This window comes from Siphateles boraxobius, unplaced genomic scaffold (genome assembly GCF_051911475.1).
Source record: "Siphateles boraxobius isolate OS27281-9 unplaced genomic scaffold, OSU_SipBor_1 22, whole genome shotgun sequence".
Classification (NCBI taxonomy): Eukaryota; Metazoa; Chordata; class Actinopteri; order Cypriniformes; family Leuciscidae; genus Siphateles; species Siphateles boraxobius.
Window position 1 is genome coordinate 40,513,664 of NW_027508833.1, and position 68,837 is coordinate 40,582,500.

The 68,837-nt window shown below is 41.5% G+C and overlaps 2 protein-coding genes across 2 annotated transcripts; one reads left to right on the forward strand and one right to left on the reverse strand.

Annotated features, from left to right (window-relative positions):
• Nucleotides 1-28,189: 28,189 nt before the first annotated feature.
• LOC143747388 (GTPase IMAP family member 7) lies at nucleotides 28,190-46,980 on the forward strand. The gene is made up of 2 exons (XM_077240161.1): nucleotides 28,190-28,262; nucleotides 45,412-46,980. Exons 1-2 carry the CDS (start codon nucleotides 28,244-28,246, stop codon nucleotides 45,990-45,992), a joined length of 600 nt encoding a protein of 199 aa, XP_077096276.1. The 5' UTR covers nucleotides 28,190-28,243; the 3' UTR covers nucleotides 45,993-46,980.
• A 3,546-nt stretch (nucleotides 46,981-50,526) lies between these two features.
• LOC143746437 (GTPase IMAP family member 9-like) lies at nucleotides 50,527-53,392 on the reverse strand. The gene is made up of 2 exons (XM_077238232.1): nucleotides 53,288-53,392; nucleotides 50,527-52,526 (listed from the first exon to the last, which is right to left on the reverse strand). The coding sequence occupies exons 1-2, from the start codon at nucleotides 53,301-53,303 to the stop codon at nucleotides 51,811-51,813; spliced, it is 732 nt and encodes a 243-aa protein (XP_077094347.1). The 5' UTR covers nucleotides 53,304-53,392; the 3' UTR covers nucleotides 50,527-51,810.
• Nucleotides 53,393-68,837: the final 15,445 nt, after the last annotated feature.

A 68,837-nucleotide genomic window follows, 5' to 3' on the forward strand; every position in this document is an offset into this window, starting at 1 on the left:
GAACGAGACGCTTCGTGTCTTTGCCATACTCCCGGCATGCCCGTGAGCACTTGCTTCAGTTTTATCAGAAGCTGACGCGCTTGTGTTTTGGGGTGCTTATATAGTTGCCTGGTCGATGACGTCACCCGCCTATGACGTTCCGTCTCGCCATTGGACTGATTTCATACGTGCTTCATGACGCACTCACACAGGGGCGTTCCAAAAGCGTTGTCACGCAGCGTCTCGTTCCCTTTAGGGAACTAGGGTTACATACGTAACCAGAGACGTTATAGTCGTAACCTAGACGTTTTTTCACAAAAGGAGCTAAACAAGTCTATGTATTCCTCTAACCCTTTTCTATCCACTTAGCTTGTAAGCGCCAAGAAATCTCTACTGACCTTGTTAACATAAGTTATCAAGTTTTAATTGTAAAGACTAGAGCTCACTTTTCTGTGTTTGAGAGAGTGTCTGAATTTTCCAAAGAGGATCAATTTAGTCTAATAATTCACTTTCAGTATGGGCTCTATCCTTTTATAATTCCTCCATTTATTAGCCGAATCTCTAGATTTGAATTTAAATAGCACCCATTTAGAAACATAGTCTGACAGTTACCAAATATTGGTGGCCAAAGTCTCAATAATTTGTTGTGAAAGTTTTATCTCCTAAGAGAGAGTTCAGTTCCCAGTAGCTAAGGTGGCAGTTAGATTTACAAACAGTCTGAAAGGACATCTCAATCAAAATATTATCTGAAAAGGGAGCATAAGGAAATCTTTTTCTCAATCATGACAACAATGGAGGCTTCTCCGCATTCTGGTTCATCCATGTTTTTCCAAATAGATTCACATGACAATTGCCTGACCAGGTTCCAAGATGCATGTAGGTCCCTATTCACTTGTTTCTTGCCCACTAAATAGCAGGAGGCAGATTCTAACTCTTTTAATGCGTTAATCATTTAAACTAATTTCTTCCCCCTTAATTACCAAATTAACATTATAAATCGACAGTCCTAATTTCAGACACCAGCTCACGCTGGAAGTGCTTCCATAGCATCTACACCATAACGCAGTGTCTCATTCCCTTCTCAGAAAACCGAGTTACATGCGTAACCTGAAATGTTATTTTATGCCGATTATATTTGTGTTTCTTTTTTACGATTTTTTATGATTTACGATTATATATTTATGTTTCTGACTTAATTGTTTTTTTACGATTTATTATGATTTACGATTATATATTTATGTTTCTGACTTAATTTTTGACTTTTATGCTGTTGTGAGCTTGATTTCTGTAAAAGGCCCTTCCAATGATGGTTGTATATATCTAATTTTCTTTCTTTACTGACGGACTTGTTCTACTTGTTATAGACTGGTATGACCACATTGAGCTCCCAGTTGTTAGTGGAACAAAGAGTCTTACTGAAAGATTGATTTGAAGGAAGGATTTTTTGTTTTTTGCACATTCTTTAACACTCCCTGTTACGGTTAGGGTCGAGTATTAACATTACTGAGATATCATTATTGTTCTCTGAACTTTAAGTATGTTCAAGGGTGTGTTGTCCATTAACCGTTTGGGTGTGGGATGAAAATATGACTCGTATTGTTTTTTTTCAAACCAGTTTAACTGGAAAACTTCAAGTTTTAGTTCCAGACACTTTGTTGTAAAAATGGGAGAGATTAGTACTGGTTTACATCAATATCTCCCAAGGTTGAAACGTCCAGAAGATTATCTTACTGTTACCCATAAAATGATAACATTAACTTGGGTTTTGGTTTTGTCTTTTATTCCTCTTGTGCAGAACTCACAATGTACACATTAATTTTTGTTGCAATTTAGTTGTAGTTGGGAATATTTATGTGCACATAATGTGTGTGCGGTCAAACTGTAAATACAAAACAATTCACAATTAGTATCCAGTAATGTTTACAACCAAATACATTACTCCAACATTATAATATCAGCTTTAGATAATAAACATTAAAGTATACGCTTATAAATCAAAGATATTCCCTACAATCAAATATCAACATATTAGCATGAAACATTATCACGTACATGATACAATACTGTCATTACAGATTCCTAAAAAAGTCGCTGTATTAAAACACATATTAAACTTTGTTTGTTTAACAAATAAATGCAACACCTATTGCATGAATATTTCAATAGGCAATTTAAACTGTAAATGTCTAAACAAACATAATAAACAAACTAATAGCATTAGGCGCTTATCGCAAATAGCGATCTACATAGTGATTTTATCAATATACTTATAACAACAAAATGTTACTCACCACGCTGGGAATATAGTTTAGATTAAGGTTTTATCTGTTGTTTTTATAGAACATTAGAAAGTCTGCATATGAACATCAACATTGCTTTCTCACTCAGTTCGGTTCAGTTCATTTTTTTATCTTACAGCGCCTCTTCCTAGGCGATCACATGAGCCCACAGAATCAACGTCCTTAAAGGGGCAGCACCCTACATCCCGGCCCCAATGACCCAAACAGGTCATTCAAACAAAGTAAGGGTGATGTGTCAATTAAACTAATTCAACTGAGAATACTGGCTTCCAGGTGGCAGATTTTGTCTGCAGGACGGATGAAGACACCTGCCTGTGTTTTCACTTCCACAGTACGCACAAGTCCGTCTGCACCTGGATAGACTTGAGTAAGCAGACCTAGAGGCCAGTGATTGCGTGGTGTGTTCTCATTCAGAATAAGCACAAGATCTCCTACTTGAAGATTTTTCTTTGGTTGCAGACATTTTTGGCGTTGTTGCAGTGCAGGCAAGTATTCCTTGAGCCATCTGCACCAGAAGACATCTGCCAGATATTGCACCTGGAGCCATCTGCGTCGGTAAAGATCTTGTTTAACGAAGGCTCCCTGAGGTTACGTTGGACCTGAACGAAGCAACAACAGATGATTTGGTGTGTGGTAGAGGATCTGATGGGTCATCTGATAGTTTAGTGATTGGTCTACCATTGACAATAGACTCAACGCAGCAAAACAGTGTTGCCAAACCTTCGTCATCTGGTGCCTGCTGAGAGAGGACAGTGTTAAGAATGGAACGAACAGTACGAATTTGCCTCTCCCAAACACCACCCATATGGGAGGCGGCAGGTGGATTGAAGATCCATTTTACATTGTGCTGTAGCAGGTAATCTGAAATCCTTTGTTGATTCCACTCACTGATGGCTTTCCGCAACTCCCGTAAACCACCGACGAAATTAGTCCCATTATCCGATCGTATTTCCATGGGTGGACCTCTCCTGGAGATAAATCGCTGTAAGCCATTGATAAACGAGTCAGTATCGAGGGAGTGTGCAACTTCCAAGTGGATAGCTCTTGTAGTGAGACATGTAAACAAACATCCGTACCTCTTGAGCTCACTGCGTGCCTTCTTAACCAAGAATGGCCCGAAGTAGTCTGTGCCCACACGAGTGAATGGAGGCTCACCTGGTGTCACTCTAGAATCAGGTAAGTCCACCATTTGCTGAGTTTGTGGCTTAGCTCTTAACTTGCGACACTGTAGACATGACTTAAGAGTCCGGTTAATTACAGTACGTCCCTTTAGAATCCAGAAACGTTGACGAATTTCTGCAAGTACTCGCTCTGGACCTGCATGACCCAGGCAAAGATGGTAGTGAGTGATAATCAGATGGGTGACAGGATGATTGTTAGGTAGGATTACTTGATGTTTTGCTTCAAAGGGAATTGGAGCATTTGTTAGTCTGCCTCCCACACGAAGGAGTTGGCTGTTTTCACCCTAAAAGGGTTTAAGCTTGAGAAGAGAACGTCTCAGGTTACGACTGTAACCATAGTTCCCTGAGAAAGGGAACGAGACGATGCGTCAACGACGCTTTGGGAACGCTCCCAGCGTGAATGCGTCTGAAGCATCTATGTCAACTAGTCCAATGGAAGGAATGAATGTCACGGGCGGGTGACGTCATGACCAGGAAGTGATAAAAGAGCATCTGGTGCAAACCGGCATTAGCTTCAAAAATTGCCGAAGCAAGCCGATCACAGGGATGCAGGAAGTATGGCAGGGTGACGCATCGTCTCGTTCCCTTTCTCAGGGAACTATGGTTACAGTCGTAACCTGAGACGTTCGCTTTCGAGGGAACTCGCGATGCGTCAACGACGCTTTGGGAACGAGAATACCCAAAACGCCAGACTTTCAAATGCCTGAGTGTCAGCCTGTTGTCACACTGCACCAAGCACCTGGGATCCTGGGGCAGCATCCAGGTCCAAGCTGTAAAACCTCATGAATGTGAGCGGTGAGGACCAGCCCGCCGCATCACAAACGTCTTGGAGAGAACTCCAGATAATACGCTTAGAAGCCATACTCCTAGTGGAATGAGCCCTGACCACCAAATGGTTGGCCAGAAGACTCACAAGCAAGAAGAATAGTCTCGACTATCTATATGCTCAATAGGTTGGATTTTCTCGACAGAGAAGTCCGATGAACATAAGTGTCCAGTGCTCGCACTGGCACAAGAGGTTCAGCTTTTCCTGGTCCGAAAAATGGGGGAGGACAGAAACCTGCAGCACAATAGGCCTCGGAATAATGGTAGGCACCTTTGGAACATATCCATGTTTCGGGGAAGATTGCCTTGGCCATCCCGGTGCACTCAAGGCAGGTGGGGACCGAAAGGGCCTGAAGGTCTGACTCTTATAGGGACGAAATAGCTAGCAGAAAATAGTCTTAAAAGAAAGGAACTTCTGTGAGACCAAATCTAAGGGCTCGAAGGGAGCCCCAGATAGGCCTTCTAGAACTATTGCAAGGTCCCAAGCCAGCACCTTAGTGCAAGTTGCATGCCTCAGCCTCAAAGTGCCACGAAGGAAACGAGTGATCAGGGGGTCTCGACCCAAAAATGTACTACCCACCAGGGCGTGGAAAGCCGCAATTGCCGCCACACATATTATACCTTAAGCGTGGAAGGACATAGACCTGATACAAAGCGTTCTTGCAGAAACTCGAATACTGTGTTTACTGAACAGTTAACCGGATCCCACTGACGCTGGTAACACCAAGAAGTGAAAAACTCTCGAAATAGTGAATATAGTTTCCTCGTAGCGGGAGCTCTGGAGCTTAGAATGGTCTAAACAACCTCGGTTGAGAGACCACTCTCTATGAGTTGGGCCCCCTCAGAGGCCAAACCCACAGTTCCCAAATCCCCTGCCGGGGGTGGAATATTGCATCCCCTGCCTGAGACAGAAGGTCTCTCCTGATCGGGACCTCCAAGGGAGGTCCGTCGAGGAGAAAAATTAGGTCCGCAAACCAAATTCAGCTCGGCCAGGGTGGTGCTACTAAATAGGCTTATTCCATCCTGGCGGATTCACTCCAGAACTCCTGGGAGCAGAGCAACGGAGGGAAATGCGTACAGACGTAGCCTCGGCCACGTCTGCACCATAGCATCCAGCCCCGAGGGGACTGGTTGAGTGAGGGATACCCAGAGTGGACAGTGCGTCGTATGCTGAGACGAGAACAAATCCACTTCTGCCTGGCCGTAAAACTCCCATATTTGCTCCACCGCCTCGGGATGGAGTCCCCTGGCCTCAGCCCCTGCCTCGACAGGGTGTCTGCTCCAATATTCTGGCCCCCCCTGGAATATACACTGCCCTCAGACAGCGTAATTTCTTGAGGGACCAAAATAAGAGGCCACCAACGTGTTGTCTGTGGGTCAAGAACCAGAGTTTCCTCCATATAACCAAGGCGCGGGGATACTGCCGCGTGATCTTGATCGTAAGGAGTGGGTTTCCCCTCAGGGAGAACCCTCTGGTCCTGAGCCACCTCTGTAAAGGTCTCACGTACAGCAGGTCAAAGGGTATCACATTGGACGCTGCTGCCCTGAGGCCTAACAGTCACTGTTCCAGAACAACACATGATGGCCCCTCAGGTCTGGGAGGAGATGTCTCAACGCATTGAAGACGACCATCATCTCTAGGCAATTCATGTGCCAAGAGAGATGATGACTCCTCCACAAGCCCTGAGCTGAGCGGCCTTCCAATACCGCTCCCCAGCCGGTGAGGGAAGCATCTGTCGAGATCACAACTCGATGGCAAAGAGCTCCCAACACCGGACCCTGGGTTAAGAACCAGTGTTTCCTCCATATAACCAAGGTGCGGAGACACCGCCGCGTGATCTTGATCATACGAAGTGGGTTTCCCCTCGGGGAGAACCCTCTGGTCCTGAGCCACCACTGTAAAGGTCTCATGTACAGCAGGCCAAAAGTTATCCCGTTGGACGCTGCTGTCACAAGACCCAACAGTCTCTCTAACTGTTTTACAGTGCGTGACTGGCCTAGCCTCAGCTCTTTTGTGGCTGTTAGGATAGCAGCTACACGAACGGGCGACAGAGTGGCCCGCATCGTCACTGAATCCCATACCACACCAAGGAAAGTGGTTCTCTGTACTGGAGAAAGCACACTCTTCTTGGCATTGAGCCTCAACCCCAACATCTGCATAGGAGCGAGAACGACACCTCGGTGCCGAACCGCTAACTGTTCTGATTCCGCTAGAATCAGCCAGTCATCTATGCAATTCAGAATGCATATGCACTGCAGCCTGGCGGGGCCAGAGCTGCGTCTACACGCTTCGTGAATGTGCGGGGTGATAGAGCTAGACCGAAAGGAAGTGCCTGATACTGGTGTTCTTTGCCCCAAAGAAACCCTCAGGAACCTCCTGTGCTGAGGGAGGATGGAGATATGGAAGTATGCGTCTTTTAGATCTATCGTGACAAACCAGTCCTCGGATCTGATTTGAGTCACGATCTGTTTGAGTGTCAGCATTTTGGACTTGAGTTCCAGCACCAAACACTCCAACAGACGAAGATCTAGTATGTGACGCAGCTCTCCATCCTTTTTTGGAACAATGAGATAACGACTGTAAAGACCCGACGCAATGTCAGGTGAGTACACCTGCTCTATAGCTTTCTTTGCTAACAGGGCCTTTACCTCTTGCTCCATTACCAGAGCCTGCTCGGAATGCACTAACGTGAGCAACACCCCGTTGTAGCCTGGAGGACGAGAACCAAATCTGCCTCTTACTACTAACTGCAGGACCCATAGAGATATATTTGGCAGTAGCTTCCGCGCTGCCAGAAAATCTACCAAGGGAACCAGCCCCTCGAGGCTGGCCTCTGGTGTAATAAAGACAGCCAGTTCGGGGACCTGAAGCATACTGGCTGGAACCACCCGAACTGACTGTTTTCGAACCCCCCTCAGAGGGCGCATTCCGACGCAATGTCGAGTTGACGCTGCGCCAGAAGCTCGCTGGAGACCGCTGCGCCCCGAAGCACCAAGGGTGGCGGGGTTGGCAGAACGGTCCCCTGAGGGCACCGAGATGGAAAGGGCACCGTATAATGAGGTGTACACCATTCCACCCCGGTTGGGGCTGCCCTCACCGGTCTGACGCCGGTGGCGCCAGACCTTTTCTTTTGAGCCGCAGCCTTCTCAGCGTGAAGAACGGTCCTCGGATCCGGCTTCTGCTTTGAAGGCTTTGGCTGCTGTGTTGTGTATGAGAAACTAGACGGCTGGAGCTGCTCACGCCCAGCAGCCCCAGGGGGTTGGACATAGCGAGGGAGAGATTATCTTGTATCTTTCTCTATGATTCCCATCAAATTGAGCCAGAGGTGTCTCTCAGTGACCACAAGGGCTGCCATCCCTGAGAGATAAATCTGTGGCCCGACGGAGTTCTCAAACCCCATCGGGCCAAACTCCCTCACTTCTGTCCAAATACCGCAGCAGGTCAGCCTGATATGCTTGTAGCACTGCTATGGTGTGCAAGCAGGCCCATGCTAGACCCACTGCCATATATGCTTTTCCCACTAGATTAAAAAATAGTTTTCTTTAATGGTTTAGTGAGAGAAGCCGACGCCTTCAGGTACGATACTGAACCGGGAGACAGATAGCTCGCACGCGTCTGTTCTACCCGGGGTATTGCCCCATAGCCATACCCTCTTAACCCCCAAATATCTGAATATACATGAATGTGGGGGCTAAAAGACAAGAGGAGTAAGGCTTTTTCCATGATCTAGACAGCTCGCTGTGCAGATCGGGAAAAATGGAAGGCCCCGTGATGGAGGTGGAAAAATAGAGGGAAGGAACTCGTTTAATTTATTTTATTTTTAGGACGAGTGCCCCCTTATTTCTGCTGGCCATAAATATTTAATTTATCTACAGCCTTAGTAAACACTTCCACCAGCTTATTATTTTTTATATATATTTTTTATATATATTCACTTTATTTTATATATAATATATAAACTATCATATATATATATATATATATACGCTATATATATTTCTCATACGCTGGGGAAAGATATGGCAAATTCACTTCCCCCATGATTGTGTCACTTTCAATGCCCAGCACATCTACCTCCTCGGAGGTAGAGCACTGAAGCATTGATTTCTCTCTCTCCCCGGGCGGAAGAGACCGCAGCGCGGGCTTCCGAGACCGGCGAGAGAGCACTGGATCCCTCGTGGAAAGGGAGGAGATAAGATCCGCGGACCCGTCTCCAACCCCGTAAAGAGATCCTATTCGCGATCCACAGGAATGCATTCTCCGCGCTGCCTCGGCAGACGCGGGACCTGTCACCCTGAGAATTGCGAGCCCGGCCACTTTCCTCGAAAAGTGACAGGCGGGAGCGGAGCATGCGAAGCGAAAGCTTCTCACAATGTTGGCAATCAGCCCCCTCGCAGGCTGATACCGCATGCTCTACTCCCAAACACATCACACAAAGCTCGTGTGTGTCCCTACTCGTTAAATAGCGCGAGCAGGGAGAACACAGAGTTTGTGCAATTGTTTAGTTTCCATAAATATATATATCAGACAGACAACAGTAAATATAACAGACAGTTTGACACAGATCGCTTGCTGAGGCAACAGAAGCTAATGCCGGTTTGCACCGGATGCTCTTTTATCACTTCCTGGTCATGACGTCACCCGCCCGTGACATTCATTCCTTCCATTGGACTAGTTGACATAGATGCTTCAGACGCATTCACGCTGGGAGCGTTCCCAAAGCGTCGTTGACGCATCGCGAGTTCCCTCGAAAGGGAACTGGGTTTTGCTTGAGACGATCCGAAAGATGCAGTTTGTATGTAACTGAGAATGGCTAACTCTGCTTGTTGGAGCTCACTTACAGTGACAGGGTCGGATAGATGCACACTTGTTTTCTTGCGTAACAAAGCCTTGACACGCAACAGAATAGCAGTAGCCCTTTTCAATCGATGCCAACTGGAGTATCGTTCCAGTAGTCTGTCCACTGCATTTTTCATCACTTGGTTTGTTTTTATGCTAACTGCATAGACCTCTTTGGCTCTTTTAAATTCTGCTTCCTCTGGCAAATCATTTATGATAGGTTGAGCAGGCCAATGTTCCTCCTCAAGTTGAAGAAAGTGCGGACCAGATACCCATCGCTCACTCGACAAAATCTCTCCCATAGTCATTCCTCGAGAGACATCATCCGCAGGGTTAGAAGCAGAGTCAATGTGTCTCCACTGGCATGGTTCTGAACGCTCATGTATTTTTGAAATACGGTTGGCCACGAAAGTCTGGAAACGACAATGCTTGTTGTTGATGTACTGAAGTACGATGGTACTATCTGTCCAAAAGAAAGTCTTTTCGATTGGAATCTCCAAGTGGTGCTTGATATGCTGGTCCAGCTCCGTGGCAACTACAGCTGCAAGTAGCTCCAGACGCGGTATGCTAATTGGCTTAATTGGCGCAAGTCTGGCCTTTGACATCACCAGCCTGCAGGTGTCGCCAATCCTGATGTATGAAACAGCGCCGTAAGCCAGTTTCGAAGCATCGGAAAAGTGATGGAGCTGGGTCGCTAACAAGCAGCTAGTGGATGTTGGTCGAAGACATCTCGGAATTTTCAGCGCAGACAGCAGTGGCAAGTCATTTAACCATCTGTGCCACTGTGCTCCTATGTCCACTGGTACCTCCTCATCCCAGTCGACTTTCATACGGCACAACTCTTGAAACATTGCTTTTGCCTTGAGCACAAATGGACTTGCAAATCCTAAAGGATCATTGATGGAACTGGTAGTGCTCAATACTCCTCTCTTTGTTGCAGGTTTGTCCACTGCCTTGACATCGAATGTGAAGCAATCTCTTTCTACATCCCAAAGGACACCCAGTGTTCGTTCAAATGGCAAATCCTCCTGGTCAAGGTTGACCTCATGTAATGACTTTGCCCAATCATCAGCTGGTATTGAATTCATCACTTCCTTAGAATTGCTTAACCATTTGGTTAATCTAAAGCCTCCACATGTGAGTAGCTCACGGAGTTCGGAAGCAAGTTTAATGGCGACCTACACTATTGGTACCGACTTAAGACAATCGTCGACGTAGAAATTTCCTTTCAATGTTTCCACGGCATCATTAGAGAAGCTTCCATGGTTGTCTTCAGCCACTCGTTGCAAGGCAAAATTGGCAGCACTAGGACACCACCTCCAAAAGGTGAACCATCATACGGTAATGCTTAGGTGGTTTGTCTGGGTCGTTATCCTCCCACCACAGGAAGCGAAGCACATCTCTTTCATCAGATGGCACTCGGACTTGATAAAACATGCTCTCAATGTCCGCATTCAGAGCAACTGGTTCTTGCCTAAACTTGAGAAGAACTCCTAGTAGCTTATTGGTGAGGTCTGGGCCTTGGAAAATATGATCATTCAACGAAGTACCTTGGTACCGTGCCGCACATTCGTAGACAATACGAACCTTCTCCAGCTTGCGCGGATGTAGCACCGGATGATGTGGCAGGTACCACACGCAACCATCGTCTCGGTTAATGTCAATGACCTCTTCTGCATATCCTTTCAGCAAAGAGTCTCTGATACCTTCTGTATACTTCTGATGCAAAATTGGGTCTTTCTTTAACCTCTTTCCTAGAAGGTCTAATCGATGTTTGGCCATTCCATAGTTATCGGGCAGTCGTGGTGGATGTTCTATGAAAGGGATTGGTAGTGTATAATGACCTTCCTCTTTGACTGCTTGCTTAGTCCATAGATCCACAACTTGCTCATCGACTACTGACAGGGAGTCATTGTTCATGTGCACTGGATCATCCAGTTTCCAAAATCTTTCAACAGCTTGTTGTAGAGAGTGGTCAGCTTGAATGAAATTGGCAGATGTAGATGTTGAACCATCAGCTACTGGCCCATGAAGTGTCCAGCCCAGGCCAGTTAGAATCGCATAAGGTTCGCCTGACTCACCGCAGCGTGTCTCACGAGGAGCAAGTATGTCTGGTTGGTCTAGACCTATCAGCAGGTGAACCTCATCAGCTAGATCAACGTCAGGTAAACTGATTTCATCTGCAATTTCCTTCAGGTGTGGCCACTGGAACACCTCATGCTGTGTGACAAAGTTGTCTAGACTTATGTTCAGGTGATCCCGACAGAGCACTCCTTTCATTAGGTAAGAGTTCCTTTGTTGAGCATCTTCAACTCGTAGGTCCACTGCTAAGGTGACTACGTTGAGATTTTTGGTCTCCATGGTGTTCAGTTTAATGTTCATTTTGCGTGACTCCAGTTTAAGAGCGCGAACTAACTTCTTAGAAGCAAAGGTCCCATTAGAGCCACTGTCAAGCAAAGCAAAGACATTCATAGAGAATCGGTTGTGTCTGTCTGAAACCACTACTGGCAAGATGGGAAATGCAATCTTCTTTCGACTGGCTTCAATGCACTTTCTAGTGGCATGTGCTTGAATGGCTTGAGGCGGGTCAGCAGCTGGCTCCCCTCCAGTAGCTTGATTAGTAGATTGGCTTGTGTCGTCGTTGTTAGAAGCTACAATGGCGGAGTGCAGCCAACTGTTATGTTTTTTCCCACATCCAGGCACCTTGCATACCCAGCTACGAGTACAGACTGCGTTGCGATGACCTTTCATGAAACAATTCAGACAGAGTTGTTTTTGTTGAACAAAGGCCAAATGCTCTTGAACAGACAGAGCTCTAAAGGCTTGACACTGGTTCAGAAAGTGTCCATCAGTGCACTTTGGACACTTAAATCTTGATGTTGTCTTTGGTGTGGCGCATTCATTAGTAACTGACACTGTTGCAAATGTCTGCTTTTTCTTATTGAAAGTTGACTTATTACTTGGTTTAGAACTTGCTGGAGAATTTTGACTGGCAGGGCTAAGGAGATTCCCAAAGATAGGATCTGCTCTCTTAGCAGCTTCTGATTGAACAAGACTGACTATGTCATCTAACTTTGGAAAACGACTAGACTTGATGATCTCATAGTTTATTGTGAGCCATCTTTTCTTTATGTCTTCAGGCAGTTTTTCCACAATTTGTAGCAAAGTGCGTCCACCATTCAGCTCTTCCTCACACTTCATTGCCTTTAAAGTGTCTCGGCAGCTGCACAGAATGTCTGCGAAGCTTTGCAACTGCTTGTTGTCTTTAAAGGGGTCATGACATGAGAAACCAAATTTGCCTTGATGTTTTGGTATATAAGAGATCTATGTACTATTAAAACTTCCTGCAAGTTTCATAGCTTAAGATGTCCTCCCCATTATAAACAAACCATTTATTTAATCAAGCTCTAAATACAGCTCGTTCTTAGGAAAATAGAACATTTGAGGCCGCCTCCCTTTCATATTAAATATTTTATCAGCGGAGAGTTAAGTGGCAGAACGTCATTCTAGAGAGAGGAATGGGAATGTTTATGCTACCGTTTTTTTTTTCTTCTATACACATCTGTGTTAGCCTTTGGGCTATTAGCCACCTCAGGGTAGAGTAGTTGATCTCACTCTCAAAAAAAAAAGTAATTTTGTTTTGGGGTAAAGACTGACACTGGAGCTTCAGATAGATCTTATGTCCGGCCCATGGGACCGTCTGACATGTTTGGTCCTGAGTACATCGCCCCCTTGAGCTCTGTTTGGGTTTTCAGTAGTATGAGCAGTTCTGCAGCCCCTCGAAAAGAAAAAGCCCTCAGGTAGAACTATGCTTACAGGCTGGCCCTCACCAGGGCCGCGTCTGTAGCTAGCCTAGGCTATGCTAGGGATAGTGGAGGCGTTCTGCTAAAGCATTTCTACCTCTGGCCCTTCACTTTGTGAATGTAGATTTTTTTAGCATCCCTATATGATAGCCTCCTCCCATGGGAGTCAATAGGCCAAGGCCCGCCCTCCTTTCTGCATTTTGGGGCAAGAAGAGTAATGCAGGTTGGTGTAGAGGTTTGATTGATAAAGACCTAGGCCTTCAATAAAGCCTCCCCAGTGTCAATGGGTCTTTTGGGATGGGTTGAATGTGGTTGACTTACAAGCAAGCCCCACTCTCCTAGGCTGAGCACAGAAAAATTTCCTCTGTCACCTCTAGAGCCTCTGGCAGGCCAGCACCCTGTTGAACTCTCAGGGGCACATGATTGGTACTCCACTGTTGACACAGGGTAGTTTCGAGTACTCCACTCTCAGCTCTGTATCATTTCACCTCATGGCTCGGGTCGAGAGGGAATTTCTAACCTTCAATTTGTCTTGGTCTACGAAATACTCTCCCTTGAAGCCAGAGCATTGCCATGAGCTGACGCCCATGCGTATAGATGGTAGGCCCCTGAATCTGGGGCCTTCATTGAGGCAGGGTGGCGTTTGTTGTACTCCCCTTGCTTAAAGGGTGTTGCGAGGACGTACAAAGAGGACGTAATCAAAACGTTCTCATATGGGTCTAAGTTGGTCCTATTATAACGTTCCTTATAGGACTTTAGGGGGACGTTCCGTAATGGTAATCTTATGGTCACATAACAACGTTACAAAGAGGATGTAATCAAAACGTTCTCATATGGGTCTAAGTTGGTCCTATCATAACGTTCCTTATAGGACTTTAGGGGGACGTTCCGTAATGGTAATCTTATGGTCACATAACAACGTTACAAAGAGGACGTAATCAAAACGTTATCATATGGGTCTAAGTTGGTCCTATTATAACGTTCCTTATAGGACTTTAGGGGGACTTTCCTTAATGGTAATCTTATGGTCACATAACAACGTTACAAAGTGGACGTAATCAAAACGTTCTCATATGGGTCTAATTGGTCCTATTATAACGTTCCTTATAGGACTTTAGGGGGACGTTCCGTAATGGTAATCTTATGGTCACATAACAACGTTACAAAGAGGACGTAATCAAAACGTTCTCATTTGGGTCTAAGTTGGTCCTATTATAACGTTCCTTATAGGACTTTAGGGAGACGTTCCGTAATGGTAATCTTATGGTCACATAACAACGTCACAAAGAGGACGTAATCAAAACGTTCGCATATGGGTCTAAGTTGGTCCTATTATAACGTTCCTTAAATTACTTTAGGGAGACGTTCCGTAATGGTAATCTTATGGTCACATAACAACGTTACAAAGAGGACGTAATCAAAGCGTTCGCATATGGGTCTAAGTTGGTCCTATTATAACGTTCCTTATAGGACTTTAGGGGGACGTTCCGTAATGGTAATCTTATGGTCACATAACAACGTTACAAAGAGGACGTAATCAAAACGTTCTCATATGGGTCTAAGTTGGTCATACAATGACGTTCTTTATGTGACTTTAGGGGAACGTTCCATATTGGTTATTTTATGGTCACATAGCAACATTACAAAGAGGACATAATAAGGACGTTCCCATATGGTTCTCTGTTGACCATATGAGAACATTTTGTGACTAACTTAATGAGAACATTCTCATATACATCATGTTTTGTGCGCGGTGACGTGGGACGAACCGAGGTTCAACTTCCGTCAACTTCTGTCACGTTTATCTGGTTTGTCTGCGGGCTGGACCCTTCTCGGACGGACACCTGACTGCCGTCTTTTTCAGGCTATATTGGCTTTTTTTTTAGATAAACAAGCTAACGTAAGCGCTAGGCCTATTCCAATTTGCTTATTTTAACTCTTGTTTACATAGCCTGCAGGGTCTCCTCACGAAATCTAAGCGGCATAAAGTTCAATGCGAGGGTCTTTAGAATATGTTTGTATTATTTCTGTCTCTTTTCTTTGATTGTCATTTTTTTCTATTATTTGGTAAAGGCTACACCATTTTTCCATGGGAAAAAAGTTGTGGTGATCCCGCTATTTGGCTCGTTGATGTAAAACAGTCTTTTACAATTGTTATTATAAAATCAAGAATGCAGACGTTTTAAGCTCAGCAACAATGGCAGCAAAATCTACACAGTATATTAAAAAAATCTCCTGTCACACACACAGAGCCTGCAGATCAGGTTGAAGCGGAGAAGCATCAGTTTCTTATTCTTTAAATATAACAGAAGACCTTAATAGGACAAAAAAATTATATTCTAAGTTGGTCCCTAAAAGTTCTGCAGGACGTTCTCAGAATGTTTTGGAAACATTGGATTTCTGATTTAAATATGGTCTTCTAAACGTTCCCAGAACGTACTGAATGTTCCCTGAAAGGTCCTCCAAATAACGTCCCCAAACCCTTTAAAGAACTCCACATCGTGACTGTCTGGGAACGTTGTGGGAACATTACTGTAACGATCACCAGCTGGAGTGCCCTCGAGAGCCACCAGAGGGCGCTCCACAATAGACTATGATCACTTCCTCACAAACTACATTTCCCATAACTCACTGCCCGGATTCATCAGCACTCATTTCATTCACCTGTGTCTTATCACCTTGTTTCTCTCACACCATAAATACCTGGTTTTCACATTCACTCGGTGCAAAGTATTGCTTTCCCAGTGAACTATTCTGAGCGTTTGTACCCTGTGTTTGTTTACCTGTTACGACTTTATCTGGACCTTACCTCTCGTTGTCTGCTGCCTGCCTTACTCTCTGCCTGGACTCTGTATTCTGATTGTTTCGCCGCCTGCCCCGACCCTTTGCCTGTTCTTGGACTCTGATTGTGTGTATTCCGCTCTGCTTATATCGCTGGTATTCGACCCTTGCCTGTCTGACCCTGTTATTTAATAAAGCCTGCAAATGGATCTCTCCTCGTCCGCTGCATCATTACAATTACCAAGCGACGTTCCTGACACCAGCGGGACGTTCTCAGAATGTTTTGGAAACATTGGATTTCTGAATTAAATATTGTCCTCTAAACGTTCCCAGAACATCCTGAATGTTCCCTGAAGGTCCTCCAAATAACGTCCCCAAACCCTTTAAAGAACACCACATCGTGTCTGTCTGGGAACGTTGTGGGAACGTTACCAGGCGACGTCCTTGACACCAGCGGGGATGTTCTCAGAATGTTCTGGGAACATTGGATTTCTGAATTAAATATTGTCCTCTAAACGTTCCCAGAACATCCTGAATGTTCCCTGAAGGTCCTCCAAATAAAGTCCCAAAACCCTTTAAAGAACTCCACATCGTGTCTGTCTGGGAACGTTGTAGGAACGTTACCAGGCGACGTCCTTGACACCAGCGGGGACGTTCTCAGAATGTTCTGGGAACATTGGATTTCTGAATAAAATATGTCCTCTAAACGTTCCCAGAACATCCTGAATGTTCCCTGAAGGTGCTCCAAATAACGTCCCCAAACCCTTTAAAGAACTCCACATCGTGTCTGTCTGGGAACGTTGTGGGAACGTTACCAGGCGACGTCCTTGACACCAGCGGGGACGTTCTCAGAATGTTCTGGGAACATTGGATTTCTGAATTAAATATTGTCCTCTAAACGTTCCCAGAACATCCTGAATGTTCCCTGAAGGTCCTCCAAATAACGTCCCCAAACCCTTTAAATAACTCCACATCGTGTCTGTCTGGGAACGTTGTGGGAACATTACCAGGCAACGTCCTTGACACCAGCGGGGACGTTCTCAGAATGTTCTGGGAACGTAAAATTTCTAGCTGGGTAGGCCTCACCTGGGCGAGTTCCCAAGGATGGGCAACTGTACAGCTAACCTGACTGGCTATCAGGTAGTAGGCCTCACCAGGCCTCCTTGAGGGCTGGGCAGCCAACTTTATGGTTATCGGGTGGCAGGCCTCACTAGACCTGCCTAGGGTGAGCTCTCAAGTATGGACTTTAGAGAGCCAACCTTCTGTTATCAGGTAGCAGGCCTCTCCAGGCCTCCCTGAGGGCGAGCTCCCAAGTATGGGCTCTAGGTAGCCAGTCCTATGGTTATTAGGTAGAAGGCCTCACCAGGCCTCCCTGTGAGTGGTTTCCCAGTGATACTGGGTTCTGGCAACTGTGGCTGCTCTGCTATCAGTTCAGCTGGCCCTAGCAGGCAGCTTCTGAAGGCAAGCTTGCGGCCTAGCATGACTAAAGTGTTCACTTTCTGCTACTGGTTCCCTCCTGGAACCTCTCTATCTAGCCTACAGCCTGGATTCCCTACCAGGCAGGCCATGTGCTCCCCTCACTGAGGGTCACTATGAGTACTCAGCCTCCCGAGTCTGGTCATATGGTTGTAGGCATCTCGTGAAGTTAGATCCTTAGGCCTTAGACCTTCTCAGGCCTCCTCAGTGCTTTGAAACATAAGCGCTGGGTAGATCTGTGGATCGAGCAGAGAAACTCCCCTCGCTAGCAAGGATTGTAAGCACTATGCTGAGTCATGCTCTCCGGGATACCCCGTCTCTAAAATCCGGGCCGAGTGGTTCACTGCCAGCTTCGCAGTCCCTTAGGTTGGATGCCTTACCTAAAGGCAAGTGTCCAGAGGCTCTGTCTTCAGACAGACAGGAAGTGGCCCGACTGAAGTGTCCAATGTAAGTGACACCAGGTCAGGCCTTCCTGGTGGCATTTTGGGTGGTACGTTCCCCTGAATAGTGACTGGCTGTGGTTCCCTCGGCTTCCCTAGCCACATTCCCTAGAAGGGACCCCTTTCTAATTTGAAGCTGTGGTCCTAGGCCCTTGAGCAGGCCCAGGTAGGCCTGTCATCAAACAATGTTTATGGAGGTTTTCCTGTGAAAGTATATAGCTTGGGCTATGACCGTACGGAATGCTGTCACTGACAGCTCAGTATGACATGAGGGTGAGTAGTTCTGGCATTTCATTTGAACTGGCTGGTTCTGACAGTTGTCACTGTCAAATGGCATGCACTGGCGTTGGTATATCGTTCCCCAAAGCGTCAATCGATGCAGTGCGAGTTCCCTTTCGAAAGGGAACATCTAGGTTATGACTGTAGCCTCTGTTCCCTGAGAACAGGGAACGAGACACTGCGTCTTACGCCATGCCTCGGGGCCTGCCTGCCAAACAGTCCATTCAGACGAAAAGGTGATTGTCATTTGTGCAAGGCGCCCTTATATACTTCCAAGTTGCACATTAATTATGTGGTAACACTTTAGAATAATGGTCCGTAGTTAACAAGTAGCTATGCAGGAAGTAATAGGTAGTACTGCATTAACACCGAACTTAATACTATTAACTAATATGGAAGCAATATTAACTAAGCAGTAAGTAGTATCTAATTTAGTACAAAGGTAGTTCCTTGGTAGGTATTTGATTATTACTAAAGAAATATATCCTCATTGAGAACTACTTGTGAACTAAGAAAGAATAACCAATTAATTACTAATCACAAAAGTAACATGTCTAAAAAGTGAACAATTGTGTTTTTTTTTACTCTTAACATGGTCATAACATTTCAGAAGCTTGTGCCTCAAATGGGTTCTTTGTGGAAACCAGTTTATGAATATTATATCCCCCCCAAATACATTAGCTACAGGTTGAGATTGTGACTACTACTCTTACCAAAGGATGGATGTATGTTCTCTGTTTAATTCAAACTTAAACATAGAATAATACTAATAATGATAATTTGTTTAAAATTTTAAATAATAGGAAGTGATGCTGACATGATTGGATTAGTTCACTATTATGAGCTCTTTTGAGTTTCAGTTCAATGTCTCAGACTCCAACGACCTACCTTTATGTTACAGTAGCCGCCTGTGGAGGACTTCTCTTTAGGATATAAACATTGATGTTCTCTTGTCAAAAACAATTTGCATCCTTAATGAAGAAATTGGCTGCATTTATGTTGCGATAATCGCAAAACCACATCTTCCAGCTTACAATGTTTGTTTGAATATTACTAGTGCCTCACAGAAATGTATGCCTGTACAGTATGTGTCAAATATAACATTAAATAACTTGTATTACTTGTGAAAAACATGCTAACTCCTCACTAATTACTCAAGCGTTACCATGTAATCCCGCAGGAACTACTAGTGATGTGGCCCATTATTTTAAAGTGAAAAACATGCTAACTCCTCACTAATTACTCAAGCGTTACCATGTCATCCCGCAGGAACTACTAGTGATGTGGCCCATTATTTTAAAGTGTAAAACATGTTAACTCCTCACTACTCAAGCGTTACCTTGTCATCCCGCAAGAACTACTAGTGATGTGGCCCATTATTTTAAAGTGAAAAACATGCTAACTCCTCACTAATTACTCAAGCGTTACCTTGTCATCCCGCAGGAACTACTAGTGATGTGGCCCATTATTTTAAAGTGTAAAACATGTTAACTTTTCACTACTCAAGCGTTACCTTGTCATCCCGCAAGAACTACTAGTGATGTGGCCCATTATTTTAAAGTGTAAAACATGTTAACTCCTCACTAATTACTCAAGCGTTACCATGTCATCCCGCAGGAACTACTAGTGATGTGGCCCATTATTTTAAAGTGTAAAACATGTTAACTTTTCACTACTCAAGCGTTACCTTGTCATCCCGCAAGAACTACTAGTGATGTGGCCCATTATTTTAAAGTGTAAAACATGTTAACTCCTCACTAATTACTCAAGCGTTACCTTGTCATCCCGCAGGAACTACTAGTGATGTGGCCCATTATTTTAAAGTGTAAAACATGTTAACTTTTCACTACTCAAGCGTTACCTTGTCATCCCGCAAGAACTACTAGTGATGTGGCCCATTATTTTAAAGTGAAAAACATGCTAACTCCTCACTAATTACTCAAGCGTTACCATGTCATCCCGCAGGAACTACTAGTGATGTGGCCCATTATTTTAAAGTGTAAAACATGTTAACTCCTCACTACTCAAGCGTTACCTTGTCATCCCACAGGAACTACTAGTGATGTGGCCCATTATTTTAAAGTGTAAAACATGTTAGGTTATAGTCGTAACCTAGACGTTTTTTCACAAAAGGAGCTAAACAAGTCTATGTATTCTTCTAACCCTTTACTATCCACTTAGCTTTTACGCGCCAAAAAATCTCCACTGACCTTGTTAACATAAGTTATCAAGTTTTAATTGTAAAGACTAGAGCTCACTTTTCTGTGTTTGAGAGAGTGTCTGAATTTTCCAAAGAGGATCAATTTAGTCTAATAATTCACTTTCAGTATGGGCTCTATCCTTTTATAATGCCTCCATTTATTAGCCGAATATCTAGATTTAAATTTAATTAGCTCCCATTTAGAAACATAGTCTGACAGTTAGATTTACAAACAGTCTGTAAGGACATCTCAATCAAAATATTATCTGAAAAGTGAGCATAAGGAAATCTTTTTCTATATCATGAAAAACAATAGAGGCTTCTCCGCATTCTGGTTCATCCATGTTTTTTTCCAAGATGCATGTAGGTCCCTATTCACTTGTTTCTTGCCCACTAAATAGCAGGAAGCAGATTCTAACTCTTACTAACAGCTGTAATCAAGAGATTATGTTCAAACCATCCACCGAAGGGGAAATAGTAATGACCTGTTGACCAAACTCCTCCTTAATTTAAGCAGGTGAAAATCACAGATCAACAAGACTTCATTTTGGCTCCGACTTCCTGCATCATGTTAGTCAATGACTGCATGCAATGTAAGATGACGTACAGGTCTGGACATTTAATGCGTTAATCATTTAAACTAATTTCTTCCCCCTTTATTACCAAATTAACGTTATAAATCGACAGTCCTAATTTTAGACACCAGCTCACGCTGGAAGTGCTTCCATAGCATCTACACCATAACGCAGTGTCTCATTCCCTTCTCAGGGAACCGAGTTACATGCGTAACCTGAAATGCTATTCTATGCAGATTATATTTGCTTGTTTTTTAACGATTTTTTACGATATACGATTATATATTATGTTTCTGACTTAACTTGTTTTTACGATTTATTACGATTTACGATTATATATTTATGTTTCTGACTTAATTTTTGACTTTTATGCTGTTGTGAGCTTGATTTCTGTAAAAAGGGAGAGTTGATAATAGATATCTTGCAGATGAGCAAACAACCTTAAAAATCCATATGTAAACACAAATCTGTTGAGTTCCTATTTTCATGCACAATATTCATTGATGGAATTTAGCAGAATTTTTTTTATTACATTTTATCAAACTGATTTTCAGTTATTTCTGTCATCTTTTACTCCATGCCCTTCCATTGATGGTTGTATATATCTAATTTTCTGTCTTTACTGACGGACTTGTTCTACTTGTTATAGACTGGTATGACCACATTGAGCTCCCAGTTGTTAGTGGAACAAAGAGTCTTACTGAAAGATTGATTTGAAGGAAGGATTTTTTGTTTTTTGCACATTCTTTAACACTCCCTGTTACTGTTAGGGTCGAGAATTAACATTACTGAGATATCATTATTGTTCTCTGAACTTTAAGTATGTTCGAGGGTGTGTTGTCCATTAACCGTTTGGGTGTGGGATAAAAATATGACTCGTATTGTTATTTTTCAAACCAGTTTAACTGGAAAACTTCAAGTTTTAGTTTCAGACACTTTGTTGTAAAAATGGGATAGATTAGTACTGGTTTACATCAATATCTCCCAAGGTTGAAACGTCCAGAATATTATCTTACGTTGCCTTAAATGTCAGGTGTACAGGACACTAGCTTTACAGCTGAATACCTTAGAAGTTCATAACAATTAAGATATGTTTTTATACCTGCAAAGCCCATTTCTAGAAAAGTTTGGATATTTTGTAAAATGCAATAAAAAAAGAATGTTATTTGTAAATTATATTAAATCTTTAATTGACAAAAGTATGAATAATATCTTACTAAGTTTTCACTGACCAACTTAATTGTACTTTGTAAATGTAGACAAATTTGGTCTCACTTTATAGTAAATGTTCTTAACTACCATGTACTTACATAAACAAAAATGAGTACAATGTACTTATTGTCTTTACATTGTATTGCAAAACACTCTTTCTGCAATTGAGGTGGATACGGGTAAGGTTAAGGACAGGTTTGGTGGTATTGGTAGGTTGAAGGGTGGGTTAAGGTATAAAGGAATGCTCAACAGTGTAATTATAAATGTAATTACAGACATTAATTACAGCATGCAGGTTTTTAAAATCTATCCACTTAGCTTTTAAGCGCCAAACAATCTCCACTGACCTTGTTAACATAAGTTATCAAGTTTTAATTGTAAAGACTAGAGCTCACTTTTCTGTGTTTGAGAGAGTGTCTGAATTTTCCAAAGAGGATCAATTTAGTCTAATAATTCACTTTCTGTATGGGCTCTATCCTTTTATAATGCCTCCATTTATTAGCCGAATCTCTAGGTTTGAATTTAAATAGCTCCCATTTAGAAACATAGTCTGGCAGTTACCAAATATTGGTGGCCAAAGTCTCAATATTTTTTTGTGAAAGTTTTATCTCCTAAGAGAGAGTTAAGTTCCCAGTAGCTAAGGTGGCAGTTAGATTTACAAACAGTCTGAAAGGACATCTCAATCAAAATATTATCTGAAAAGGGAGCATAAGGAAATCTTTTTCTCAATCATGAAAACAATGGAGGCTTCTCCGCATTCTGGTTCATCCATGTTTTTCCAAATAGATTCACATGACAATTGCCTGTCCAGGTTCCAAGATGCATGTAGGTCCCTATTCACTTGTTTCTTGCCCACTAAATAGCAGGAGGGAGATTCTAACTCTTACTAACAGCTGTAATCAAGAGATTATGTTCAAACCATCCACCGAAGGGGAAATAGTAATGACCTGCTGACCAAACTCCTCCTTAATTTAAGCAGGTGAAAATCACAGATCAACAAGACTTCATTTTGGCTCCGACTTCCTGCATCATGTTAGTCAATGACTGCATGCAATGTAAGATGACGTACAGGTCTGGACATTTAATGCGTTAATCATTTAAACTAATTTCTTCCCCCTTTATTACCAAATTAACGTTATAAATCGACAGTCCTAATTTCAGACACCAGCTCACGCTGGAAGTGCTTCCATAGCATCTACACCATAACGCAGTGTCTCATTCCCTTCTCAGAAAACCGAGTTACATGCGTAACCTGAAATGCTATTGTATGCAGATTATATTTGCTTGTTTTTTAACGATTTTTTACGATATACGATTACATATTATGTTTCTGACTTAACTTGTTTTTACGATTTATTACGATTTACGATTATATATTTATGTTTCTGACTTAATTTTTGACTTTTATGCTGTTGTGAGCTTGATTTCTGTAAAAAGGGAGAGTTGATAATAGATATCTTGCAGATGAGCAAACAACCTTAAAAATCCATATGTAAACACAAATCTGTTGAGTTCCTATTTTCATGCACAATATTCATTGATGGAATTTAGCAGAATTTTTTTTATTACATTTTATCAAACTGATTTTCAGTTATTTCTGTCATCTTTTACTCCATGCCCTTCCAATGATGGTTGTATATATCTAATTTTCTGTCTTTACTGACGGACTTGTTCTACTTGTTATAGACTGGTATGACCACATTGAGCTCCCAGTTGTTAGTGGAACAAAGAGTCTTACTTAAAGATTGATTTGAAGGAAAGATTTTTTGTTTTTTGCACATTCTTTAACACTCCCTGTTACTGTTAGGGTCGAGTATTAACATTACTGAGATATCATTATTGTTCTCTGAACTTTAAGTATGTTCGAGGGTGTGTTGTCCATTAACCGTTTGGGTGTGGGATAAAAATATGACTCGTATTGTTATTTTTCAAACCAGTTTAACTGGAAAACTTCAAGTTTTAGTTTCAGACACTTTGTTGTAAAAATGGGAGAGATTAGTACTGGTTTACATCAATATCTCCCAAGGTTGAAACGTCCAGAAGATTATCTTAAGTTGCTGTAAATGTCAGGTGTACAGGACACTAGCTTTACAGCTGAATACCTTAGAAGTTCATAACAATTAAGATATGTTTTTATACCTGCAAAGCCCAATTCCAGAAAAGTTTGGATATTTTGTAAAATGCAATAAAAAAGAATGTTATTTGTAAATTATATTAAATCTTTAATTGACAAAAGTATGAATAATATCTTACTAAGTTTTCACTGACCAACTTAATTGTACTTTGTAAATGTAGACAAATTTGGTCTCACTTTATAGTAAATGTTCTTAACTACCATGTACTTACATAAACAAAAATGAGTACAATGTACTTATTGTCTTTACATTGTATTGCAAAACACTCTTTCTGCAATTGAGGTGGATACGGGTAAGGTTAAGGACAGGTTTGGTGGTATTGGTAGGTTGAAGGGTGGGTTAAGGTATAAAGGAATGCTCAACAGTGTAATTATAAAGGTAATTACAGACATTAATTACAGCATGCAGGTTTTTAAAATCTATCCACTTAGCTTTTAAGCGCCAAACAATCTCCACTGACCTTGTTAACATAAGTTATCAAGTTTTAATTGTAAAGACTAGAGCTCACTTTTCTGTGTTTGAGAGAGTGTCTGAATTTTCCAAAGAGGATCAATTTAGTCTAATAATTCACTTTCAGTATGGGCTCTATCCTTTTATAATTCCTCCATTTATTAGCCGAATCTCTAGGTTTGAATTTAAATAGCACCCATTTAGAAACATAGTCTGACAGTTACCAAATATTGGTGGCCAAAGTCTCAATAATTTGTTGTGAAAGTTTTTTCTCCTAAGAGAGAGTTAAGTTCCCAGTAGCTAAGGTGGCAGTTAGATTTACAAACAGTCTGAAAGGACATCTCAATCAAAATATTATCTGAAAAGGGAGCATAAGGAAATCTTTTTCTCAATCATGAAAACAATGGAGGCTTCTCCGCATTCTGGTTCATCCATGTTTTTCCAAATAGATTCACATGACAATTGCCTGTCCAGGTTCCAAGATGCATGTAGGTCCCTATTCACTTGTTTCTTGCCCACTAAATAGCAGGAGCCAGATTCTAACTCTTACTAACAGCTGTAATCAAGAGATTATGTTCAAACCATCCACCGAAGGGGAAATAGTAATGACCTGCTGACCAAACTCCTCCTTAATTTAAGCAGGTGAAAATCACAGATCAACAAGACTTCATTTTGGCTCCGACTTCCTGCATCATGTTAGTCAATGACTGCATGCAATGTAAGATGACGTACAGGTCTGGGCATTTAATGCGTTAATCATTTAAACTAATTTCTTCCCCCTTTATTACCAAATTAACGTTATAAATCGACAGTCCTAATTTCAGACACCAGCTCACGCTGGAAGTGCTTCCATAGCATCTACACCATAACGCAGTGTCTCATTCCCTTCTCAGGGAACCGAGTTACATGCGTAACCTGAAATGCTATTCTATGCAGATTATATTTGCTTGTTTTTTAACGATTTTTTACGATATACGATTATATATTATGTTTCTGACTTAACTTGTTTTTACGATTTATTACGATTTACGATTATATATTTATGTTTCTGACTTAATTTTTGACTTTTATGCTGTTGTGAGCTTGATTTCTGTAAAAAGGGAGAGTTGATAATAGATATCTTGCAGATGAGCAAACAACCTTAAAAATCCATATGTAAACACAAATCTGTTGAGTTCCTATTTTCATGCACAATATTCATTGATGGAATTTAGCAGAATTTTTTTTATTACATTTTATCAAACTGATTTTCAGTTATTTCTGTCATCTTTTACTCCATGCCCTTCCAATGATGGTTGTATATATCTAATTTTCTGTCTTTACTGACGGACTTGTTCTACTTGTTATAGACTGGTATGACCACATTGAGCTCCCAGTTGTTAGTGGAACAAAGAGTCTTACTGAAAGATTGATTTGAAGGAAGGATTTTTTGTTTTTTGCACATTCTTTAACACTCCCTGTTACTGTTAGGGTCGAGTATTAACATTACTGAGATATCATTATTGTTCTCTGAACTTTAAGTATGTTCAAGGGTGTGTTGTCCATTAACCGTTTGGGTGTGGGATGAAAATATGACTCGTATTGTTATTTTTCAAACCAGTTTAACTGGAAAACTTCAAGTTTTAGTTCCAGACACTTTGTTGTAAAAATGGGAGAGATTAGTACTGGTTTACATCAATATCTCCCAAGGTTGAAACGTCCAGAAGATTATCTTAAGTTGCTGTAAATGTCAGGTGTACAGGACACTAGCTTTACAGCTGAATACCTTAGAAGTTCATAACAATTAAGATATGTTTTTATACCTGCAAAGGCCATTTCCAGAAAAGTTTGGATATTTTGTAAAATGCAATAAAAAAAGAATGTTATTTGTAAATTATATTAAATCTTTAATTGACAAAAGTATAAATAATATCTTACTAAGTTTTCACTGACCAACTTAATTGTACTTTGTAAATGTGAAAAAATTTGGTCTCACTTTATAGTAAATGTTCTTAACTACCATGTACTTACATAAACAAAAATGACTACAATGTACTTATTGTGTTCACATTGTATTGCAAAACACTCTTTCTGCTATTGAGGTGGATACGGGTAAGGTTAAGGACAGGTTTGGTGGTATTGGTAGGTTGAAGGGTGGGTTAAGGTATAAAGGAAGGCTCAACAGTGTAATTATAAATGTAATTACAGACATTAATTACAGCATGCAGGTTTTTTAAAAATATAAGTACAATATGAAAACATGCATGTACACAGACACCCTAATAAAAAGTGGGACCACACATGTTAAATATAATGTCGGCAGTGCACTCAAAACATGGAAAAAGGGAGCATCCTCCAAAGACTTTGACTTTACAAACAAAGATGGATTGTGGCTGTTGACTTCACTCATGCTAGATATATTGGTATGCATATAAAATGCAAAACCTTTTCACTTGAGAGATATAAATTAATTTAACTAAATCATTTTATCATTTTGTTTATCTGTTATTTCTGCTTGTGATGCCATCAATAAATAGATATAACAAAATTGTAGTAAGATTCCTGTTTGAGGGCTGGTCACATGCCTTTTAAAGAATTATTACACATTTTCTGACAATTTTACTCACCCTCAGGCCATTCAAGATGTCTCTTTTTTTTTCAACAGAACAGAAATTAACATTTTTAGGAAAGTATCCCAGGTCTGTTGAATGTATTTCAAGAATTCAACTTAACAGGTGAAACTAATATATTATATAGACTCATTACATGCAAAGTGAGATATTTTAAGCCTTTATTTTTTATAATTTTGATGATTATGGCTTACAGCTTATGAAACCCACAAATCAAAATCCGAGAAAATTTGAATATTACATGAAATCACACAGTAAGTACACGGGAATACCATTGTCATTGAACCAGGTTTTGGTTCTTTTGGCAGTGTGGGCAGGTGCAAAACCTGCTGTAAAATGAAGGAAGCATCTCCATAAAGCTTGTCTACTGAAGGAAGCATGAAGTGCTCTGAAAATGTCCTGGTAGACGGCTGCGTTGAGTGAACAGCACAGTGGACCAACTCCAGCCGATCACATGGCTCCCCAAACCAACACAGACTGTGGAAACTTCACACTGGACTTCAAGCATCTTGGATTGTGTGCCTCTCCATTCTTCCTCCAGACTCTGGGACCTTGGTTTCCAAATGAGATGCAAAATTTGCTCTCATCAGAAAAGAGGACTTTGGTCCACTGTGCTTTATTAAATCCAAAGTCAACGCAGCTGTCTACCAGGACATTTTCAGAGCACTTCATGCTTCCTTCATTTTCCAGCAGGATTTGCACCTGCCCACACTGCCAAAAGAACCAAAACCTGGTTCAATGACAATGGTATTCCTGTGTAATTACTGTGTGATATTCAAATTTTCTGGGATTTTGATTTTGTGGGTTTCATAAGCTGTAAGCCATAATCATCAAAATTATAACAAATAAAGGCTTGAAATATCTCACTTTGCATGTAATGAGTCTATATAATATATTAGTTTCACCTGTTAAATTGAATTCTTGAAATAAATCAACTTTTTGATGATATTCTAATTATATGACCAGCACCTGTACATGTATGATTAAAAATAGTTTATATTGATTGTGTACGTGTTTACTCTTGCACAACAGATCTTTCAAACATTTGGCATTACATCAGAGCTGAAATGACAGCAGAGCTTTCACAAACCATACATGCCACTCATTTCATTCAGGTATTCTGCAGGTGGAGACTTGAAAATAAGGACAGACTGAAAAATGGCAGATAAACTTTCTGGTATGCTCAATTCTTTCTGTATATCAAATGTTTTAGCATTTGTATTGTTTATATATCAGATGAATATGCTTGAAATCTCTTATTAACAAAGAATGGGGGTCGGGGGAGATGTAATGTATTGAAATTCCCTGATGTAATGCAACTGGTATTCAGTTGTTTTGTTTCTTTTGATTTGATTTTAAATATTCTGCTCCATTATATAAAATAGCTCATATACTAGACTATGAAATGACATGGCTTTGTGTAATGCAAAGTTGTCTTTATCTGATTGAAAGCTGAATGAAGAATTACAATCACTAAACATTGTAACTACTAACATAATTTTTCAGCACAGTTACAATTGCTAATGAAAACTTTAAAATGTCTTATTCACATTAAGCTGAAAATATACGACTTTCAAAATCCACCCGTTTTCCTTTGATGAAACTAACAGCTCAAAATATCCTACAGATCATTTTTATGTTTAAATTGGCAGTTTTTGGAGGTGAGCAAAAGCGCACAGTTTTTGTGTCTGTCCCTTTAAATGCATTTTTTATAGCATGCTAAAATTGGCAGTTTTTGGAGGTGAGCAAAAGCACACAGTTTTTGTGTCTGTCCCTTTAAATGCAAACAAGCTCCCGTACCCCTTTCAAAAAGAAAGCAAAACAGGACCATTTTACGCACTGAAAAATTCAGAAACTGTCAGTAGCAGTGTTCAGTTCAAACTGGAGTCGGACAATGATGCCTACAGAGCCAGAGAATAAATGCTGCATGGAGATAGAACAGTTATAGTTTAGTTGAATTATGGTTATAACTTATGTTGTCATCATCCACTATTAGTACAAGCCTGCTGTAGCGGACCCCGTCCGAATGATGGCATAAACTTTACTGATGAGTTTTATGTTATTGTACATTAAGTTTATTGTAGATCACACAAAAGATGAAGCATCTGTTATTTGTACACAGTACAAGTGCACATTAAAGGGATAGTTCACCCAAAAAGGAAAATTAGCCCATGATTTACAGTGATGTGAATAAGTTAGGACACCCATGCTAAAGTTGCCTAAAAAGAGGAATAAAAAATCCTCTTTTGGAATCTGATCTTAATGCCTTAATTAGAAAAATGAGGAAAATCCAACCTTTAAGGACACCAATTTTCTTCTTGTATGAATAATGAATCATTAATAAATAAATGTTCTTCCTTAAAATACAGGGTGCATAAGTCAGGACACCCCTATGTTAAATTCCCACAGGGTCAGGCAGATTTTTATTTTTAAAGGCCAGTTATTTCATGGATCCAGGATAATATGCATCCTGATAAAGTTCCCTTGGCCTTTGGAATTAAAATATCCCCACATCATCACATACCCTTCACCATAACTAGAGATTGGCATGGGGCACTTTCCATAAGATCATCTTTCAATGCAAATCAAACCAGCTATAAGGCTAACTGAAATAAAACCATGCCAATCTCTAGATAGAGCAGGTGTACTCATCTGACAGAGAATCGGGTTTTTGCAGCTGTTATTTCATTGTTTCAAAAAAGGATGGAGGGTTGCGTCCCATACTAGATCTCCGTCTTTTGAATCGTTCAGTTCAGAAACTTCAAGATGCTGACACTCAAACATATCGTGACTCAAATCAGATCCGAACAGGGAACAAGACGATGCATCGCCCTGCCATACTTCCTGCATCCCTGTGATCGATTTGCTTCGGCAAGACTCAATTGCTACGTCACTTATTACCTTCTCATCTATCCAATCGTGTCTAATACTTGCGGTTTAAAAGTCCGGTACTTACACATGTTCGAGTTTGCAGATGCTGATGCTTTCATTTACCTCCATCCTCCCCACCACCTCCAAGATAGTTCCTTCCCCTCCATCCTCCCCACCACCACCAGGATGGTCCCTTCCTATACCTCCCAGGGGGTTGGCTGCGCCCCTGCCTTCGTCTTCAGGCAGGAAATGCAGAGTCCAGACCCTCGAATTGCGAGCTATGGACGGGGCCTACGCCAAATAACTTTATTGCTTGCTGGGCTATCAATAAATGTATTTATTGTTACAGTATTTATTCTCCCAAGTCTTTCTGGTAGAACTACGGTTACAGTCGTAACCTGAGACGTTTTTACATCCATCTGGTGGAGGTCAAGATCATATTGTGCCGCCATTTGCATTAAGGCAAACACTGAAGTGATATTTGCTGTTGGGGAGAAAGTCTCTTTGTAATCTGCACCCATCACTTGACTCATCTACCCCCCAGTGTTTACCTTCAGTTAGTGCAGTTAGAGTAAATGTGTAATTTTTACTTAAGGGAATCCATTTCATCTTTCATGGCCCACATCTGTGACTCACTTGAACTCATATATCATTGAATGTTTGTGGTACAGCACACACTATGTAACAGAAATCCACATTGGTCAGAATATGGTCATCACATTCAACATCAGAAACATAATCAGACAAATATTGAGGAGCTCTCCTGTTTCTCTTAGGGTAATGTTTACTGTGATCAACTCCCTCTGTCTGAGCACCACCCTGATTTTTAGTCTCATTTTAAGGTTTATGAGTCTTTTCTGGGATCTGATCAGTCATCTTTTGACTGGGAGATTACATATCTTTCCCCGTGGAAATAATCATCTGACAATGAAATGTCAGTCTGTGTCTGGTGTTCAGTAACACACTTTGTTACAAATCTCACAAGTCCGTGCTTAAGAACTTTTCCTGTGTCTGGATAATAGATCATATGCAGGGTTGTTTTTGTCATACCCTACAAAGATTCCTTTTTCACATCGTGCATTTAAATTTTTTTTGTCCTGCTTGTATGCGTAACATCCTGAACCAAAAACTGTTTTTCTCCCTGTCAGTGCATAGTATGGTTTGCCGTATTCTGCCATTGTAGCAAATGCAAATTACTGCAGCAGTCATTACAGCATACGTCCACAACATCTTGGGTAGATTGCTATCTAAGTTCTCTTCTAAATTCTCTAATTTTGATGGGTGAATATGGTGGTCTCATATCTAATACAGTTCTTGCTTAATAGAGACTGAAACACTTTTGCAATAAATTCTGTGCCGTTGTTTGAGCTAACACACTTTATAGTCCCATAAGAGGCTTTATCAGCGAGGAACTTTTCAGTAGCTTTCACAATGTCACTCTTAGCTTTTAGAAAATACACAAACACTGAACCTAGGTTGTCATCAGTAAATGCCAGCGCATACTTGAAACTACTTCATACATCCTCGTCGGCAGGCTGCAGCTGCCATGGCGGCACGTCAGGGGAGGGACCGCACGTGGCAGGCTTGACGATCGGTTTCTCCCCGGCCATAGGCCACCAGCTCAGGTGGGCCTTCCTTTCCGATCTTCACACAGAGATCGAGAGGGCATGGAAGAACCCATACTCACTGACATCAGCGGGCTAGTTTCTCTGAAGTTGAGGGGATCGGAGAGCATGGGTATGTGTCGATGCCGCCCATTGACGAGACGTTTGCGAACTATCTCGTGTCTGGACAGGCTTTCGACACTGAGAGCTCCAACCCTGCCATCCAAACCGCTTAAGACAACAGCATGTTTGAATTGCAGAGCATACACGGCAGCGGGTCAGGCCGGTGCTGCTCTGCACACCATGGCGGTGCTACAAGGGTACCAGGCCGACCTGCTGGGGGATCTCGACCAGGGGGCAGGGATGTCCCCTGAGGCGGTCGCTGAGCTGCGCCGTACCACGGATCTTGCTCTCCGTGTCACCAAACAAACCGATGCCACAATTGGTCGATCGATGGCGGCGATGGTGGCCACGGAGAGGCATCTGTGGTTAAACCTGGCCGACATCGGGGAGAAAGAGAAGGCCTTTCTCTTCGATTCGCCGGTCTCGCCCTCTGAACTCTTTGGCACGTCCGTAGAGGCGGTGGTTGGGAAGTTCAGGGAGGCAAAGGTGCGCTCAGCTGCTTTCAGGACCTGCATACCGCTGAGATCCGGGTCCACGCCCAGGCAGGCGGGAGGGCCTGGCCCTTCATGGTCTGACGACCGTAGACAGGGCCAGAGAGCCAGTGTCGCCTCTCGTGCGCCCCCTCCAGAGAGGAGCAGGGCGCAGAAGAGGTGTGACTCCCGCAAGAAGAGGGATGACTCCCGCAAGAAGAGGGATCTGAGGGAGGTTATCCAGCACAAGCACACTCAGCGTCGGTGATGGATAATCCCCCCGGAGGGCCTCATTACAACAGCCCTCTCCTCTCTTCCCGACTCCCCAGGCGGTCCTTACATCAGGCCTGGGTCTGGGCCCATGATGAGAACTATGTTCTGATGGCCCGCCTCAGCTTGGTTAGTGAGAGCGCCTCTTTCAGGCATGTAAAGTGGTGGACCCCAGGTTCATAAAGGACTATCTGAGGAGTCTTCAAGCCACACGCCGCAGGTGAGCTGATTTTTTGAGCTGAGAGTAATTTTTGTGTGCAACTAACACTACAATGTATCTCTCTACTGACCTTGTTCCCTGTATAGAGCTAGGGGGTCATGTCAACGTCAATGTCAAAGTTAAGGTAAAAATGTTTGGTTCTGAGCCCTCAGGTAGATCTATGCTTACAGGCTGGCCCTCACCAGGGCTGCCTCTGTAGCTGGCCTAGGCTATGCTAGGGATAGTGGAGGAGTTCTGCTGAAGCATTTCTGTCTCTGGCCATTCAATACATAAGCTTAGGCTTCCTTCTTTCCTAGATTACAGCCTCCCATAGTAGGGAGTCGTTCGGCCAAGGCCCGCCCCCTTCTCTGCATTCAGGGATGCTAATAAGGCCTCCCGGTTATTATGGGTCTTTCGGGCAGGGCTAGGCCATCTTTCGCTCAGCGAAGAAATAATTTGCTGCCAGGCCCCGCCATACAGAGAAAGCATACGGACTTGGGCCTCCAGAGTTAGCTCCACTCAGCTCGCTGAGCTACTGCTCGAGCGATGGGTTGAAGGTGGTTGGCTTACAACTGTGCCCCACTCACCTAGGCTGGGCACAGGAGAATCCCTGTCACTTTTAGAGCCACTGGCAGGCCCGCACCCTGTTAAAATGACCAGGGGCAGATGGTTGTTACTCCCCCGTTGACTAAGAAACAGGGTAGTTCTGAGTACTCATTCTCATCTCTGTACCAATCTACCTCACACCACGATGGCTCGGGTTGAGCGGAGAGTTCTAAACTTCATTTTATTCTGTTTTTTTAATTACGCTACCCTGAAGCCAGAGCATTGCCATGAGCTAACGCCCATGCATATAGATGGTAGGCCCCTCAATCTGGGGCCTCCACTGAGGCAGAGTGGCATATGTTGTACTCCCCTTGCTTTAAGTGTATTGCTTTGTTGCTAAGTATACTGTCTTTGGCAATGTGATTAGGTACCAGGATGCTGTAGGTGCTGTTTACAAAGCTTTTCTGCCAACGAAGGCTGCGTGTAGGCCTCCTTGTCACTGTTTAAAAAGCTTTTCTGCCGACGAAGGCTGCGTGGTTAGGTAGGCCTCCTCCTCAGCAGGCCTCCTTGACCGGGCAGCTCCCAAGAGGGCTATTTAGGCCAACTTACCTCAGGTGGTTGGCCTTAGTAGTTCAGGCAGTAGACTCACTGATGGGTAGTAGGCCTTAACAGGTCTCCTCAGAGGTGGGTCCTAACATTGTGGGGCATATATTATGGCCATGACCAGGTAGCTAGCCTTACTAGGCCTCCTGTGGTTGGGCCCAATAGTATAAAATAGTATGGTTCCCAACAGTGTATGTTGTAGCAGAATATACTTGCTATCAGCTAGTAGGCCCGACCAGGCCTCCCTGACAGGCGGGTCCCCAGCAGCGGTTGGCCTTATCAGGCCACCATGTAGCTCAGTCCCCGACCTCTCTGGTCTGTGGTAGTTAGTCTCCTTCATAAGAAGACTTTCAGGAGGCTGGCTTAAAAAAGCTGCTCCGAGACTGGGCCCCAGGAATGGCTGGCCTTAGCAGGCCGCCCTGGGACTGTCACCCGGATTCAGCTTAGGATGGTTATCAGGTAGTAGGACTCACCAGGCCTCCCTGAAGGCAAAGCCCCAAGGACAGGCAACTGGACAACCCTTTAATCATAGCCAGCTTAAAAGTTTTTTGCTACATATCCTAATGACAAAGATTAATTAATGATATTAAGATGAGGATCTATGACCTTTGGAAGCATCTCTTTCAGTAGTTTAGTCGGTATAGGGTCTAACATACATGTTGTCAATTTAGATGATTTAACCCTCTGGGGTCGAGAAACGCGCCGGCGCGTTTTGCTCGATTTTTTCACATAGCAGGAAAATAGACTTAAAATACACTGTCATTTTTGGTCATTCAGACTTAAGAAATATAAAAAAATAAACTGTTGAATGTCTATTTTTTATGTGTCCACTTACAATAGAAATAAAACATTGTGCTTTTGTAAAATAAAGAAAATAAACAGGGTGTGCATTCTGTCTCTCCATCTCCGTTAACCTTTTTTCTGGAGAACGTCTCTAAACTTAAACAAAACTCAGCGAATACTATTCACCCAAGCATGAGCAATATATCTTTATAATCATTTAAGTTTGTACTTTTAAAATATCTAATTCAAAACTAAAATAAATATTCCCTGTTTATGTAATCTATAAAAAAAAGAGAGAGGTGTCAGCCGATCTCATTATCGTTCTCTCAGCTCATTATTCTGCTAATGTGACAGGCCTACGGCGGTATTCAAACGCAAATGATCTAAGGCAAGCCATTCAAACATGCCAACACCCACCAGCTGGTTTATAAAACACATCATGTTTAACAAGTTTAGAAAATTCATACTCTCCTATAGCAATGAATGAATCGAATTTTTCGTCAGGGAGACTACAATGCACTGCCTGATGCAATACTGTAGTAAACGGTTGCATAGTTATATTTTTTTCCCCTAATATTATCAATCTTGTAAAAATCTTCTTTGAAACGTCTGGGACTTGAAGCTTTATTTTTCGTTAGTTTAGCCACTGTTTCAAATAAATACCTAGGGTTTTGTTTATTTCTTCTAATAGGGTTGAAAAATAAGCATATCTAGCAGTTTTTAAGGCCTCTCTGTATGCAATCGTGCTCTCTGTCCATGAAATGTCTTTTTAAAGATGTTCAGCCTGTGTATTTCTGGGTGTGGTAGTCTGATTGATTCAGCTGATGGGCACGAACGCTGTTTGGCGTGTTTGGGCTCCGATCACGTCAGACAGCGTTCGTGGATGCGTCATGTTTTCACTGCGGGAACATGTTCATTGTAATGTGATGGTCGAGACTCAATGACCTCACTAGAGTGAGAGTCCCCTCATCCACACCCTGATCTATTCTCTCCACGAGAGGGAATACTTTGGCTGGTGGCCAGAGTGACCTGAAGCAGCTGGTGTGGAACAGTCCGACAAATTCTCCTCGGTCCACACCCCCCTCTTTCACATTGCAACCCTTGTGGTTTCCGGATGAGGTTGTTGACCAGCCTAGCATTTCATTTGGTGCCCCGGCAGATGAAATCATGTCTATCGCAGCATCACAAGGTGAGCTGAAATTCTCGGGAGATGAGGATTCGGCTGTGCTGCCACCTTCGGATGTGCCAGCATTGCCCGTGTCTGATCCAGAGTTGACAGCTATGCTTCCCCAGCGCCACGAGTATCGGGCTTGCGTGGAACCTCCGCCATGGTCCCGAGCACTCAAGGCTGACGATTTGTTTTTTGGGGGTGGCGAACCCAATTCCTTTCTACCTGGACGTGCATTAAGAGGTCATGAGATTGTGGGGGTCTTCTTTGACTTTTCGCGACTGCTCAGCAGCCTCTTCCGTCTTTTCTGCCCTCGCAGAGGCCGCGGCCAAGGGTACACTGGGGTTCCCCCCATGAAGTGTTCTGTGGCAACACATCTGTGTCCCCACAGCGCCTCCACCTGGCGTGGCAACCCTAAGCACCCCTCCAATTCCTGTAGGTTTTTGTCTACTCTGGTGGCAAGACCTATAGAGCTGCGGGGCAGGCTGCCGCCTCACTGCATGCTATGGATATCCTTTAGGTCTACCAGGCCAGGGTGCTCACTGACATGCACGAGGGTAGGGCTGATTCAGGGTTCATCCAAGAGCTGCGTGCCGCCACCGACCTTGCTCTACGAGCGACGAAGGTGACCGCACGCTGCCTGGGTCAGGTGATATCCACATGCGTGGTCAGACATCTCTGGCTTAACTTGGTTAATGAGAAACCGAACCGAACGCCAGGCGATGCGACACTCCTGTTACGGGCAGCTCAGAGATGGGTTGCAGTTCTTTCCAGGAAGTGGTTGCAGGGCCACTCCTTGCCCCGGTGGAGGGCCGAGGGAGAACCTCTTCTTCCAAAGAACTGACATTCACATCTCACAGAGCAGACCCCCGTGGAACACTGGTCCTTCCCTCTGTCAGGATGCGGCATATGACCATGCCCCCACACCGGGACACTCCACCTCCCACGTCTGGGCCGGTCATTCCGCTAGTTCCTTCAGCACTGCTGACATCAACTCCAGAGTCTATGCCTGTGGCAGCTTTCAGGTTACCTAAGTGCCTCCATGTGCATGGTTCCCCCCTGGGCGACCCCCACATGTGTATTTTCACTGTCAGCCTCTTGAGCATGTGTCTTTCCCTCTTTCCCACAGGATAGTTTTCATCGGCAGTCCCCTTGCCAGATGTTATTAGGCATCCTAAAATAATAAACTGTTATAATATAATAAAATTCTTTATACAATAGACAAAAGGTAAAACATTACACTGTGTTAAAATTACAAACAGAGTAAACAAGATGAGCAGGAAAAATCTAAAGATAGATGATAATAGATGATACAGTTATTGTTGGTGGATGAGACCAGCGTCAGCATTGACAGTGTTGATTTTCAATAAGCCATTTCTTAACATTAATATTAAATGAATAATATGATGGGGACTCTCTAATTGATGGTGGTACTGAGTTCCATTGATGTGATGCTGTGAATGAAAAGACGGCCTGGCTGAATGCGTTTTTTTTTTTTTTTTGAGTGGGATTGTGCAGTCCCTCCTAGCTGCACCTCTGGTAACTCTGTTTGTATTTGATTTACAGTTGATAAGGCCAGACAAAGGAGGAGGAGCTAAACTGTGTATGACTAAACAGAAATTTCTGTATTTTATGAGGTTTTCCCAAGTAAGCAGTTTATACTTCTTAAGAATATGGTAATGATGGTAACGAAATGGCCTTTTGTCTAGAGTTTTAAGTGCTTGTTTGTATAAGGATTTCAGCCCGCAGCCCGCTCGCGGGTCATATGTGTATTCTTAAGTAACCCCCCCCTTCGGGCAGTCACTGATTGAATATTTCCACTGAGATATGCTTCCCAGTGTTCCTTGGTATTCCTGTGTTAAGTAGGAGTCCTTCGTCCGTGCTAGTCTCACGACAGGGAGCTCAGACTTATGCAGGGCACTGGAAGACAGCTGAGGTGTCGTGATTAGACTGGGAACCCCATTCGTCGTCACGACGTAACTCGTAGTGACTACGAAAGGGATCGTCTTGGTTAATTATGTAACCCTCGTTCCCTGAGTAGTACCGCTGGAACAGCCTGAGTTTAGTCTCGGCTCCTCAGCAAGTATGATAACTGCGTGTTGCCAGCGTACTTCCTTATATACCCACGAGGTGGGGTGGAGGTACGCTATGCAAATTCTGCAGACCCATGGTATTTCTTTGCCATTGGCTCATTTTGTAATACTCGAAGTTGATAGGCTTTCTAAGCGAAACCCCATTCGTTGTCACGACGTAATGTCTCCGTTCCCTACTAAGGGAACGAGGGTTACATACATAATCGAGACATAATCGAGACGTTTTGTTTTCTTCCAGTTGCGCTCCATTTTTTTGGCCTGCTCTCTTTAGGGCCTGAGTGTGCTCGTTGTACCACGGCGTTGGAATATTTTCTTCTTTAAGTACAAAGGAGCAACTGTGTCTAAAGTGCTGGAAAAGAGAGAGTTAAAAGTTTCTGTCGCAATATTGAGTTCTTCTAAGCTATCTGGGATGCTGAGATGATGAAACTGATCAGGAAGATTATTTATAAAGCAATCTTTAGTGGCAGAAGTGATAGGTCTAACATATTTGTAACACGGAGTCGGCTTTGCAGCCTTGGCTAAATGTTTACACGAGACTAGATAATGATCTGAGATGTCATCGCTCTGCTGCAGAATTTTTAATTTACAGAATTGAAGCTAGCGATGTCGGGTTAGTATGTGATGTTGAGGAAGTTATATTTAGCAGTATAAACAACAGGGAATGATAGTAAATAATGATTCAAAACAGAAAGATATACTAAGCTTACAGACGCAAACCAACTCAGCAGCAGTAACAGCTCTCATTACAAGAGACAAACTTTTGTCATCCAGGTAGTGAATCAGCTCAGCATATGCTTTAGTCTCGTCTTATTTCGTCAACGATATTGGATGTTGATACAGTCATAGTTATCATTTAATGACGTTGGTGTCGTCGTGTCATCATCTCATCTTAGTCATGGAGAAAAGGGTCATCATTGAACATCTTTCGTCATAGATTTCGTTAACGAAATTAACACGAGTGCCTGAGCATATAGATCCAGTGTCAGGGAACGGGGGAATCAATGACGGCCGGCAGAGATGAGGGATCCAAATGCAGGGAGATTTGAATGAAAATAAACAATTGTAACAAATCAGGAACAAAATAACGCTGAGAAAAACAGTATTATGAACAGTAGGAAACAGTACAAAAAAAGAACACAGAAAGTAGGCACAGAGAAACTACAACATAAAAGTTCCACAGAACACAAGACCCAGAAGCAGATCTGACATCCAGTGGCTCTGCCTCCGGCCTCAGATCGTCTCACTTCGTCTCGGCCCGTCGACCTGTCGGCTCCATCTTGGCTCCTCACACCTTTAGCTCCATCAGACACCCTCGGTCTTTCTTCTTCTTTTTTTATGCAATCCAATACTTACAAGTGACTGATACAACAAAAAACATCAAGGCCACATACATAAATGTATTACTGGGTGTGTGAGTGGAAATAACTTAACAGAGGAACATCTTACAGATACAACAGACGTAATAAAAATTAACTAAATAATAGAAGAGAAAAAAAATTTGTATTAACTGGAGGATGAGGAATATATGATAATATAGTCTTATAAAAACATAATAAAAGTAAGAATAATAATAGGAGTAGCAATAATAACTAATCTTTTCATCAGGAATGAGGGGGAGGTTGGAGGACAAAGAAGAGGACAAATAATAACAACAAAAAATAAGGCTATTACTAATATGGTAAAAAAAAAAGGCTGCCTCTGATCTCCCCTTGCCACGACACACTACAATGGGCCACTAAGAAGATGTGCTCCGGAGCCCAAGGCCCTCCCTCATCACTCATCACCAAGAACACTCCCCACCTCCAGCCGCCACACACATGCCATGCTTACCCTGTTTGTTTGCTTTTTTTTTTTTTTTTGCTTGTGATGGATATGCATGTCAGCTAGTGTGTTGCATTAAAAAAGCGAGACGTGTAGCGTGGAACCAGCTCCGTGCAAAGCCCAGGTCACCATGTCCATGCCTTGCTTATCCTGCGTATGTGATTATTATTATTTTTTCCCCCTTGTTTAAGCAACCAATTAATGTGTATGTATCTCAACTAATATGTAATGCATTAAAAAAGTATGACATATAGTGCTGAACCAGCCAGAGGAAAGAAATCCAGGGCGAAAGAGTACAGGCAGAAGGCGTGAAGGTCCAATCCCAACGCCCCAGGCCCCACACTCGCCCAGAACTAATGCCAACTGCATAGGACCAGGACAGGGATGCCACGGCCAACCTGGGTCCAGAAACAGTATACACGCACATACATGCACAGCACACATGCATACATAGAGAGGGAGACAGAGAGAGAGAGAGAGAGAGAGAGAGAGAGAGGGAGAGAGTGAGAGAGAGAGAGAGAGTTAACTTATCCTTCCCTCCCCTTACCCCAACAATCAATCTTTTAAAAGTATTTAATTAGGTTTGATATTAGCTAGTGTTGTTATGTCTTCCTTATTACCCCCTAGTATATTGTTTTGAATGGAGGTGGACAGGTTTTCCATGGTGATGTACTCTATTAATAAGTTTTTCCAAGATATAATATGTACGGTGTTCCTTGATTTCCAGTTCATGAGGATGGCGCCGCAGATGGCTGCCTCGGTGTGGAGCTCTCCAGCTATTGTGTTGTTTTTGTTCGTTTGTCCTGTGTTTAGTCATTATTTTCCTATCAGTTTCACCAAAGACGAACTACTGGACATTAGGAAACACACACCAGAAAACTTCTATACAGTTTTTGATTATTCAGACGTTTTGCTGGACATTCTCGTCGGAGGGGAAGCGGTGTTGTTCAAACGCGCGGTCAGAAGCAAACGCGGGAAGCGTGCAGGCGCGCTGGTTAAACTCCGCGAGCGCGGCCTGCGCACTGCACTCCCCAGCATTCATCTTGCGAACCTCCGATCCCTTCCTAACAAAATGGACGAACTACTTCTCCTCACAAGGATTAACAAGGACTTTTCTAACTCTGCTGCTCTGTGCTTCACTGAAACCTGGCTGAGTTAAGCCATACCGGACAACGCAATACATCTGCCGGGCTTCCAGCTGTTCCGAGCGGATCGCATCGCGGAGCTAACGGGGAAAACGAGAGGTGTTGGATTGTGTTTCCTCATTAACGAAAATTGGTGTTCAGATATAACAACACTGAACAAGATATGCTCTCCTAACTTAGAGACCCATTTCATTAATTGCAAACCTTTCTACTCGCCACGGGAGTTTTCCTCTTTCATTCTCGTGAATGTTTACATCCCTCCAGACGCGTGCGTGAGCGCCGAGCTACAACAGCTGGCTGAAGAAATAGCTGAAACGGAACAAAGGCACCCGGACTCTCTTCTAATAATTATTGGGGATTTTAACAAAGCAAATCTTTCCTGTGAACTACCAAAATACAGACAGCACGTTACATGTCCCACCAGAGACAGTAATATACTGGACCACTGTTACACCACAATAAGGAATGCGTATCACTCAGTCTCACGGGCAGCTTTAGGGCTCTCTGATCACTGTTTGGTTCATCTTATTCCAACCTACAGGCAGAAACTGAAATCAGCTAAACCTGTGTTAAGGACTGTTAAAAGATGGACTAATGAAGCAGAGCAGGATCTACAGGCCTACTTTGATTGCATTGATTGGACTGTTTTTGAAGCTGCTACCAACGATCTGGATGAGCTCACAGATACTGTAACATCATATATAAGTTTCTGTGAGGATACATGCATTCCTACCAGGACATCCTTATCATTCACTAATGATAAACCATGGTTTACTGGGAAACTCAAACACCTTCGTCATGCCAAAGAGGATGCTTACAGAAGTGGGGATAAAATCTTGTATAACCAGGCCAGAAACAGACTGACAAAGGAGATCAGAGTTGCTAAAAGGAACTACTCTGAAAAACTGAAAAACCAGTTTTCATCTAACGACCCATCATCAGTCTGGAATGGCCTGAGGAACATCACTAACTACAAGTCACCATGCCCCCGATCTGTGGACAATCAACACCTGGCTGACGATTTAAATTCATATTATTGCAGGTTTGAATAGCCCTCATTCACACCACACACCGGCTCTAACCTGCACTTCACACATTCACCATCACCTCCTGCACTCCCACTCCCCCCTCCTGCCATCCAACCTGTGCTTAAGGTCTGTGTGGAGGATGTGAGCCGAGTCTTCAAAAAACAGAAGACTAGGAAAGCCTCAGGCCCAGACGGCATCTCATCTGCTTGTTTAAAAGCCTGCGCTGACCAACTGGCCCCGGTCTTCACACAGATCTTCAATAGATCATTGGAGCAGTGTGAAGTTCCCTGCTGCTTCAAACGCTCCACTATCATTCCTGTCCCCAAAAAACCCAAAATCACTGGACTTAATGATTACAGACCTGTCGCTCTCACGTCTGTGGTCATGAAGTCATTTGAAAGACTGGTGCTGGCCCAACTGAAGGACATAACTGGACCCCTGCTGGATCCCTTTCAGTTTGCTCACAGAGCAAACAGGTCTGTGGATGATGCAGTCAACATGGGACTGCACTATATCCTGCAACATCTCGACAGACCAGGGACTTATGCAAGGATCCTCTTTGTGGACTTCAGTTCAGCCTTCAATACCATCATGCCTGGTCTTCTCACAGCCAAACTGACCCAGCTCTCCATACCATCCTCGATCTGTCAGTGGATCTCCAGCTTCCTAACGGACCGGCAGCAGCGATTGAGACTGGGGAAACACACATCCAGGACTCTCACCACCAGCACTGGCGCCCCTCAAGGGTGCGTTCTCTCCCCACTGCTCTTCTCCCTGTACACTAATGACTGCACTTCTAAAGAGCCCCCTGTCAAGCTCCTGAAATTTGCTGACGACACCACTGTCATCGGTCTCATCCGAAACGGTGACGAGTCTGCTTACAGACTGGAGGTTGAACAGCTGGCTGTCTGGTGCAGTTACAACAACCTTGAGCTGAACACGCTCAAAACAGTGGAGATGATCGTGGACTTCAGGAGGAACAGCTCAGCACTCTCCCCACTCACCACCATGAACAGCACTGTGGAAGCAGTGGAGTCATTCAGGTTCCTGGGCACTACCATCTCTCAGGACCTGAAGTGGGACAATCACATTGACTCCATTGTAAAAAAAGCCCAGCAGAGACTGTGCTTCCTTCGCCAGCTGAGGAAGTTCAACTTGCCAGAGGAGCTGCTGATTCAGTTCTACTCAGCCGTCATTGGGTCTGTCTTATGCACATCCATCACTGTCTGGTTTGGTTCAGCTATCAAATCAGACATCAGGAGACTACAACGGACAGTCCGGACTGCGGAGAGGATCATTGGTGCCCCCCTGCCATCCCTCCTCTGACCTGTACTCTTCCAGAGTGAGGAAGAGAGCAGGTAAAATCATCACAGACTCCACTCACCCTGGACACCACCTGTTTGAACTGTTACCGTCAAGACGGAGATTCAGATCACTGGCCACAAGAACATCTAGGCACAGGAACAGTTTCTTCCCACAGGCCATTTCCCTTCTTAACAGTTAACACACCTCCCAAGGCATATGCCCTTAAGTGTAATACTCCCACTGTTTAGTGCAATATCCTACAACTCAGGTGATACTTATATGTAGATTTATTTATTTATAATATTCAAAACACTGTAAATATGTTCATAATCTGTAAATCTGGAAATGTCTATTCTGACTAAACCCAACTGTGATACTTTTTATTCTCATATATTTATATTTTTATTCCTTATTCTTATAATTTGTAGTATTATGTTTCATGTTTCTTGTTGTATTTCTATATGTCCACTGGAAGCCTCAGCACCAAAACAAATTCCTTGTGTGTGCAAGCACACTTGGCAATAAAGCTCTTTCTGATTCTGATTCTGATTTCTGGATAGTTTTCTTGGCGATAGCTAGAGCCACTTGGAGTAATTGCCTATTTGTATAGTTTAAATTGATGACGGATATGTCAAATAATATACAGAGGGAAGGAGACACTGGAATGTGACATCACATAAGGTTGGATAGTGAGTCAGTAACGTTTTCCCAAAATCTTTTACCCTCGGTCTTTCGAATACACTGGGTTCCCTTGTCCCACCGGCTCCCCCTTGGTCAGTTGTCACACCACCTCCGCCATGGACTTGCGGATCTTCCACTACGCTCAATTCCTCTACCCCTACGGCTGCAGCTGTCTTCTCCTTCCCCACGGGTACGCCTCGGTCCTCCATCACACCGGCATCGCCTCAGGTTGTCTGGCTCCTTCTCAGACGATCGCCGCCACGGCATTGCCTATCCCTCCTGTGCAAGTGATGTTGCTCTTCTCCATCAGCTCTCCGTCTGTGCCCTGGGATCCCATCGGCTCCACCTCCGTCAGTTGTCCCCCAGTGGACGTCATTCTCCACCATGGCTCCTCCCTCCCTTGCCTCCACCATGGGCTGTCGTCTCTGGGCTCTGGGTCTGGGCCTTGTGACGGATACCATCATCACGCCGGGGTCTCGTCGTCCATCTGTCACCATTCCTCCGCCACCTGCTATCACCATCCCTTCACCTTATCCTTTTACCATTTCCACACCCTCCTCCTAAGCCTCCACCTTCACCTTTTCAAGCAGGGAGGTCATGCCTCCTGGGAGGGGAGGAGTATTGTCACAATCATCAGTCACCAGTCTTCATCAGTCTTCTTCATCCTCATCCTGTGACAGTGTCGTATCGCTATCTCTGTGGGTTATCTACACTGCAGCACCATGACAGTATATATTTTTACATTGGCTTATGGGTTAGAGTAAACAGTCCAGGGATTGCTAAAATCATAATGTATGGATTGTGTGTATTATTTGTTATGTCTAATTGTATGTTTGTTGTAAATCTGTTATTATTTCCTTCTGTTTTATTAAACTATTAGCTATTTAATTGTATTACAAATCAGTTCTTAGATCATAGAGTAACTCTAATAAATAGCAGTTCACTGTTTGTAATGGAATTACTTATAGATAAGCTGTGTTTGGTTTAAGAATTTATGATTTTCTAATCATTAAGAGGATAAAAGCTATTTTGTAATTAACATAATTAGTGAACAATGAATATAACAATATATTGATTGTGTTTTCATGAACATGACATATTGCATTTAACAGACCAGGAATGAGTAATTTCATAGAAATTGTTGGTCTATTACAGCAGCCTTCCATAAATAAAAACACTTTGTACTTTTAGATATAACAATCAGTTGGTGGCACGTACTAATATTAATTCAAGTAAAAAAATCTAGTGCTGGGCAACGATTAATCGTGATTTCAAATTACAACTTTGTGTTTACATAATATATGTGTGTGTACTGTGCATAATTATTTTGTATATATAAATACACACATATGCATGTATATATTTAAGAAATTTTGCATGTATATACTGTATATATATTTATACAGAATTTATAATATATATATAAATATAAATATTATATATATATATATATATAATATATATATATATATATAACACATTTTTCTTAAATGTATACAGGCATATGTGTGTATTTCTATAAACAAAATAATTATACACAGTACACACACATATATTATGTAAACACAAACTTATAAATATCACAATACAATAACAGTGTCTTCTTGTTGTAACAGATCTGAGGATTGTGCTGTTGGGCAACACTGGATCAGGAAAAAGTGCATCAGGAAACACCATCCTGAACGAAGACCTGTTTGATGTGGAACACTCTCCAGAATCAGTCACATCGAACTGTATAAAACAAGTAAAAGATGTGGATGGATGCACCGTATCAGTTATTGACTGTCCAGGTCTGTTTGACACTCGAGATAAAGAGAAGCTGCAGGCTGTAACAGAGCAGTGTAAGAGTCTGTCTAATCCTGGGCCTCATGCGTTTTTGCTGGTGATGAAACTGGGTGTGAAATTTACAGAGGCGGAGAAGAATGTTGTGAAATGGATTCAGCAGAACTTTGGAGAAGATGCCATAAACTACACCATTATTCTGTTCACTCATGCTGATGTGCTGAATGGCAAGCCTGTAGAGACGTATATCAGTAAAAGCACTGAGCTGAAGCAGTTGATCAAGTCCAGTTGGGGCAGATATCACACATTCAACAATGAGCACAGAAATAATCGAAATCAGGTCACAGAACTGCTGCAAATGATACACAAAATGGTCCTTTTTAACGGAGGACAGCACTATGCTTTTCCGATGTAGAAATAAGCCCAGGAAAAGCTAAGATGAACGTGATTTCACCAAGTAGAACAAGTTCCTGGATCAACATCCTTGTTGATCCTGGAACAACATTACAATCAACAAATCAGATTTGATGGAAAGGTTTACAGATAATGTCAAGTTTAGGCTTACAACAAGAGTTTTGGGCTTCTACATCATTGTAATCACTTCTATCTGATATTAGGGATAAATTATGGGTAGGAAGAGGATGTTGATCCAGGAACATGCAGAATCATGCCAAGCAAATAATTAAAAGCTCAAGGACACTGAAAAAAAAAAAAAGAAAAATTTACATTTGTGGTGACGGGAAGCATTGTTGCAGTTGTGGGAGACTTTGTAAATTCATGTAATTTAGATTACATTAACAGGCAGGCATTTTGAGGATATACTATGCAAACTATTTTATGTAGCACATATTATACTTTACAATTCACTTTAAGGTTTATGAAGACTAAAAGTTCATTATTTTATATTATGTATCTGTATTATTATTCTTTATTAATATTCATAATCAGTTGTATTATCTTATGGAGTTTTAAATGCATGTGTTTGAATGCATGAGGAGACTATAGATAGCATTGATCCATGTGAGGATCACATGTCAGACAGAGGGAAAGCTAGATTTTGTGGTATGTGTGCAACGTAACATGTTCACTGAGCAGATATGTTTCTATTGATGCAAATGTGCCATGTGTATGTATGACACATAAGTTCTATTTTTAACATAAGCAACATGTTTTTCTACCTTACAAGGAAGTTGAAAGTCGCTCTGTTGTGTATTTAAGCTCAATCTTACTGTACTGACTCAGAGAAACATAAAGATATGATGGGGTAAGAGGAAGGAGAAACATAGAGATGATGGGGGAAAGGAAGGAGAAACAAGGAAACGCATAGACCTGGCATGAATACGACATCTTCTAAAAGTTTCTCTCCTGACATTTAAGAATAAAGATGTTTCTTGGCAAGATAACTGGTGTCTGGTCCCGTGAATCAAATAACAACAGGGAAAAGGCTTAATTCCAAGTCTACAGTTTCTATAAAAGCTTTCATATAAAACAAATATTTGACCCTTGTCAGGTATTTCAAACTATAGTTAATTATAAACTGTAGTTAATACATTAATAGACTATATACAAATAGTGAGTTATTCATTCATTGACACATTAGTTAACATTTGTTTAATTAGTTAAACAAATTTAATTAATATTGTTTAATTAGCTCATATGTAAATAGTTAAATAATGCATTGTTAGCAACATAATAAAATAGTTCTGACTTTAGATTAGGTCACGGAGAATGAGAACATTACATTTATTTAGTGCTTTAAACCAACGTTTATTGGACATTAATTGCATTATTATTAAGAGTTAATTAAATATTTACAAATAAAGTAAGCCTATCCCCAAAGCTAAACATAACCACTTTAAAAATAAATAAATAAATAAATAAATGTTTTTATCTCTCAGTTAACATTGCAAATACATGCAGGGTGTGATTAATGGAATATGTTTTTATCATCTCATACATGTATTTTGTAACTATTACAAGTGTAACAATAAGTGATTACTGTTATTCAACTTTTTTCAATTACAAACTTTTTGCAAACTAGTTTTGATAAAGTAATAACATCAAAGTGAATGTGTCAGGAAGGTTAAGCAGAGGTGTAGTCAAGACAAGTCCACCCAGACGAAGACTATTAAAGACCAGGGCTGCGTTTCCCGATAATGTTGTCTCTTAGCGCACTATGAAGACTCTTAAGGTATAACTTTACTATGGGTAAATCATTTCTAGGTGTGTTCCCCGAACTATACCTTAGGAAGTTGCTGAAGATATACCTTCTTAAGTGCAACATTACAGGTGCTGTCCGTGGCGGTTTTGCTGAATCTCTTGATATCGATGTCTCGAGAATCAATTATTCACTCACGCAGGAGCTGATTCACTGCGTTATGTGAGAAGACGGTGTTCTTTATAAAATAAGCACTTTATAAATAGTTGAAATTGCATTTATTATGACTCTATATTATAAAAAATAATCCAAACTATAATAGCCTATAACAGCCTAGCCTAGAGATTTTTAAAATTGTATCATATATTGCTGTCACAATAACGGCCCATTTCAATTGTTTACGTGCTTTCTTCTCTTTCCTGTTTTTTTATTCGCTGAGGAGTTGTGATGAGATATTGTTCTTGTAAATACTTTCCAGCATTTCAGTAATAAAAGTGCACATCGAACGGTGCTCTGCAAAAATAATTAAACAGTGAATTTTGAGGTGATCTCTTCTTGTAAACTCAGAGATTTGGATTTGGACGGCAATTAAATTACCACATGACCTTTGTGTTTGTCAAAAAACAGTAAAGCTAAGAGTAGTCCAGACCAACCTTCCAAACATACGACTTACAGAAGGTATACTTAACTTAAAACGTTTCATGAAACACGTATTAACAATAAGGTACAGCTTAAAGAATAACTTAAGTATACCTTCTGTAAGTCATAAGTTCGTAAGGTTGGTCTGGACCACTCTTAGCTTTACCTTATTAATGTTGACAGTCTATAGGAATATAATTCTGAAGTTGTAATACACCCAGACAGTGTTCAATTAGACTAATCAAGTGTTTTCATGCAAAGAATAAAATTGACATTAAACTGATTGTTGTTAGCTTTTTAATTATATTATCCAAAGGTACATCAGCTGGAAACCATTAGGCAGTAAAGGCTTAGGAGTCTTTTTAAAGGGAATGATTGTGGAGGGGAATTTGCTCAAACTATGGCAGCGATACAGCAAATATTTGTTCTAAAAGCCTTTAAGGCCAGTGAAAGCATACTTCCAGCCCTATTTTGTTACCAGTCCTAATTGTTTCTCATGGGGTCATGGGGCCGAATCCAGAATGTCAGTGTTTTTCTCCCACCACCCGTGTAAAAATCCCCAGCCAAATTACCTACTGTTTTTTGTCAAACACCAGGTTGTGTGGTCATTTAATTGCTGAATCCACATCTCTAAGTTTACAAGAAGAGATCTCTTCAAACTTCACTGTTTAAACCCTTTTTGATCACTGCCGAGCACTGTACATATGATGTGCACGTTTATTTCGGAAATGCTGGAAAGTATTTACAAGAACAATATTTCATCACAGCTCCAACTCGGCGAACAATAAGGAGAAAGAGAAAAAAACATGCAAACATTTGAAATGGGCCGGTATTTTGGCAGCAATACAATATATGATACAATTTTAAAATATGTAGGCTAGGCTATTGTAGTTTGGATTATTGTTTTATAATATCCCATTAATAGCAATAAATGCAATTTCAACTATTTCTAAAGTGCTTATTTTACAAAGAACACCGTCTTCTCACATAACGCAGTGAATCAGCTCCTGCATGAGTGAATAATTGATTCTCGAGACATCGATATCAAGAGATTCAGCAGAACCGCCACGGACAGCACCTGTAATGTGGCACTTAAGAAGGTATATCTTCAGCAGCCTCCTAAAGTATAATTCGGGGAACACACCTAGAAATGGTATACCTTTAGTAAAGTCATACTTTTAGAGTCTACGTAGCGCGCTAAGAGACAACGTTATCGGGAAATCCAGCCCAGAGGTGCAGTTAAGACCAGGGCTGCATTTCTGAAAAGTATTGTAAGCCTAAGTTGATTGTAGAGACTATTGTTGGCAATGGTTCTAAGATCAACTTAGGCTTACAATGCTTTTGGGAAGCACAGCCAAGTCGTCCAAGACCAGGGGTGCTTCTCAATACTCAAAATTGATGTTTCCTCATGTCCTCGCTCCTCCGTCCTCCAGCCTGTGACCCAGAAACCGATCGAAGTCAGCCATCTCAGTTCTCTATTTGCACCAAGAGGAGGCGAGAAACAAGAGGTGCTTCTAAATTCTTATTTGGGCATCCTCATTTCCATTCCTCGCGTCTCAGCTCCACCCTCTGTAGGACGCGAGGGAAGGCTGCAAGGAAATAAAACGAGGACGGAGGAATCGAATGTAAATTTTTTTTATACATTGGAACACTTGATCACTCGAGCGTCACTTCACAGCGTCATCAGCAGCGCTCAAAGTAACTGGCCTTAAGTTTTATTAGTTTGGTTATTTAAGAAATTCATAATAAATAATAATAAAGCAAGATACCCTGTTAAAATATATGAGATGTGTGGTTTATATAAACTGCAAAGGTAAAGTATAAATTAAAATGATTGTGACCGATGTGAATTTATACGTGCGTCACGTTTAGTCAATAAACTCTTCTGCAAAGGATACACCTGTGTATGCCGACTTAGAAATTTTGTCCGACTTGATACAGCGCTGACGCCGTGTGACTGTGACGTATGCCATCAAAGTACTGTGATAGCTATTCGAGAACAGCGGCTGATTCATTCTGCGCAGTTTCTCCAGAGCGGCTGCACGAGCTCGGATGAGACAGTAAAATCTCTTTTCATGAAGTCGCGATGTTATATTGTGTCATGTTTATCAAAATAAAATTGATAAGAAAATGTACACCCCACTTCATAGTATAGGCTTATGTTGAACTTTATTTTTGTACAAACAGATGCTGTATTAAGCAATACATAAAGTTTTAAATGGAAACGTATCTGAAACGTCTGTGTATTTGAGAAATATTGCATTTATTTCACTTCAGCTGTGGTAAAGTATGCAAACACAAGATGAGAGTCGCTACAGGAAGCAGAAAGTGTCCGACTTCACGTCTCAGTTTTCAGCTCCTGCACGCGATCGGTTACATCCAGCCGATGTCGAACACACCTTATACCTCTGAGGTTAACACAAAGATGTGTTGTGTTTTAAAACTACACATAACTATGGGTAAAAGAGCTTTGATTTAATAAATAAAATGTGTAAATTAGAGTGCAACACATAATTTGTATAATGTTTTTACACATTCCTTCTAAGAGTGTACATATTGTAATAAAATCTAGTCAAACTATAGCAATGTTTTCCCCGCATAGTTTATTGTAACTGCACTTATTTCCGTCATTGGTATAAGTAGCAGTGGGTGGTAATTTATGAGAAATGTGCAGTTTTACACCATCACGCTGATAACATTTCTCTAGTCATTCTGCAACAGCCTGAACCACTGTGGGGAACCAACCCGATCTCACAGCAATTTGTACGAATTTTACGAGGTGGTTAATTCGTATGAATTCATACAACCTCAGTCATACAAATGTGAACGATTTTTGATAAATCATATATATTTTACGAGTTTCCCAATTCGTATCGTATGACCCCGCCCCTAAACCTAACCGTCACTGGGGTTTAGACAAAGCATACAAATTCATACGAATCAGCCACATTTTACTCACTCGTATGAATTCGTACAAATTGGTCGTGAGATAGCGTTGAGGGAACTCACCCTTACAACAAAGTAAATTTATTCCAAGATCTTTTTCACAAATTTTATAAACCTGATAAACAATTTATTTGTGCATTACTAGTACTGGTTTCATTTAGCATGTTTTTACAAAATCAACAAAAATTAATAAATTACATTCACTATAATATTTCCATTATAAATCAATGTTTTAAAGTTTTACAGTAAGATATAAAGCAAAGATAAATGAACTTTACATGAAGCTATTTTAACTGCAAACAAAAACCTTCAGTGAGGATGTGGAGAACAAACAATGTTATTACAATACATTTTTTAAAAACCTTTTAAGAAACTGATTGTTTATGACAAGGTCCGAATTTCTAAAATGTACACATCAGTGAAACAAATACATATATGAATAAATGACAAGCTTCTAATGATTTTCAACCTGAAACTTTGGGATTTCATTTTACCGGATGATCCATAAAGCTACTACTGCTGCTAATAGTAGTACTACTGATGGTAATATTATTCTCGGATTACTGTACAAAACACTGGTTAGTTTTTCACAGGTGACTTTTCTCTGGGCATGTCTATACATGGCATCAATGTAGTACTTTCCTTCATTTCTCTCCACCATTTTATCTATCTTGTCCAGCAGTTCAGTGACCTGATCCTGACTCGATCTGTTGGCATTGTTTAATGAGTGATATTTGCCAGCACAGCTGATAGTAAACTGTCGCAGGTCTTCATTCTCTTCTATATGATCCTTCAGTGTTTTATTCTTCAGGTATTCAGCATGAGTGAAGAGAGTGAAGAGGTAGCGTGACGCTGCTTCTCCAAAGTTCTGCTGAACCCATTTGACTGCGTTCTTCTCTTCATCTGTGTATCTCTGATCCAGTCTGATGACCAGCAGGAACACATGAGGACCAGGAGCAGACATCTTCAGACACTTCTCTATTTTAGCCTTCCGTTTATCTTCATCACCCATACATGTGTCAAACAGCCCTGGAGTGTCAATTACGCTGACGACCCTTGAGCCTTTTCTTGTGTCTGCTCTCTTACATTCTTTAGTAACTGATTCTGGATTAAAGTCCTCAAGAAATGCTTCTCTGCCCAGGATTGTGTTTCCGGTTGCACTCTTTCCTGATCCAGTTTTACCCAGCAGCACAATCCTCAGATTTCCTGAAGTAAGAGAGAAACTTGTTTTATTAAATAGTAAATTTTAGTATGCAGTGAAGTATACAACTGCACAGTTGTGCCTTTACTGCAATATCCATTTCACAAGTTTGCTTGATCATATAATCATACAGTAAAGTTTTGGTAATGAGATTTGGCTTGGTGTCGCCCTTTAAAAGTTAAATTGAGACTGAGCTTTTAGATTCTCCCAAATAAAAATGACTGTAGGCCCATACATATTGGATCGGGCAACTCAGGTAAAATTACATCATTTAAAATGTTCCAGGTAACAAATGTCAGGATCCAACTGGTAATTTGTAGAAACAAACAAACAAACTAATCTTATCACACCCTGATGAAGGCACATTAGCTTTTCATATGTACTAATATGCTTGAGTGCCTTGGCTTGATACGTCTTTATGAAAGAACCAACCATATTTGTAATAAATAAAATGATATTATGTTCAATAGGCCTATATTGTTATGTTACACTTGAATACATTTCTGTTTACTTCTTACACTGTTATATATATATATATATATATATATTGTAAGCATAAATCTGGCCATTTTATTTGCTTCATGTATTTAATCAGGTTTAAATAGTTTAACAGAATTCTTAGTATATTATCAAACATCTTTCTTTCATGCAATCACCTAAAAAGTGAAGTTATTTTATCAGTGCAGAATATTTTCCATTTAGCTGTTATGATAGCATTGTGTTATTATTTGCAGATAAAGATAAATCTTGATTAAATTGAACTGACCTGTAATAGTTGCCATTTTTGACCAAAGCCGTGTAAAGTTTTCTGATCTGCTCTAGAATCTCTTCACTAATTTTGCAGTGCTTTTCTCTTTCTCTTTCTCATAGTGATTCTCGATCCTCTGTTACCTCCTTTTATTGGGTTAAGGAAGTGTGATCACATGACTAAAGCTTTAAATCTATTTTGATTTAACACGGATGCCTATTGAAATTGTTTTTTTGTTGTTGTTGTTGTTGGTTTTTTATCTGTTTTTATAGTAATATTTAATACTCATTTCTCCATCTTTAACAATAAAATTGTCCACATAGTCTTTTGTGGATATTTGTTACAAAGAACAACAAAGTAATGTAAAACTTGTAAGTGTGTTAGCGCTTTCGTGAATTAACAGATAATTATTTATTGCTATAAACAATATTATAATGAAGAATAAAAATTAACTTGAAAAAAACATTCATTTTAAACAGGTACATTGTTAAAAAGCAAGGCTAATGATAAACTGGAGCAATGCAGACCTCTGGTGGTTATAAACAGTAAGCAGAAACCAATAATGTTCTGTATAGACGATAGACTGCTGTGAAACCATCAGTTTGCTATTGAGCTAATGAACATCATAACACACAAGCAAGATCATGTACATGTAGGGGAGAGCAGGGCTCAACCTAACACTTTCTGACTTCCTCAGTTTGTGTAAATCCACTTAGGGTTCAGATAATTATTTTTCCCCACATTTAATTTCTAATAAAAAAAAAATGTACAAGACAAACTAAAATATTTAGTCAATAAAATGCAATTATAAAGTTTTTCATATAAAATAATGGCATTTTTTAATAATTAAAAATAAAATTATTTTTGAGTTTGACAACAAACGCACCGCAAAACACAGCAATACAGCATAGTTCAAAACATGCTGAAACATAGAAATGGTTTCTCAATAGAATTCATAAAGGTATAAGAGAATAGAATATCATAGTTCTAATAGAGGCTCATTGTAACGCAGTGTGACAACATGCCCCCCCTGCTCAACTGGGGTTTAAACCCAGCGAGTGTCTACTGTTGGTGAGATCAGCATTAAAGAGCTATCTCAACTGTAAAATAACACATATAAGATTAAAATAATATCAGATTCGTCTTATTTTAAATAAACACAAAAAAAAACAGAGATGAAAACTTAACATAAGTAAGAAATGTAATTTTGCTATGAGTAGTCTATATACTGTACTTTGTGTCAAAAATGAGATATTTTATGACAGGATATGACCATGGGGGGTTTATGACCAGCAGGTGGTTTATGACCTTTGACCCTGTGTGGTCCCGGTGTGTTTATGGTGTGTGTTTATGACTGCAATCTGCTTGGTGTGACTGGAAGGAAGGATTTTTCAGGAGGTGTTTTTATTATTGAGGATAATGTTCACAGAACGATGATAATATGAACAGAGGATCGTTGGATATGATTTTCAGATTCCACTGCAGAGTCCATAATGTCTGTAGGAGAGAATCAAAAACAAATGAGTTTAATTGTCTATCATGTTCACAGGTGTGTCTTGTTCAGTGGTTAGTCCATATGTGTATTTAAGCCCTCATGTTTGCCATGTGTCTTTGTCAAGTATTGCTCCTGTAACCGCTGTGGGAAAGAGTGTGTTTGTGTTCATGTTTAAGTGCTGAGTGCCATGCCTTCGTTTGAGATTATTTTAATAAACTGCATTTGGGTTCTCACTGCTTGCCTTTAGTAGACTTTTAGCGGTTCTTTTTTAACTTTTTATTCATCAAAGAATCCTGAAGAAAATTATCAAATGTTAAAATAGAAATAAAAATAGAAAACCATTACTATTTCACAACATTACTTTTTTTCCTTATTTTGATCAAATAAATGCAGGCTTGATGTCTTGTGTTCTTAATTCAAACAGCAGAGATATTAATTGTTCACGCACAAGTGACATCATGCATTATATATTTGGCAACACTTCACACAAACAGTGGGGTTTTGTTTGACAAGAGTTGGAACTTATACACCTTTTTCCTACATGCATGACACTTTCCACGATTTCCATTAAACCATAAACAATCAATCAGCAAAGGTTTATTCTCTAAATAAAGATAAATTATTTTTGAATATACTGTATAGTGTGAGCAGCGATGACGGCCCAAACACACACACACACACACACACACACACACACACACACACACACACACACACACACACACACACACACACTCACACACACACACACACACACACCGCCCCCTGCTGGCTCTGGGAAACACTGCAGCTGGACACACACATTTATAAGAGGACTATATGAAAGTCACAGTGTGTGTCGGACCTCCTGCGGCCAGCTGGTGGCGCTGTGAATCTGAGTAAAGCTGAGCAATATTACAACTGATCCACACTTCAGAAATACACTGGAGAAGTAGATCACCTGAGCACATAGACATACTGTATATACTTTTGATGATTGTTATAATATCCTTATTTTACTAGGAAATCTCTCAAGATTAAAATCTCAGTTGAAGTGGATGGTTGTACAGAAAATACATCATTTTTATTAGACCTTATTGAGATTCAGATTCAGATCTTTTGAGGTCTGAAGATGTACTTTTCTACTTGGTACCCTCATTGTATTCATAATTATTTTGTTTTGTTTATTGCTTGTTTTTATTATTGTAATTACATTTTTGAACTTTTAAACTTTTGTTACATGATGCTCGGCTGAGCTTTGGCTCTGTTGTATAGGTTTATTTATGCTTTTCTATTGTTTGTTGATATTGTTTTTGGCAAGTAAAAATGTTCAACACAAAAGGGGGGGGGGGGTATACAGTATATTTTTCAAGAAAGACCAAACACACACACACACACACACACACACACACACACACACACACACACACACACACACACACACACGCTATCCTTGTGAGGACATTCCATAGGCATAATGGATTTTATACTGGACAAACTGTATATTCTATCCCCTTACACTGCCCCTGTTCCTAAACCTACCCGTCACAGGAGACATTCTGCATTTTTACATTTTTAATAAAACACTGCTTAGTATGTTTTTAAAGCCATTTGAAATATGAGGACTCATGAAACTCATGAAACACTACTTTCCATTCCTTCTGCCCGCATGTCCACTATGAGGTTCAGAGCCTTCAGCTATTGTGCACCTCACCTTTGGTATTCCCTCCCTCTATTCATCCATACGATTGAGTCCCTATCCTCCTTTAAAACTTCTCTCAAAACCCACTTATTTAGAAAGGCCTACCCCACATAACTCCACCTTCCACCGCCTTCATGATGAACTGCTCTCTTTTATTTCTTTTTTAAATTCTTTTTTCTATTCTATTTTTACATTGTGTCTAGTTTAGATTTTTTATTGTCTCCCTAAATTGTATTCGAACTGTTTTAATCTGTAAGGTGACCTTGAGTGCTATGAAAGGCGCCCACAAATAAAATGTATTATTATTATTATTACAGTGAGAGAAGGCCCTTCAACTAAGCATATCTACTGATGAAACACCTGCATTCCTGTGTAAAATATCACCATAATCCAGAACAAGAAGAAAAGTATTAGCAACAAGTTTCTTTATAGCAGCCATAGAAAAACATGATTATTTGTAAAACAGAAAGCTGTCATTATGTAATTGACCACAGCTCTCGAGTCACTGAACATGTGATGACATTTACATCCTTGCGTCTGATCATCACTTCTGTAACGGTGGCGGGCCCCAAACGAAATGAAAATCATCAAGTGAAAGATGTATAAAAAAACAATTAGTTTGGGCGCCAGACAAGCTTAATCTTGTCAAATGTTTTTCCTCGGAATAGCTCTTTAAGCCACCGGTTACGAATAAACATGAATCAGAATCACACAAATGAAGTTCAGTTTCACAGTTATATTTTCATAATTTCCAAAGAAATCAGACAGACCAAAATCTCAGTTTTACCATAAGCAAAGAATCAAAACAAACTCAAACACACACCAAATAACTTTGGTTCAAGTTCAAAATCTTACAGTCTTTACCCCACTGTTTTTGAATTGGTAAAATAAGTTTAAAAAAAACAAAACATTAAATCAAACTAACAATGAAACCAACCGTTTAAATCAAACACTTCACTGTATTATACAGATACGAAATACGTGGTGAAAGTGGTTGCGTGAATGTTTGGTTGGCTTGAAGACGGTGCATGCGTGTGCGTGCGGGCGTGTGTGTGTGAAAGAGCATTTGGCCGATAATGGCAGGAAGGAAAGTTTTCGAAATGAGGGTAAAAACAGGGAATAACCTGGAGAATTTGCTCACTCGTCAGCCTCAAAGTCGACAAGCTTCGCAGTGCAGCCGGTGTCCAGAGGTGCAGCGCACCCTCAGTGCCAATCGCTAGGCAACTCACGCTCACTCTAGATCCTGGAGAACTTGCTCACTCGTCAGCCTCAAAGTCAACAAGCTTCGCAGTCCAGCCGGTGTCCAGAGGTGCAGCGCACCCTCAGTGCCAATCGCTAGGCAACTCACGCTCACTCTAGGTCCACGCACAGCCCAAACACAGCGTCTCGCGACTCACTGACTGTGGATTCGTCTCAGGTAACCCGTTCCTTTTTTTTCCTACCCCTTCCTCTCTTACAACTCCACCTTATATACTCGTTTCCTCACTTCCGGATAATTGATTTCCCTCCTCCCTCCAGTCACGTAACTTTTTTTTTTTTCTCGCACCGCCACACTCTCCCCCCCCAGGAGAAAGCAATCCAAGGTTGTAGGATAGAAAGTGTGACTTAAAATCCCAAGAACTCTTCATCTTCTTGTGACGATTCTTGGAATATCTCAAGGAGTCTTTTCCTCTCCAGAATTTCCAGCTCCTCGGCTGTGGGGAAACATGCTTTTGAATTACTCACATGCACATTATGCACATCTTCCCCCGAGGACTCCAATGCCACTTGATAATTTATTGGTCCCTGTTGCTTGATTATCCGATAAGGACCCTTCCATCGTTGTGCAAGTTTTCCACTGAAATGGTGTTGGGCACTAGATTGGGGGAAATTCCTTATCCACACTCGGTCCTTTTCTTTAAAGGAGGCATCACGTCGGTTCTTATTGTAGCTCCGTAGTTGTCTTTTCTGTGCCTTTTGGCAGCACACTTTCGCTTTAGCTTGAAGTTGAACTAGATGACTGACCACATCATAGGAAGGTAAATCGGGAGAGATGTTCTTGCCACGCAACAGTTTGTCCATGGGACCTTGCAATTTCCTCCCCAGGTGAAGCTCTGCTGGGGTCATGCCGATGGACTCCTGGACAGCTGAATTGACTGCAAATCGTAGTTCAGGCAAGTACTGATCCCATTTCCTGTGGTTATCTTCTACATAAGCCGCCATCATGTACTTTAGGTTACGATTGATTCTCTCTGTCATATTCGTTTGTGGGTGGTAAGCAGTAGTGAGTTTCTGTGTGACACCCTATTTACCACATATCTCCTTGAATACAGCAGAAAGGAACTGAGAACCTCTATCAGACAGGATAAAGTCAGGAACCCCTCATCGAGTCAGAATCTCTCTCCTGAAAAGTGCTGCAACAGTCTCTGCAATTTACATTTCACATAGGAAATAGCTCCACCCAGCGGGTAAAATAGTCCACAAAGACAAGAAGGTACTCATTCTGATGGGTACTGCGGGGCATTGGTCCCATGATGTCTACCCCTAGCATTTCGTTGGGATGTGATGTACTGACTTGTTTTATTTTTCCCGCAGGAGTTACGGTTTTCCCCTTTGAGTGTTTGGCATTTAACACATCTTGTGACATGTTTCTTCACATCCGTCCACATCCCAGGCCAAAATGCAATATCATGCAGCCTCTGGTAAGTTTTGTAAATACCCATGTGCCCACTTAAAGGATTTGAATGGTAGTTGTGGAGAACGGCTGAAATTAGACTGTTGGGAAGGTACACCCGGTAATGGCGTTGGCCACTCTTCAGCTGAGTTGTGTGGTACAATTTATCCTCTACTACCTCGTATTGATTTTTCAGCTGATCATCTCCTGCCAGTGCTTGGAATAGTTTTGTGATTGAAGGGTCCTTGTGCTGCTCCTCCCAGATGGCAGCGGCAGTTATTGGAAGGTCTGACTCCTCTGTTTGCCTGACATATAAGCTACAACCAGGTTGGTTGTGGATCCGAGAAAGAGCATCTGGTGCTACATTCAACCTTCCTTTTCGATACTCAATTACAAAATCAAACTTCTGCAATCGGAAAACCCATCTAATGAGACGACTGGTGGTTTTTGTAGAGCTCATTACCCATTGCAGGGCAGAGTGATCAGTCACAACCGTGAATAGTTTAGGCTCTAGGTAATGTTGCCATCTTTCCAGAGCCCATATGACGGCAAGGCATTCTTTCTCTGTCGCAGAGTAGTTGGTTTCCCCTTTGCTCAGAGATCTACTGGCATACGCAATCACCCGCTCTGAGCCCTGGTCCTTCCGCTGCGTCAACACCGCACCTAGTCCGGTGTCACTGGCATCCGTGTATACAATAAATGGAAGATCAAGGTTGGGATGACCAAGAATGGGAGGTGAGGTAAGGTAGGCTTTTAGCTGTTCAAAAGCTCGTTGACATTGGGATGACCAATGAAATGCACGACCCTTTTTTTCAAGGAATTGATGGGCTCAGCGATCCTCGAGAAATTTGGGACGAACCGGAGATACCACCCGGCGAGTCCAAGGAAGCGCTGAACCTCTTTGATGTTACAAAGTACATGTTATGCACGTATGGCTTCTATCTTACTCAGGTCTGTGGAAATACCATGAATGTTCACCACATGTCCAAGGAATGTTAACTCCTTAAGACAAAACTTGCTCTTCTTTAGGTTGATAGTCAAACCCGCTGTCAGCAATCGATGGAGAACAGTTTGGAGATCGAGGAAATGCTGGTCCATGGATGGTGAGTAGATTATAATATCATCAATGTAAACGAAGCATATGTTACCTCGTAACTCCCCCAAAACCGTCTCCATCAGTCTTTGAAATGTCGCTGGGGCATTTTTTAACCCAAAAGGCATGACTGTAAACTGATACAACCCTGATGGAGTGATAAAGGCAGTCATGGGTTTGCTATCTGGATCCATTGTCACCTGCCAGTAGCCACTGTTAAGGTCGATTGAAGAAAAGATTGATGCACCAGAGAGGGATTCAAGAATCTCTGTAATGTTAGGGAGGGGGTATGCATCACTCTCGGTTATGGCGTTGAACTTCCGGTAATCCACACAAAATCTCATTTTACCATCTTTTTTTTTTGGAACTAGGACAACAGGGGATGCCCATGCCGAGCGAGATGGTTCCACGATACCTGCCTTTAACATTTCCTCCAGTTGCTCTCTCACAACAGCTTGTTTAGAAGGACTCATGCGATAGGGTCGCTGTCTGAGGGGCACTGGATGTGTGATATAGAGGTGGTGTTGGAGAACATCAGTTCCTCCAGGTTGGAGGGTACACACCAGAGAGTTGGACTCCAAAATTTTCCGTAGTTGTTGTTTCCCGTCAGGTGTTAAGTGAGCACCATTTACAGCAAGGTTCATTAATGCTTGTTCATCCAGGCTATCAAGTGGTCGTGATAGCAATGGGTGTTGGAGTGGAGGAATGGAACTCAGTAGGGAGAGGCTTTGATTAACACTCTTTAGGTGTTGTCTCTTTTTTAGATGTGGTGGTTTCACCACAGGTACACTGGCCTGACCTGGTTGGAAAATATAGTGTTCATTAGGGGCAGACTTGAAAGAATATTTTCTGTCAGTCACATCAATCTGCAGTCCACTGAAGAAGATGAAATCTAATCCCAGGATCACTGCATAAGCGAGGGCTGTGTAGGAGAGGACAGCAACCTGTACTGGGAAAGTCTTATTATGAAGCATAATCGGTAGGTTAACCCCTTGAGCCGCAGGGATCACTGGTGATCCCGAATTTTACATTAAAAAAAATTGTGCATTGTTTTTGAGCTGCTTTATCTCTCTATTAGTAATTGCTAGAGCACTTCTGAGTATTTCACAGTAAACTGTCAAGTGTTAGCTTTTAAATGATACCTTGGTTTTGTGTGTAGTCAGAAGGACTCCTTAGCAACAACCATTTTATTATGGGTATGTGATTTTGCACTCGATTGCCAAAAGGGGGGCGACTGGTAAGGGGTTAATCCATCCTAATGGAATTTCTGCCTCACCATTCGCTAAATAAAGAGGACCAAGGGTCCAGGGCTGAAGGTTGCCATGCAGGTTAAGTTCTATCCAAAGGCTCTCATGGATAAAGGTGTAACTTGCGCCTGTATCCACAATGGCCTTTCCTCTCCAGGGGCCAATACTGATGGGCACCACTAATTGTTGTGGTACAGCCATTTGCTGATTTGCAGTATTGCAACCAGTGGAGGTGCTTTCTTCCAAGGTTGCAGATACCGCGCTGCTGGAAGGAGTAGCTGGCTGGCGAGGCAGACCCCCAGACTTCATAGGTTGGAAGAAACGCTTGTTATTCGTGGGACGCTGCTGAACAGATGGCTGGTTGGAAGCGGACATAAAGTGAGGGCAATTTTCAGGTGCATGGGAACCCTTACACCTCCAGCACTGTACTTGACGCTTCTCCACAGGTTGGCTAGAGACTGGTCTTTGTGGCATTGTAGGTGGGGGTTTAAAATCCTTGTGTCCCTCATATTGTACTTGTTGCACATAATCCTTCTCTAGCTGATGACCCAGTTTTACTAGCTCCTCGACAGTGCTTACCCTGCTGCGTAACTGGCTGGCGAGATAGGGCTTGATATTTTTAAGGATCATTTTTACCATGTCACTTTCTGTTAGGGAAGGCTTCCACCTTTTGCAGAGAGCTCGATATGAGAATGCAAAATCCCTGATGGACTCCTTCCCTCCCTGGGTCCTCGTTCTGGTCCGATCAGATAGGAAGGCCGAAAGAAAAGCTGATTCAAACTCACCCCATGTTGTTACGGAGGATCTGGCGACCTCCCACCAGTCACGGGCAGTTCCATAGAGTACAGTTCGGAAAGTGGCCGGAAGGTCTGCATCAACCAAGGGATGTAATGCTAGAAAATCTTGGCAGCTTGTCAAATATAATAAAGGATCTGGGTCATCTGATGGCCTTCCAAAGGTGGGAAATTTTATCTTAAGATGGTCACTTCTTTCTACTGTAGTAATGGGAGGAGTTTGCAGGAGCAGTCACTGTGGATGGTGGTGAAGAGATGGAGGTAGTGCTGGGTGGTGTTGGTATATTCTCCTTAAGATCCACTAATTTCTTTTCTTGCATCTCGCTTCGTTTCACCTTTCAGTTTGGAACTTTTTAAAGTCTGCATAAAGGCTAGCAGTTTGGGCAGAGCACTGATGCATTTCCGCCGTAAGCCGGTCGTGGCTTTTTTGAAAGTTCTGTTGCATGGTTTTGAGGTCCTGTTGAAGTTCCAGCTGAAGTTGATCCACCATGAAGCGCACCTCAGAGACAAAGGTAGTTTTAGCTTTTTGAAGTTCGCCTGTAATCATGAGTTTAATGGGTTTGGTTAGTTGATCAGTCTCATCCTCATCCTGTTTTTTGTTCGAAGGAACGAGTGTGAGAACTTGCTGCTGGTTGTACTTAATTTTAGTAGCAAGCTTGGTAATCTGGTCACAGTGCTGAGAAGAAGTTGCTTTCAGCCCCTGGGTAAGTTCAGAGACCGCTCTCTCCTGTTTCTTTATGAAGTCCAACAGTGTAACCCAATTACCTTGAACTTGTGAAGTAAGTTGTTGCATTTCTCTACCAGGAGTGGGAAGTACAACGGGCAAACTGCCGTGCCACAGAAGAGGAAGTAGAAAGTTCTGGTGGTGACGTGCATAGATGCATAGGACCTGGTCCCTGGTTCCAGGTAGGGGTTTGCATTGGAGTGCAGCTGCCAGCCAAAGCTGAAGCGAACTGCACCTGGGCTCCATGGGCTCCTGGATAGCTGGAAGGCGTTTGGATGTATAGGTCATGGAAGACAGGAGGTGAAAGAGGTTGTCCAGGAGTAAACCGGGGATGTGCTGCAATGGGCCAAATTGGGGTTGCAACATCTGGAGCTTCAATATCCACATACGTTGACAAATGAGATGGTTTTGTGGTCATGATTCAATAGTGTCTCTGGAGATTCAACGAAGTGTGTAAAATGTTATGCAAAATGTAATGTATGTCAGTAGTAATAAAATAAATAAATAAGAATAACTAACAAAATACAACCTATTTCAGTGTTCAATGAACAAATTAACCCACCGAATTTACAATTTCTGTTCTTACACGTATTCTAATTCAAAGTCACACTTTAATCATTACCTTAAAGCTAGCCCTCACTTACTGCAACCAGGATATATTCCCCACACAGTCACATGCTAATAAGTAATCATATACACACACTTAGCACAACAAATAACAAAATTGACAGTTTGACAAATTTTTTTTTTTTTTTCACAGAGCACAAGTCAAGTGTCTTTTCTTTTTCTTAAAGAGTTCAGTTCAAGTCCCTGTTCGGGCACCACTTCTGTAACGGTGGCGGGCCCCAAACGAAATGAAAATCATCAAGTGAAAGATGTATAAAAAAACAATTAGTTCGGGCGCCAGACAAGCTTAATCTTGTCAAATGTTTTTCCTCGGAATAGCTCTTTAAGCCACCGGTTACGAATAAACATGAATCAGAATCACACAAATGAAGTTCAGTTTCACAGTTATATTTTCATAATTTTCAAAGAAATCAGACAGACCAAAATCTCAGTTTTACCATAAGCAAAGAATAAAAAAAAAACTCAAACTCACACCAAATAACTTTGGTTCAAGTTCAAAATCTTACAGTCTTTACACCACTGTTTTTGAATTGGTAAAATAAGTAAAAAAAAAAAAAAAAACATTAAATCAAACTAACAATGAAACCAACCATTTAAATGAAACACTTCACTGTATTATGCAGATACGAAATATGTGGTGAAAGTGGTTGCGTGAATGTTTGGTTGGCTTGAAGACGGTGCATGCGTGTGCGTGCGGGCGTGTGTGTGTGAAAGAGCGTTTGGCCGATAATGGCAGGAAGTAAACTGATACAACCCTGATGGAGTGATAAAGGCAGTCATGGGTTTGCTATCTGGATCCATTGTCACCTGCCAGTAGCCACTGTTAAGGTCGATTGAAGAAAAGATTGATGCACCAGAGAGGGATTCAAGAATCTCTGTAATGTTAGGGAGGGGGTATGCATCACTCTCGGTTATGGCGTTGAACTTCCGGTAATCCACACAAAATCTCATTTTACCATCTTTTTTTTTTGGAACTAGGACAACAGGGGATGCCCATGCCGGTTGCGTGGTTGCGTGAATGTTTGGTTGGCTTGAAGACGGTGCATGCGTGTGCGTGCGGGCGTGTGTGTGTGAAAGAGCGTTTGGCCGATAATGGCAGGAAGGAAAGTCTTCGAAGTGAGGGTAAAAACAGGGAATAACCTGGAGAATTTGCTCACTCGTCAGCCTCAAAGTCGACAAGCTTTCCAGTCCAGCCGGTGTCCAGAGGTGCACCCTCAGTGCCAATCGCTAGGCAACTCACGCTCACTCTAGGTCCACGCACAGCCCAAACACAGCGTCTCGCGACTCACTGACTGTGGATTCATCTCAGGTAACCTGTTCCTTTTTTTTCCTACCCCTTCCTGCTATTACTGACTTTTATTTAAAAAAAAAAAAAAAAAAATTAAATCCTCTCAATCAAATTAATTATTCTAAAATAATGAAAAACAATTCCATAACACTTTTCTTTAGAATTTGTCTTAAGAATTTCTACTAAATCAAACCGTACTCTTTCATTTTTCAAATTTTGGATAATTTCCCTCCTTTTTCCCTCATATTTTTTACAGTGTATCATGACGTGTTCTATTTTCTCTTGTTGTTCACAGTATTCACATCTGCCGGTGTTATGTTTACCTATTTTAAATAAAGTGCTGTTTAGTCCTGTATGTCCAAATCTAAGTCTAGATATAATTGTCTCATCACTCCTTTTCCTTCCTGTACATCTCATTTCCCCCACTTTCTTCTGAATTTTGTAAAACCATCGTCCTTTTCTCTCTTCTCCCCATTGCTTTTGCCTCCTTTTCTTCAAACTCTGTTTAATAATGCTATTCTTTTCCATCTTATTGATGTTAACTTCTACATCGAATGTCTTCTCTTTTTGTAGCCTCCTTTGCAGCCTTATCTGCCTTTTCGTTTCCTTTAATTCCAATATGTGCTGGTACCCACACAAATATAACTGTAATACCCATCATTTGAATTCTATATAATGCTTGATGAATTTCTATCCATATATCGGCTCTACTATCTGAATGACTGCACTGTAAACTGACTAATGATGATGCAGAATCTGAACAAACAATAGTTCTCAATGGTCTTACTTCCTCTATCCACTGTACTGCTAACAGAATTACTAACATTTCTCCTGTATATACTGATACATTATCACTTATCCTCTTCGCTATTGAAATATGAAACTCTGGAACAAAAAAAATCTACTCCTAGCCTATTATCTAAACTCTTTGATGCATCTGTGTAAATCTGAATATCTACCCCTTCCTCTCTTACAACTCCACCTTATATACTCGTTTCCTCACTTCCGGATAATTGATTTCCATCCTCCCTCCAGTCACGTAACTTACGGTTTTTTTTCGCACCGCCACACTTCAGAACGACATTCAGACATTTAAAAACACATAAATGGTAAACAATATATGTATATAATGTAATACATTGGTAATGATCACGTTATCATGAGGACTGAGCTGTTTATGAGCTCTTATAGCATGAATCTACAACATGGCTCGTGTTTCTTTCTGACTCTGTTCACTGTCTAATTCCAATGTAGACGAGCAATGCCAACAATAAATCTCTAACAAGAAGAAAAAATGGGGCTAAAATATTTAAGTTGTTTGTTTAAGTTCTGTACTGTGTACTTACTGTGTTGATGTTGTACACTGAGGTAAGCTGGGGGGGGGGGGGTGTCATCACACAGCTGTAATACATGCAGACAGGGCCAAAAATTAACACTCGCCAAACACCAAATGTGAGTATAAATCAGCAAAATAAAACTCTAAATGAAAAGCATGTTACGGTCCAATCAAATACTGTAAGTTGTGTGACTGTGATTCTGCTTCAGGTCCTCCTGCCGGCTCTGGCCTGAAGACTTCACGTCTCTCGAGGAGAAAAAGCTTCTCGTCTGACACATCCAGCCTCGACAACACTGTCCTCGTCCTCATCCTCATCCTCGTCCTCGTCCTCATCCTCATCCTCATCCTCGTCCTCGTCCTCGTCCTCCTCTCCTCTCCTCGCAGATCGTTCACATATAATGTTCATATCATCATTCACTGCACCTGTGTCACCTGTGCTCTCTGAAATGGCTCATATAGTTTGTTTGGTCACATCATAAAAAATAAGTGTTTACTTCTCATTCAAGTGTCAGTGCAGTCACATGATCACAGCAATAATATTACTGAAGGTTAATTGTGTTTCCCTGTTCATTGTTCACAGACTGTGTGTAAACTTGATTTGGAGCAAGAAGCATTATGATCCTTGCACACTTTTCTCACACTAAAACATAAATATGACCTCACGTTGGTCAATCAGGTTTACACACTGCCTCCGAAACTTTCATCCGTCATTAAAACATTCGGATCGGGTTCGATTTTCTGTGTTTTTCGCATCAGTAGCAAGTATTTTGAGAGGTTTTTTGACATTTCACAGCCACCGAATGACGAATACGAAAAAACAAATATGATAGTTTCCGTCTCAGTGTGTACGGACCTTTAAAGTCGGCATGAAAAGTTGAACAGGTTTTTTCCCCCATTGTGTCGTATATCCGAGTGAAACGCTTCTGGATCAAGAACAGATAGGGTGACCACCATCAAACAACCAAATGTGGGACGATTATAAGTTTGTGTGGGATTATGTGGGACATGTTACCAACACTAAAACATAAACCTGAAACTGTTATAAAATGTTTATCTAAGTTAATAAAAACATTTGTATTCTGCCTTTCAGCTGATAAAAATGCTTTGGTCTTTAATCCCTTCCAGAAAAAAAACAGAACATGTCTTTATTTTACATGACATTTAAATTCAACATCACTGAGCCCAAAGACATCATGCAGATCACTATTTTTATCCAACTAAAGTTTAACTAAAATCCAACAAAATAAATAATGAACAAATAAAATATAAACCAACATGAATTAAGATCATTGACAGTCTTATATATTATTATATTAAACCAAAAACGTTCATATTTTTTAGAAAGGATGTGAATTAAAACAACCACAGCAGTAACAAGTTAATAAATTCTGTTAAATTTACATTTAATTTACCGAATTATCCATTTGTTTTCTGACAGAAACACATGAACGAATCACCGATCCACATTTTGATTGACAGCGTCACAACCCACTAGTGACGTGTTTACTCCTGTCCTTTCAGTCGTTGGATAGGATTTAAAAATGGCTGTTGTATTTGTACTTCTGACGAAGCGCTGTTAAATATAGGAGAAAAACTACGCCGCAAAAAGAATAAATAAAATGCTTTCTTAAAAAGGCAATAGAACGCATGCACATTTTCTTAATATGATCATTAAAAACCAACAGAATGATCAAAATGCGGGATATTTTCTCAATATGTGACGTGCGGGACGAGGGGTCAAAATGCTGTGCGGTGACGCAAAGCGGGACGGGTGTCACCCTAAGAACAGATGTGGGCGGAGCTTGATTGTGTCTGTGGGGAATTGATTGGATGGTTGTGGTTTGTTATTGGCTGATCTCATGTGAGTGACAGGTTATAGCCCCGCCCACATCATCAGAGAAGAGATGCTGCAAGAGGAACTTATTCTGATTCAAGATTATTAAAGGAGCTGTATGTAAGATTGTGGCCAAAACTGGTACAGCAATCACTTTCAAATTACCGTAGAGCGGTGTACCGTAGAGGGCTGCAACTTCACTTTTTAAATGACAATATCCTGGCCGGACTACTGTTGTCAGTGATATAAGTATTTGAAATGAACATGATTTCTTAATGTCTAGTTACATATCAGGGCCATTTTATGATTAATTGAAATACATTTCTTACATACGGCTCCTTTAACACTATACTGATGTGCACCCATAAATCATTTACTGGTGAATTTTGATTTCATGGTGACATTAACTTGCTTGCGAGGTCTATAACACATTATCCAGGTAAGTCACAGACTGAGCTCAACTATATCTGTTCATGAAGAACGATTGGCTTTTTCCACACTATCAATGTTCATCTGACTTCCAGACAGCACCAAACTAGAACGTAACCCGTTTTATTTGAAATACTGAAGGCGTCTCCGGCACAGAAGAAGCTGACCCAGGAGCCTCATTAAAACTTGTTCGGGGACGTAATTCATCGGCTTCCTTTGCAGAAACTCGACGGCTTTGTTAACTCGAGCTTCACCCAGAAGAGCGCCAGAGGAAAGCTTCTCTTCTGATAAACACACACGCGCACGCGTCCCACCGGCCCGCGCGTCTGAACGGGGCGCCGCTAAACGCACACTTGTCTGAGAGTGG